Below are 50723 nucleotides of genomic sequence, written 5' to 3'. Positions count from 1 at the left end.
TATCAAAATATACGTAAGTGACGATGCAATTCTATAAAAAGTGGTTGGACTGCCAATTTCGAACAAGTCAGTGAGTAGTTAGATTCATTGTCATTTTTGTCGAACGTACAATCATGCCCATGCATTCGCAACATCTTGATCCCAAAAGACGGAGATATTCGGTCGAAAATTCAGTTTCGTGGCCAGCTCACACAGTAAGTTGTATTCGAAGCCATCGAAGTCATGCGATCCATCTGAATGATTTCTCGTTACGTATATGTACGGTCGGATTGTGTCAACAAGAATCGGTAGTGGGCATTGAAATAAGTTCCCCGTTTTTGAAGGGAAAAGTTCTTTTCTACGAAATGGCCATTTTTAAAGGCATTCAAATGACTGGAGCAATTTGGCTGCAATGAGTTGGAGCGAATGGAAAGTACGTATGCACCAGAAGTGATTCGTTCTTGTGACAATAATCAGGATGTTAACGTCCAAAATCATATGACGCCAAAAGGCACTAAATGTGGGCACGAGGTTGCTGTTCAGGTCGGAATCTTCGTCGAAGTTTGTGATAGCTACAGTGTAGAATCCAAAATGTTCCAATGATGTGTTGGAACGATCTCGAAAATCGACCTAAATATACGAAAATTAAACGTGTGGACTGATAGCGCGGACATTAAAAATATTGTAAAGAAAAATCAAATTACCCCAACGATTCGTGCGAATCAATCAAAATTATATTACTGAAGCGCTCCATGTTTCCGTTCAAATATTCGTTATCGTGCAAAATCCATGTGGATGATGCGTTCTTATCAATCGTGCCAAATATTTTTCGTAGAATTGCATTGTGCGTTGCATCCGTTTTATTACTAGTAACAAAGACATTAGTCGATCGTCGCAAGTAAATGTGTCGATGATTGATGTCAAAGCTTCGGCCATAAATCTTCTCTTGTTCAGTGTTCAGTTGTGGTTCCACATGGAGCTGATGGAAGTGATTGCACTTAACATCGTTATCATGTAAGCGTTCATCGTTCACTTTGGACCCCAGAGTTTGGGGAATTCAAATATGCACAAACAAGTGGTGGACTTTTTGTGAATAGAATCATTCATGTGAAAGCTAGTATAGTAGCAAAATGTACGATGACCTCTCAACGGTTTGCACTTCTTTCTTTAATTGCACCACTTTTAAGATTGATCGTCACTACGATTTGATAGTGGGAGGATTCGTTTCTTCGTATAGCACTGAAGAGGTTATGAGCAGCACGAAATCTTACTCATCCGACAATATTCTCGTTGTTGTACCGCATCCAAGACCGTACAGCTCTTTCGAAACGCTCTTCTTTCCGTTCACATTGACAATGTGGATCTTCTTGTCAGTGACACTGTCGATGACTGTTATCGCAATAAAATTACTCCAGTGCCACGGAAGACAGTATTACGAATTCGTAGTTGGAACAAGGAATCCAACTCCATATTTTAGTCTGTTACGTGTGCTTCTGACTGGTGAAACTTTCTACACACCAAATGGAAGCATTGCTAGATTTATACTGATGGTATGGTTGCTGACGTGTTTAGTTCTACAAACGGTGTACAAGGGACAACTATTCAATTTTATGAGAACGAATGCAACGGTGGCTAGTGTTAAAACCATGGACGAATTAATTGATAGGGGGATTTCAATAAAATTGATCTCCGACCGAGGGGTAATCACTGATTTACTAGCTCAGTAAATCACGGTAAATCACAGTAAATCACAGTAAATCAAGTAAATCAAAAATGAAGTTTCTACTAAATTTGAATCTATTTACTTCAATTTGTATTAGTTCATGAAATTTATCCTATATGTTTACGGCCACGATACTTCGAAATGTAATCCAGTGACAATTAAAAATTTTTCAAAAATTTTTCAAAATTTTTTGTGATTTACCGTGATTTACTTGATTTACTGATTTACTAGTGATTACCCCCTTGTCTCCGACAGCTACTACGTTTTCTTTGAGTACGATTATGACCGATTGGAGGAGCTGTAAGTTTTCGCTATAACAACAACACCTTTGAACAACTTAGGAGCAATTTTTGTGTTGCAAGATTATCAAAGATTATGCTGCGTTTTCGTTGTTTAGCATAATTGTCGATCTCAGCAATGCGAAATGGCTCGAATGTTTTCAGCCTAAAGAGAAACAGTGGAAACGTTTTGATATTACCATCAGGCTGATATCCTTAAATGGAAATACTGAATATGAATTTGTTACCGAAACGGAAGCGTACGTAACAATGGAAACTCAACTTATCGATGAAATCCGTCTGGAGAAACCTGAAATCAGACCCAAAACCATAAAGATCGTTATGGCTCCGATTGTTATCGATTTGCCGAAGCGATTTTATCTGAAGGATGCAATGGATAACCTAATCTCGTACATGAATGAAAATGGAATGACGTCGAAGTGGACGGCTCCGTACACTGAATCAGCGATAAGAGACAATGTCGATAAACGTATTCCACGAAAACTGAACATATTGCAGGTACTTGGCGTGGTAGAAGTCTGTGTTGGTGCGCTAATCCTTTCAATGTTGATTTTCGGTTTCGAGCTATTGTCCCCACGTTTAGGTTACTGGCAAAACGATGAGAAAATAAATTAAATTTTTTGAAACGACCGGTAGCTGATCGTAAGATTGTGAAGTGCAGATCATTGAACAGTGCTAATCATACAGTGTATCTGTAGATGTAGATGGATGATCACTGCTTACCCACAACATTATACTTTTTAGTAGTAGATGGAACGTTGTGTCTTTTGTGAAGAAAATCATCAAATTTTTATAGATACCACCAATTAAAGATCAATCAGGGTGATCGATGGTGATTTTTTTTAATCCTTCAGAGGTGAACTTTGGTGTGATCCTCAGATGCTTAGCAACTTTTAGCATTTCCTCAAAAACATCCACAGAGCTATAGCTCAAGCTCTTCGTACAAGCTATTCACGTGAATGGACTGTGCTTTGCAGTCATGGCCACTATAATCATGAGCTCTGAAGCCGAAACAGTGATTTTGCTACGATAAATAAGTTATCAAAGTTCACTGATTCGGTTCTCATCATGTCGGTTTTCATATTGATGTGCCTTATCACTGAATCATTAGGTCTGTTCAGACTAAATAACATTTTTTGTACCTATGGCTCATTATGCTATGAGAAAGCGCTGAACCGTTCCATTATTCCATTATTATAATTAGAAAAAGGTGGGGGGAAATTACTCGGGTAATTGATTAGACACCCTCGAAGGAATTGCCTTAGCATCGGGTAATTAATAGGAATTACAAGGAATTGACTGGAAATACAAGAAATTGAACGTAAATGAAAGGAAATACGGATAAGTATGATGAACGAAAGAACTAAATGAATGCAAAAAAGAATGATCGGTTTTCGGTCTTGGCCGAGGTCTTGGCTATTCGGTTTGTAAAACACAGTTCATTCGCTGATTGTTTCCTTTCATTGGAATTGAAGTAATTAAAAGGAATAAGAAATTGATTTGCCACCCTTTTGGCCAGTGGTTTCCCCCTCGGAAAAAGGTAATGTGAAACGTCAGCCTCGGATCATTATGATAAAGATCTCAGAGAGTGATTTCATAAAATATTTAGTAAAATGTTTAGCGGGAAAACAAATCAAAATTAGACCGATAAGTGCTCCCGACGGACGAAGTTCGTAAATATAGACAACAACGTATTGTGCAAAGTCTCTGAAATATTCAATAAGTGTAAAGATTCTTTACTAAAGAATTACGTTGTGTCGGATTACAATCGAACATTTTGCTCTGCTTCCACACGGGGGATGATATTTCGAAGGAAGGTCAACACTTTTCTGTGCCCATTTGAATTCCCCAAACTCTGGGGTCCAGAGTAACGATGAACGCCTACATGATACGATGTTAAGTGCAATCACTTCCGTCAGCTCCATGTGGAACCTACAACTGAACACTGAACAAGAAGATTTAATGGCCGCAGCTTTGACATCAATCATCGACACATTTTACTTGCAACGATCGACTAATGTCTTTGTTACTAGTAATAAAACGGATGCAACGCACAGTGCAATTCTACGAAAAGTATTCGGTGCGCTTGGTAGGAGCACATCTTCCACATGGATTTTGCACGATAACGAATATTTGAACGGAAACATGGAGCGCTTCAGTAATATAATTTTGATTGATTCGCTCGATTCGTTGGGGTAATTTGATTTTTTTCAATGTCCGTGCTCATCAGTCCGCACGGTCTCCATAAATTGTATTTTCGTATATTAAAGGTCGATTTTGAAGAGCGTTACCAACACGTCATTGGAACATTTTGGATTCTACACTGTAGCTATCACAAACTTCGACGCAGATTCCGACCTGAACAGCAACCTCGTCGCCACATTTAGTGCCTGTTGGCGTAGTATGATTTTGGACGTTAACATCCTGACTTATTGTCACAAGAACGAATCACTTCTGGTGCATACGTACTTTCCATTCGCTCCAACTCATTGCAGCCAAATTGTGCCAGTCATTTGGAATGTCTTTAAAAATGGCCATTTCGTAGACACGGAACTTTTCCCTTCAAAAACGGCGAACTTATTTCAATGCCCACTACCGATTCTTGTTGCACCAATCCGACCGTACATATACGTAACGAGAAATCATTCAGATGGATCGCATGACTTCGATGGCTTCGAATACAACTTACTGTGTGAGCTGGCCACGAAACTGAATTTTCGACCGAATATCTCCGTCTTTTGGGGTCAAGATGTTATCGATGTATGGGACATGATTGTAAGTTCGACGAAACTGACAATGAATCTAACTACTTACTGACTTGTTTGAAATTGCACCACTTTTAAGATTGATCGTCACTACGATTTGATAGTGGGAGGATTCGTTTCTTCGTATAGCACTGAAGAGGTGATGAGCAGTACGAAATCGTATTCCTCCGACAATATTCTCGTTGTTGTACCGAATCCGAGACCGTACAGCTCTTTCGAAACGCTTTTCTTTCCGTTCACATTGACAATGTGGATCTTCTTGTCAGTGACATTGGCGGTGACTGTTATCGCAATAAAATTACTCCAGTGCCACGGAAAAGAGTATTACGAATTCGTAGTCGGATCAAGGAATCCAACTCCATATTTCAGTTTCTTACGTGTGCTTCTGACTGGTGAAGCTTTTTACACACCAAATGGAAGCATTGCTAGATTTATACTGATGGTATGGTTGCTGACATGTTTAGTTCTACAGACAGTGTACAAGGGACAACTGTTCAATTTTATGAGAACGAATGCAACGGTAGCTAGTGTTAAAACCATGGAAGAATTAATTGAGAAAGAGATTTCAATAAAATTGAACTACGACGCTTACATTGGGTTCTTTGAGTACGATTATGACCGATTGGAAAAGCTGTAAGTTTTCTTTGTAACAACTTTTGAACAACTTAGACCGAAATCACATGAGCAATTTTGTGTTGCTGACACCGAAGATTATGCTGCCGCTTCCGTTCTACAGCATTATTGTCGATCTCAGCAATGCGAAATGGCTAGTATGTTTTCAGCCTAAAGAGAAACAGTGTAAACGTTTTGATATTACCATCAGGCTAATATTCGTAAATGGAAGTACTGAATATGAATTCGTTACCGAAACGGAAGCGTACGTAACAATGGAAACTCAACTTATCGATGAAATCCGTCGGAAAAAACCTGAAATCAGACCCAAAACCATAAAGATCGTTATGGCTCCGATTGTTATCGATTTGCCGAAGCGATTTTATCTAAAGGATGCAATGGATGGCTTGATCTCGTATATGAATGAAAATGGATTGATGACGAAATGGACAGCGCCGTACAAAGAGTCAGCGATAAGAGACAATGTCGATAAACGTATTCCACGAAAACTGAACATATTACAGATACTTGGCGTGGTAGAAGTCTGTCTTGGGGCGCTAATCTTTTCAACGTTTGTATTCGTTTTTGAAGTATTGTCCCCACGTTTGGGGTACTGGAAAAACGACGGGAAAATAAATTAAATTTTTTGGGAAGACATTTTTCAGGCGAGATGTGAGACGAAAATTACACCGATAATTTTGGCAGTGCAGATCATGTTATTGCGTAGCCCTCTCCTTCACTACAATACGAAAATTCCATAATCTCCCAATTTTCGCTCAAATTTACTACTGTCTATTGTATACACATCGAAAAAGGTACTGGCAACGACGCAATGATTTCTGGAAAGGATATTTTTCGTGAATTTTTCATCAAAATTTAGTGCTATACAATATGTATCCCTCACCCTGCCTTTTCTGGAAAAATTAAAATTTTTGGCCCAATACACAGAATATCTCACATCTTATGATGTAGACTTGGAACGATAGTCATCTTAGGGGTAAGGTATTCAAACGACACCAATCACAAGACGATATTCGTCACTTGCAGATATAACCGCCAGACATTTCGACATAAAATATCACATATAATATCAACAGCTTGAATAGGGTCACACCTGTGCTTGCAGCTCTGAATATTCGATATTTTTTACGTCATGCCTCAGCTAGTAATAGAGTATACAATATATATTGGGGTATAAATGATGGAATGTAGTCTCCTAGGGGAATGTAATATGAAATAAAATCGACTGCACTGCATTGATAAAAAAGATTTGAAAATCTTACCTGTTGCAGGTAATTTTGTCTTCAGGTAATCTGTTTGATTTGACTGTGAACCTGAACAATCTATATTTTTACGTAATAAAATTAATTCAATATATGTCCAGTGTACATTTGAGTTCATTTTCATATAGTGTATTAGGACCCTTATTTGACGTTTCAAAACGTAAAGCGCTACTCCCTGGTTTATTTTACTCTGCTGTGCTACTACCAGGGCCTATTTTACGAAAACATGCTTCTCAAGTTTCTGAAAGTTTCCAAAATGTTTCCTAAAGTTTCTTAAGGAAACTTTTCTAGAAACTTGAAGAAACTTTAAGAAACTTTTCAGAAACATTTTGGAAACTTTCAAAAACCTGAGAAACATGTTTCCGTAAAATAGGCCCTGGCTACTACTTACAACTACTTACTTGTAAACGAGCCATATGGTAACTATATGAACCAGCCAATACAGTGTTATGATGATAGAGAAGGAAATATAATTCAGACCAGTTATTTTATCTTGCCTTGCCTTAACTGGTCTTAACTGGCCATTTAGAGAGGGACGTATGGGCGACGTATAGTGTCAAAATTGACAGAATTATTTTGTTCTAATGTCAATGTCGACACAATAATCTGTTTGATCGAAATAGACTGTTATGATCAGAGCGAGAGGACAGAAGACCAGTTTATTTTAACTTGCCTTGGGGTACTAGTCAAAATATCTTCTTCTCTTTCATCATAACACTCTATAAAAGCATGACCGTAGTTGCAAACTAACCAGTTAAAACTTGCTGGAGGTGTAGCTGTCAAACTTACTGTTGTAAAAATTCTAGAGACTGTTATGATCAGAGCGAGAAAACCGAAGACTAGTTATTATAACTTGCCTTGGGCTACTTGTCAAAGTATTTGTTTCTCGTTCAATGTGGTAAGTTGAGAGCGAGAGGACGGAAGACCAGTTTATTTTAACTTGCCTTGGGGTACTTGTCAAAATATCTTCTTCTCTTTCATCATAACACTCTATAAAAACATGACCGTAGTGGCAAACTAACCAGTTAAAGCTTGCTGGAGATGTAGCTGTCAAACTTACTGTTGTTAAAATTCCAGAGACTGTTATGATCAGAGCGAGAAAACCGAAGACTAGTTAATTATAACTTGCCTTGGGCTACTTGTCAAAGTATTTGTTTCTCGTTCAATGTGGTAAGTTGAGAGCGAGAGGACAGAAGACCAGTTTATTTTAACTTGCCTTGGGGTACTTGTCAAAATATCTTCTTCTCTTTCATCATAACACTCTATAAAAGCATGACTGTAGTGGCAAACTAACCAGTTAAAGCTTGCTGGAGATGTAGCTGTCAAACTTACTGTTGTTAAAATTCCAGAGACTTATGATCAGAGCGAGAAAACCGAAGACTAGTTAATTAAAACTTGCCCTGGGGTATTTGTCAAAGTATTTGCTTCTATTTCAACGTGGCACGTTGAGAGCGAGAGGACAGAAGACCAGTTTATTTTAACTTGCCTTGGGGTACTTGTCAAAATATCTTCTTCTCTTTCATCATAACACTCTATAAAAGCATGACCGTAGTGGCAAACTAACCAGTTAAAACTTGCTGGAGGTGTAGCTGTCAAACTTACTGTTGTAAAAATTCCAGAGACTGTTATGATCAGAGCGAGAAAACCGAAGACTGGTTATTATAACTTGCCTTGGGGTACTTGTCAAAGTATTTGTCTCTCTTTCAACGTGGTACGTTGAGAGCGAGAGGACAGAAGACCAGTTTATTTTAACTTGCCTTGGGGTACTTGTCAAAATATCTTCTTCTCTTTCATCATAACACTCTATAAAAGCATGACTGTAGTGGCAAACTAACCAGTTAAAGCTTGCTGGAGATGTAGCTGTCAAACTTACAGTTGTTAAAATTCCAGAGACTGTTATGATCAGAGCGAGAAAACCGAAGACTAGTTAATTATAACTTGCCTTGGGGTATTTGTCAAAGTATTTGCTTATATTTCAACGTGGCACGTTGAGAGCGACAGGATAGAAGACCAGTTTATTTTAACTTGCCTTGGGGTACTTGTCAAAATATCTTCTTCTCTTCCATCATAACACTCTATAAAAGCATGACTGTAGTGGCAAACTAACCAGTTAAAACTTGCTGGAGGTGTAGCTGTCAAACTTACTGTTGTAAAAATTCCAGAGACTGTTATGATCAGAGCGAGAAAACCGAAGACTAGTTATTATAACTTGCCTTGGGCTACTTGTCAAAGTATTTGTTTCTCTTTCAACGTGGTACGTTGAGAGCGACAGGATAGAAGACCAGTTTATTTTAACTTGCCTTGGGGTACTTGTCAAAATATCTTCTTCTCTTTCATCGTAACAGTCTATTCAATTTACTGTTCATATGGCAGATGTCGAACATTTGTCACTGCATGTTGTTGCCAGTGCAAAATAAAGAAAAGCGATGACAACAGTCCGATAAAAGGCGCGAAACTTTTATGTCAAAACGACCAAAACAAAGTTCTGTGTGTTATGTGGTGTGTAAAAACAAACAAACTTTTTTGTCGTAATGGAATTGTCTCGATATAAAGGTCGTGTTCAAAATGCATTGAAACTAAGTGGCTATGTTGTCCGATCGTAAGTCTGGACTCTGTTACGATTCCGGTCGTGTTCTCTATGTAATCGCTCGTTTCAGAGAAATATCACAGTTCTTAGCTCAACAATTGTTGACTCTGAAGGAGTCGGAACGGGAGAAATGGTTGGCTACAATACTAAATCACATTCAGAATCAATCACTGACATCGTCGGTGATTGAGAAGTCGAACGTTGAATTGGCGATACGAGTAATTTCCGTCGATGTTCAATGATAGGAAGCAGACGTGTGACCTACCCTTTAATTGCAGGAATGCTCGAATTCTGGTCTAGACGAATCGGAAACGGTATTCAGTGTCATCAACGCGTTCGATGTGCCTAGTTATAGATATGACACCGATCGGAAGCACTTCATTCTGGACACCAAACACAAAAGCATACTGCCCGACGCAACAATCAAATCGATCTATTTAACGGATCGCTACAACATGTTGTGGCAACGGACCTCCAGGCACGAACTCTTCTCGGCGGTGGTGCAAGGTACCAAATCACAAGCCAAAAAGTTTCAGCTGAGAAGAGTCGAAAATCTCTTGGCTGCGTCCAAAATGAGGGATGTCGTCGTTTTGGGCTTGCTGACACAGATCCGTGAACGAAAGCTATTCATCGAAGATCCTACTGGAATTGTCGAGCTTGATCTGTCCAATGCACAGTATCACAGCGGTTTGTTCTGCGAAGGTTCCTTTGTTCTGGTTGAAGGAACGTACAACGACGAAATTTTGAAGGTGTCCGGTTTGGGTAAGTTTATGCTCTGCGGTTCGATCAAACCAAGACAGACCATCTGCGTTTCCTCATCACTTAGGTTTTCCACCGCCAGAGATGGCTGAGTCGAGTCGTAGCTATTTCGGTACAGCGAATACTTGGGGAGGAAGGTCGAAAAGTTTGTTGAAAAGTTCTCCACGGCTGCTACAGATTGAACGGTCCAACACTGATGCGACTTTAGTATTCGTTTCGGACTGTTGGCTTGACAATGGAGAGGTACAATTTCTGAATCATTTGAACTCAACCGTCAGAGTGCTGTAAGCATTTTCTACCTCCAAACCGCAATAGGTTATGGAGAAACTGAACATGCTGTTTAGCGGATACAATAGCTGCCCACCAAGCGCTATCGTGCTAATGGGATCATTCATCAAATCGTCAGAGAACCCGTTCACCTTGAAAGCCAAATTAGCTGAACTAGCCGATGTAATCGAGCCGTATATGGGCATCAAACAGGACACCGACATCGTGTTCGTACCGTCACTGGACGATCCAGCGACAGCGAATATTTTACCACGACCTCCGTTGCCGAACTGTTTGTGGAAAGACTTTCAGAAAAAGGTTCCGCGAGCAATTTTCGCGACGAATCCATGCCGGTTACAGTATTGCACACAGCAGATTGTCGTGTGTCGAGCCGATTTGGTAACGAAATTCTGTCGGAACACCATACACTTTCCCAAATCCGGACAACTGGAAGATCATGTAATCAGTCGACGCAACAAAAATTGGACGAAAATTCGTTTTTGTAACAAAAAATCAAATTTCTCTTTCAGTTTGCCCGGACGCTCATTTGTCAAGGTAATCTGACGCCACTTTGCCAGATTACGCTTCCCACATACTGGCAATTCGATGCAGCGCTCAGTCTCTATCCACTTCCCGATTTGGTTGTCATCGGAGATCCTAGTCAAGGTTTTCATACCACCCAGCAAGGATGTGCCGTTATTAATACGGTAAATCAACGTTATGATTGACGACTACAATCGATTGCAATATTCGGGGTCTATTTACAGGGATCGTTTCCAAAATCAAAGTTCGCTTTCAAAGTTTACGTGCCGTCGAGCAGAGTTGTGGAAGACTCTCAAATTCCAGACGAGATGGACGAATAGATTTTCGACTTTTTTACTCGTTGAAACGTCTTCGATCGAGATCAATAAACTTGTTTGAGACAGAATTTTGATTTGAATTTTTGATTTTGATAAAAGAATGTAAAAAGGTAAAGGACTGGTATGGGTCCATCCAGAGCATCCGGAGCATCCAGAGCATCCAGAGCATCCAGAGCATCCAGTACATCCAGTGCTTCCAGAGCAACAAACAACCACAAAGAATCGACACAAAAACAAAACTTTCACATCGTTCGGCCAGGGCCCACTCTATTTGACAATTATATGATCGCATATTGTTCATACAGCAGCTCCCGGATTTTGTAGTAATCTTCCGACAGACATCCTTCCATCGTTACTTTGCCAGTGTCAACCTAACGAAACGTTCAATGAGAATTTCCCACTTGAAAATGCAAAACGAAAATCAATATTACCCGCTTCAAAGCCAACGTTCCATTCGAACACCACAGCACACCACCCGAAAATTCCGAATTGATGTTGTGCTTCTGCAAAATTTGCTTGAAATCCGACAGTTTCAATTCGTTGACAAAAACTGAATTGTGTGGCGGAATGTCCTCCTCCTCCAGCGGTGCCAATGTGAGTAGCTTTTGGTCTTCGTCGTCGATCACTGCAAAAGTATTCGTTGCTAGCACGGCATTCACAATAAATTGTTTTCAAATTTTACCTTCCGTTGGCTCCTCTTGATCAACTTCCATATCGAGAGTCGCTCCAACCGCAGCTATTTGCTTTTTGCGCACCACCACCGCCGAGTCCATCCATGCAATTTCGGCATCTTTACCCCTTTGGAAGAACAATTGCGACACCAATGCCTCAGTCAATCGGACCTGGTAGATGTGTGTTTCGGTTGTTGCGTCCACAATGTCGCCCTTTTTCGGCGTGAAGACACGGGCACCAATGCTCTGGACGCAATGCTTTGACACTATGTCTATGTTTTCTGGTGAACCACGAACCACCACAATTCGACGCGGGCGTAGTTGTGACAGAATTTGTAGTAGAGATCCACCATCTGATCGACCCTCGAAGTCGATGAATTGAACTTGGGCGTTTACTTCGATCAGCTTCCGGCTACTGATGCATTTCGTTGGCTTTTCAACCAAGACGCAGTCTGAAATGGAGGGTAATTTGGTGAAAATGCCGGCACAACGCTCATGACTCACCATTTTTGTTCTTATCCGATTCCTTCTTGATATCCTCAATTTTCACTTGTTGCGTGTTCTCTTTGTTATCGTCCATGACTACATCAAAACCAACGTCGAGCATTTTGTAATCCTCCAGCTGAATGATCTCGCCGTACTCGTCACTTTTGATCTTCTCCTCGTAAAATGGAAACATGACATGCTGCTTGCGACTGGTTTTAAAGAAGCCCGAATGTGCCATACTCTCGTTCCGCACGACAATGTCATGCTTGCCGGTAATGATATTCATTTCCAAATCGTCGTCAGAGTCCGAGCTACTGTCATCAATATCCTGTTTGATCAGTTTCGACAGTTTGTGTCGTTCGCCCTCCGTTCTCATATAGTCTTCCAATTCAGCACCTTCGAGTTCGACGCGTCGCCTCACATCCAGTTCGATTTTCCGTCCATTTCCACCATTTTCTAGTAAATCGCGAGCCAGAGTCCCTTGAGACGATCTGAAAGAAAACATTTTGGGTGAACAGACGTTCCAATTCGAATGGTGAATCTGCTCTCATACCGTGATGTGATAATGATGCTGTTGTTCGGATTCGCCGCCCACTGCACAAACAATTCTCGTGTGAATCCACTTTCCATATCCGGCGTCGAGGCCAGTACCACTTTCGGACTGGATATTTTATTCAGATCGTTCAAGCTGTGACACAACTGCAAGTGTTTGAATTGGAACGGATTGTTCCGTGCGCCCTCGAAACTTTTCATCAATTTGTCGCTCATCCATTCGATCTGCGATTTGGCGAACTCGATGACATTGTAGCTGAAATGATTCAGTATGGCCAACGAGTAGGCCAAGAGGCCGGAGTCTTTGTTACGCCAGAATTGGTCCAACATATGAGCTAGTTCCAAAACACGACCAGCAGTGTCCACACACACTAAAACATTCCCATTGTTCCGCAACGTTTGCAGTATATTCGTCATCAGTTTCTCATCCCTTGCTCTGCGTCTGGCTTGTTGATATTTGGCATTGTAGGCATCGGTGATCAGCAGTGATGGACGTTGCAGTTTCTCCAATTCACAACCGTTCAAATGCCTCTCCTTCTTGTGATTGAAATCGGCTGCGTAGACTATGTCCTCTTCGCCGACTTTAATGATTTTCCAAATCGTACCACCAATCATATGACCGGCCGGCAACGGTGTTATCGTTATCGTTCCGTATCCCTTGCCCTTTAACGCAACGCTCTGGTTGTATTTCAATTGAATTATCCGCTCGAACGCCGTGTCGATGTCGTCTAATGAAAACAGCTCAAAGTCGTACATGTTGTAATGCGACATGTACAGGTCGTACATAAACATCTGACCCATTTTGTACACCGGAATGGTCGCATAAATCGGACAATTCAAACCTAATTTACCGACTAGGTAGGGAAGTGCTCCCAAATGGAATGGATCCGGATATGAGAGTAACACTGCATCGATGGTGTGGACATGCCTATAGAGTAATTATATCAAGGGTATTAGGCCACAGTGACGGGAGAGTGTGCATTGCACCGGCAATGTTTACCTTTTTATTTCTTTGATAAAATTTGGATCGAATTTCTCATCCCAACCGCAGTCCAACAAAATTCTTACTTCGTCCACTTGCAACAGATAACACGGTGGCGATTCATCGCTTGATCCAGATATCGCTAGCAATTTAATTATCGAAGTCATGTTTTAATCGCTCGCGCTATACTCTATGGTGTTTTTAGAGTCTCTTGGCTCAACTTCTTCTTCTTCTTGCTCTTTAAATGTCAATGGATGCGGAGGTACCATATTGTTAAGTCTTTGCGTTTCTACAGGCTCACGATTCTTCGGATAACATTTTAGTCTGTTTTATTTCTCGAATAATGGGCCTAGGCACCTGGCATATTATGAAGAATCCCACTGATAATAGAGAAAGCGTCATCACTTTTTGGGGCCTTACCTTAACAGCACATACGTTACGTTGTAAGATTTTTCTTAACTTCCATTTATGATTTCGACAATTTACTTGAAAAAAAACCGAGAGGCAAACAACTCGATTTGCCACTCTTTTTGTAAATTGTGAGGCTGTAAACTTTGGGGAGGTTACGCTGATCGCCATTTTATTATATACGCCACGGCAGAGTAAAATAAACCAGGCAGGAGCGGTTCATTTTCGAAACGTCAAATAAGGGACCTAATACACTGTATGAAAATGAACTCAAATGAACGCTGACATAAATTGAAAAATTTTATTCGCAAAAAATATAGGGCTACTAGATTATTCAGGTCCCTTGTCAAACATCCACTCTTGCCTGGTTAACTTTACTCTGCCGTGTATACGCGGTAACACACCTTTTCCATGCAAACAAATTAACCAAAATCGAATCGAAAATATCGAAAATAATGTATCTATACCTTGGGAAAGACAACCTTCTATTGTGTAGGTCTGTTCCGAGTGCAACAACGAAATTTCAAACGTCATCCTCAGACTAGCAAACAAAATGTTGATAAAATGTATGGAAAAGCATCGAGGTTATGGCTCTGTGGATGACGTTAGATAGTAAACCAAGTCGGAGTGCGTCTGTCCAGCGAAAAAAAAAAATCCTCGGAAAGTCCGTTGAAAATATTTGAAAACAAGAAAATCCAAGAAAATCTTCAAAACACTAAAAATTCTCAAAAAATGTTTGGAAATTCTTGAAAATCCGACAAAAACTGTAGAGACATCCCAATGAAAATCATTAAAAATCCTCACAAAATAATATTTTCAAAAATCATGAAAATCGATCGAAATTGCAGTGGACGTTAGTGAAACTACGAAGTGAATTTGCTTCAGCTGTTTTTCAGCTGATTCACTTACACACAAAAAAGTGCTTGTACGTTTTTATACGGATGAAATAGTTACACGCACGCGCATTTTAACGGTAAAACACTATAAAGACATGTGAGTAGTTTTATTTTTCTTTTTTCTTTCATTTATTTCATCAATGGCAACATGCCCCCTGACTACTTACATTTTACTTGAGGGTTTAAAACAATCTTCCTAGCCAAGATTTCCATTTAGAAGATCAAAAGTGAAAAGAACACACGCATTAACTCTACGTCGAGCTAGTGGTTCAATGTTGATCGATTCACACCTGTCGATATACGGTGGAATTCTGTGGCTCATGTCGCGCCTCACCGTTCGCCGAACTTCTTCTGGATCGATTCAATTATTTGTATAAGTTTTGTTTGAGTGAAAAACAGATGAAGCAAATTCATCCGTAAATGCTCAAAAAACTTTGAGCCAAAGCATGAAATCGTACGAATTTTCGCGATCTCCGTGATTTTAAAGATTCACAAAAATCATGAAAATTAGCGAAAAATCATGAAAATTGGTGAAACGTTCTCACTATTCCAGGCTCTGAAACTTAGAGTGACAAATTTTTGGCCGAAAAGTCTTCAATCATTTTAATGCCGGCAAATGTAAAAAACGTAACAGACAACATGAGCTACATTTTGTACAAAATGAGTCTTGACGGTTTCATGATAAAATTAAATTTAAAAAACGACAGCTCATTGAGTGGATTTCACCAGTCCAAAAAAAAATCACGGAAAATTAAATTTGAAGAATGAGCTCAAAATGTGTCACTATGGTTTATGGGTCAGATCACGTAAGCTGAAAGCTGTATACAGTGTTAAAAGAGCGTAAAAGAGAGAAGAATGACCAGTTGCTTAACTGGTTTCGATGGGTGATACCATATACACTCGAGAGATGGCATGGTGGCGCTGTCATTTTTAAACATGTCTGGGTGCCCATGTAATTTTTGGGTGCAGATTAGCATCAACGCCACCATGCCACCTCTCGAGTGTAACTCTATGGGTGATGCGTCAAAATTTGTACGTAAAAGTTCAGTTAACTAGGAACAAACCAGTTAATTTAACTGAGCTCGAAGGGTGAACACTCTTCTTGACATTCTCTTTTTACATTATATTGAAACTTATCGAAAGTTACTGAAATTCAGCAAAATTTTAAGAAAATATTAGAGAACGTCAGATTTTCTGAAAAGAAATTCAAAATGAAAACACAAACGCAATTGGAAAGGGCAAGTTTGACATATTCACTAAAACAGAATTAAATTCTGACTCCAAGGATTTTAATTAAACAAAATGCCATTGTGTGGCGCATAATCTCAAGAGTCCGGTAAACTAATTGTTTTCTCCATCCGACCAATATATTTTGAACGACAAGACTTTGATATCATCAATACAAACATCACATTTTCAAAGGCTTGTCGCTCGGCTCCGATTGAAAAAACAATTGTTTTACTGGACTCTTGAGATCATGCGCCACACAACGGCATTTTGTTTAATTAAAATTTTTTTCAGTAAATCTGTCAAACTTGCCCTTTCCGTTCAAGGTTCTGAAAGAACAGGTTGAGACAATTCTGAGTGTGTCACGAAGGCGGTAAAACACAAATTTCGACAATTCAGTCAGGTTTTGTTCAACACACTCATTGTAGGTTGTGTGAAATGTCAACTTGATAAAAATAATTTTTTTTCTTCAAGTTTTCTTTTCATATACAATCTATAAAAAGGTGTGTTTAACAAAACACGTCTAAATTGTCAAAATTTGTGTTTCGCCCAAGGACCCTCTCAATAGACTGTTATGATCAGAGCGAGAAAACCGCAGACTAGTTAATTATAACTAGCCTTGGGGTACATGTCAAAGTATTTGCTTCTCTTTCAACGTGGTACGTTGAGAGCGAGAGGACAGAAGACCAGTTTATTTTAACTTGCCTTGGGGTACTTGTCAAAATATCTTCTTCTCTTCCATCATAACACTCTATAGAACAAACTGACAAATTAAAATGAAAAATCATATATTTGAATGTATGAGTGACAGCTTCGTGTACAGACAGTAAAAAGGGACTCTTTAATGTCAAAAGTAAAGGAACCCAAAACGTCAAAATAAAGCAATGCGAAGCAATTCGGGTCATAATTACTCTAGGTCAGGCCTCCCACTAAATTTTGCCCTGTCCGAAATTCGGACATTTCGGACAATTTGTATAAAATTTCGGACATTTCCAGAAAAAATTTCGGACAAATGTTTTCCAGTTTTCACTAAAGAATCGCAATAGGAATAGTCTGTGAGAAATTTAAAATCATTCCCTCACCAAATTTCAACGTTTTTTATCAGCAGAATTTGGTGACAAATTCTAAACTCAAAAATTTGTTTGGAGTATATTTTGGCGTGACATGAATTGATCATTAACTGGTATATAGGACTTGAAAAATGTTTTACTAAAAGTATTGTTAAATTTGAGGATTAACTGAAACCTGGCTCAAAATATTTAAAAAAGAAAGAAAAAGTTTTAGAACGGTTTTATTCATATAAAACTAGTTGAACTTCCAGGCAACATACTTTTTTACCGCAGACGACTCCAATTCCAAAAATTTTGTACTAATGCTTAGAAACGTATTTTACTTTACTACTAGTGAGGGAATGTAGCCTTTCTCTCACTAGTTAAAACCCTTTCCCTCGCTCGTAAAGTAAAACGCCATACTATACACTGGTTTAGTAATGTACTATTGTTCGCACTTCAAATTTATGCTAGATGCCTAATACGCCGACCTTCAAAACATCAGTCGTATTTTTACTTTTCGAAGCTCGATACGCCACAGTCAGGCAAATTTTCTATTTAGTTCCAAGTAACTTAAAAAATTCGACAATATCGATAGTTCCCTTACTGAATAAAAAATCTTTAAAAATTTGTCAATATGGGATGCAGAGTTTTTTGAATTTGACTGCCTTCAGAAGTTAAAGTTATCCTGAAGAAACCAGGAGAGTGTGTCTATCTCATCGATTATTACAATATCTATGTGAAGGCTCGGATTGTGACGAGTGAAATGAAAGTAGTTTAAGTTAAGAGCGGCTCGCCGGTTCGCTGATGGTAAATTTTAAAATCTGTAAAATCGTCTATCAGCGGACGCCTGAGTTTCTATGGTGAACGAAAAAAAAATTGCTGGACACGATAGAGCGTGAAAAACTATGGAACAAATCCGTTGTTGGCGGAAAAAAAATTTTGATAGACGAGATCGCCGTAGAATATGGGTTTGAAAATGCAGACCTCCGCCAATTGCAATAGTTTTGTATGACCAGTTACCTCAGATCAAATTTTTAACACTTTGAGGCAATAAAGGAAGGATCAGTCTAATGCCTGAAACTACGATTTTTTCTTGAAACTAGAGTTTTCAGTCTTAAAAATTGTAACTCAACAGACCGTTATTGGCGGAATCTGCCCTTAACAAATTCAGTAACGATTTAATCAAAATCGTTTTTAGTAAAACACTTATTTAATTAGCGAATGACTGTTGTTGACTGATGGACGAATCTTAATTCAAATAATTCAAAGGGTTGTACATATGTACATATGTACGTAAAATTAATTTACTCCCTCATCTATGTTGATATAAATTTTAAGACAAAGAATTGGTACACGGAAATTATAATTGAAAAATGTATGAAGCGCGCCGCAGGCGATTTTTTTTTGTAGAGTCTTTTATAAGTTTCAATATTTAAATTCGGTCAGATCTTGAAGAAAATTTCGGACATTTCGGACAATTTCGGACAAATGTGTAAAATTTCGGACATTTCGGATATTTCGGAAAAGTGGGACGCCTGCTGTAGGTAGTCTACCTCTATGGTTTCACCCGCCTTCGTGTCTTAACCTGTTCTTTCAGCACCTTGTTTCCGTTTGCATTTCCGTTTCCAAGCCAAAAGATTTTCTGTTCAGAAAATCTGACGTTCCCTATTACTTCTGTTAATTTCGATAAATTGCTAATAATATTCCCTGGATATGAGGCACTGTACCCTTACCAAGTGAGGAAAATTCGGAAAACAATGAGTAGACCAGAAATTTTCGACCATTTCGTCATTCTGAAAGATGATCATCCTCGTGATCATCACGCTGCAAAACAGTTACTTGACTCTCTATCTGCACTGTACGCTAAGGAGAAAATACCAACTACGAGTAAAACACAAATGATTTTTTTTTGTTTGTCGCTCAAAGTATAATAATAATATTGTATTCACTTGAAAGAGTGTTATTGTGAGTTAAAGTAAATTCCTAAAAAATATGTAAGCCCTAAAAAAAACAACAGAGACCTAGGAAATAAATTATTAAGATCACACGTTTTTGTTTATTGTAACTACATTCATTTTGCTATAGTCGGTTTTTTTGTATTTTTGTTTTTCCAATTACACTAGCGATAAGTAGGATTTTAACGATTAAAGTTTGGAAACATTTAACGATCGATGGATTGATTTTGTATTTTTCTGTCCGTAATTTTGTCATCTTTTAGCCAAAAACAAAAAAAGAAAAAAAAACCCAAAAAAAAAAGAAATCACCGAGAGATAATTGTTCAACAGTTGCGGATTCGGATTTAGTATTTGATTGATCGAAATGAAAATAGAAAAAAAAAATTTAAAAATTTTGGACCGAAAATAAGTTCGCCAAAGGAAAATTCCGTTTAAATTACCTAAAAGAAAAACGAGTCGATCAAAGAAGATAGTTTAAAGAACCAGTCCTCAACGGCGACCACCACCCATCTCGCATCTCTTTATTTCTTTTTCGCCTTTTCGGCCTTTTCTATATCTTTAATGATGCGCTTCTTCAAATGGTCCTTGTAATCCAAAATGCCGCCATTCCATTTCGTAACCGTTTCATTCTCACAAATCCAAATCTCTTCCGCCACTTGATTGATCAGCCGGAAATCGTGGCTAACCAACACCATACCGCCATCAAAATCGCTTATAGCTTCGCCCAGTGCATCGATGGTTTCCATATCCAAATGATTGGTGGGTTCGTCGAACAGCAATAAATGTGGAGTTTGCCAGGCCAGCCAAGCGAACACCACTCGGCACCGTTGACCATCGCTCAGCTGTCGAATGGGACAGACCTGTTGTCGACCGGTTAGACCGTAACGACCGATGATTTTGCGCATATCTTCACGTTCCTTCACCTCGGGGAACGCTTTCATCATGTAATCCAGCGGACTGACGTCGAGGTCCAACAGTTCGTGCAAATGCTGATGGTAGCGAGCAATGCGCAAATGGGAATTTTTCCGAATCATTCCGGACGTTGGTTGCAAATCTCCGTACAACAGCTTCAGCAGTGTGGATTTTCCGGCACCATTCGGTCCGACCAGAGCCAGACGAGTATCCAAATCGATGCCGAATTCCAAGTTTTTGTAGATGTACGGTGTCGTGTCATTGTATCGGAAGCTAACATTCTGTCAGGAAAATCAGGAAAATTAGCGTCATGGTTGCCGCGGACTAACCATTGTTATACGAACCTGAACCATAATAACTGGAGGTGGAATCGTTCCACATGATGGAAAGCTGAAATTCAACGTCTTATCATCGACGACCTTATCCGTTAGGCCTTGTGCCACCATTTTCGCCAAAGTTTTCTCCTTCGACTGTGCCTGTCTAGCCAGCTTAGCCGAACCGTGGCCGAATCTCGCGATATAGTTCTTCATGTGGGCGATTTGATCTTGTTCCCAGTTGTACTGCTTCATTTGATTTTCCAGCAGTTCCATGCGAGTCTTCATGAACGCTTCGTAATTACCCGTATAATATTTGAGTCGCTTGTTGTTCATGTGAATGATGTTGGTGCAGACACCATTCAGGAAATCCTGGGAATGCGAAATTAATACCAAAATTCGTTTGTATTGGCTCAATTCGTCTTCAAGCCACACACAAGCATCCAAATCCAAATGATTGGTCGGTTCATCCAACAGCAACAGGTGCGGCTTAACGAATAACGCTCTGGCCCTGGATGGGTGAACAAAGAAAAGAGAATGAGTACAAAATCGAACACAATGCCCATTTGGTACGTACAGAGCGATTCTCATTCGCCAACCTCCCGAAAAGTCTTTGGCCTGTTTCTGTTGCATCTCTTTGGTGAATCCCAAACCGTGCAAAATTCTGGCCGCCTTCATTTCCGCTTGATCGGCATTCTGTAAGATGGATATGATTAAAGTAAAAAGAATGGTTACGCGACGTGTATGGCGCCCGTACCATGTCATCCAAGCGATCGTAGATATCCATTAGCTGATCCTGTGACTCATCGTCCTCACGCGTAGCCAATTCGTCAGCCATTTTCTCCAGCTTCAATCGCTCTTCATCCACTTCCATGACGCATTGTAAAGCCGATTTGGTACTAGCTGGAATCTCACGCGTCAAATGGAAAATGTCAATGTGTTCGGGTATCGGCACTTCGCGATTGCCCAGAACAGACAACAATGACGATTTACCGCAGCCATTCAATCCAATTAAGCCATAACGACGACCACAATTCAATTCGAGTGTGGTGTCTTGCAGCAATTCGGAACCGAAAAAGGTTATAGCAAAATTGGACATTTTGATATCACGCGATCGGGGATGTACGGCCGAAGTACCCGTACATGACCGGGCTTCAGCCGATATTCGTGCTTCTTCTTCAAGCTTAGCACAGAGGAGCTCTGCAAAGAAAAAAATAATAAAAATTTGAAATTTAAAACCGGCACACGCAAAGCACCTAGCAGGGTAATAGATGTTGTTACACGTCAAATAGAGCAGTATTTTTATACCAATAATACCATTAGTAGCTTTAATGGTTGCTGCTAATGGTATTATTGGTATCAACATACTACTCTATTTGACGTGTAAAAACATCTATTACCCTGCTAGGTGCTTTGGCACACGGCATGTCATTCCACCAACCTTCTTCGGTCAATTCAACCGGTTGACCGTTTGTGGTTCCATTGGTTTTGGACGCATCAGTCGAACCGCCGTTCACAGATATAATCTTTTGATTACGCTTCTTCTGAGCCTCCTTCTTGCGAGCTTGATCACGTTTCTTTGCGTCGGAAGGCATTTCTATAGGAATTTACTGAAATCATGCGAGAAGAGAAAGGAAATTTAAATTGTGGAATTTCAAGCGAAACGTAATTCAGTCGAACAAAAAACAATGAACGAAAGTGACACATCACAATAAAAAATACCGCGTCGTTTTCTGCACTAACAAGAGTCATTCGGGTAATACCTCGATCGATAAAATAAACAAAGTTTTCTATATAAATTGCAAAACGTATTTAGACTGGTATGGTATGCATAATTTACACGAATCACACGAATGCAATTCGTTCCAATTTATAATGTCATAGATGGTGCATGACAACAATGAACTGAATTTGTGTTCGTATTGCTTTGAATGCTTTCAGATTCGAAACGTTTTTGATGAACGAAGCAATCAAAATTTTTTTTATATTTCACAAAAAGTTCGCACTTGCCACTATTACAAAACTGATCGAAATAGCGTTCAAGTGAATCAAGAAATGTGTAATGTGAGGTTATGTGCTCAGACAATATCGACACACTTTGTACACTTCCTTTTAGGGACACCATTTAGCTGAGTGCGTCAGCCATAAAGAAAATTGCATTCACTTTTGTCATTTTCAACGTGACGACATCCCATCGAAACAATCAATGAAAACATCAGATTCATCAGAATTCTGAGAAAGTTTCACATATAGGAAGGAGTACAAAAAAAAAATCAATTAAATTTCCATGACACAAAAACATGTTTTACGGACGATCACGCGTTTATTTACCTGACAATAAACGAACAGCTTAAACACTTAATTCATAAATAAATATATTGAAAATTTATAGGGATAAATTCCTCTAGAAAAAGGTTTTTTTTATTCGACGACGCGAGACTGGTAAGTTACGCGTGCGAGCAACGAATTGAAAAGAAAGAACGACTTCCATCAATGGAAAATTTATCTGTCAAACTTCTATGTGTGTGTGTGTATTTCGTTAATAAATGTCTAATTTCGTTTTGATCTTTCGTTCACATCAACTTCTATATCGACCGAGACGACAATGATTTTGAACCTGTGGCGCACTTCACAAAAAAATTTGGTATGCTCCCTGATCCAGGGCCTATTTTTCGATTTTTTTTGGAATATTTTTCCAAAATTTCCCAAAAAATTGCCAAAAAATTCAAAAAACTGCGAACATTCAAAAACCGAATTTTTCGATTATTTCGAACGGCTTTGGCAACTCTGAGCTCAGCCTTGTGTTTTAGCAAACTCGGTCTCGGTCTGCAAACTTTGATCCGTCGAAGGGTGAATGCATGTGTTTCGTTTATTCATTCGCTGCTTACCGGGAAAATCAACTCGCCGAGTCTTCGTTCTCAAATAACGTTCACAACGAGAGCACTCAAAAACAACGGAATTATTTACATCAAAGGCTGTCGGAATGGTCGCGTCACTAATTCACCATTCAACAACGCCTGTAAAATGTTCAACGCCACATCATCTTCGATCGATCCGACTCTGCCACACGCTCAGTTTCGTACCGCTCTGCTTCGTCTACCTGACTCAACTTTTGGTTCATTCGTTCAACTATGATCGTGCCAGCCTAACATCAACTATTTCTACCTCTTTTGACAAGCTTTCTGCGATAATCTGTCTCTTGTTTGTTTCTTATTTTTTCTAATTTTGACTCAACATTTTTATTTTGTTAACGTAAACTTAACTTTTCTATTGTACAATTAATACTAATAGTCCACTTGTATAAAGCCGACTTTAAATGAATAAAGAATAGCTGGCTCTCAATGATTTTGTTTAATTATTGACTCTCTCAACTTTCAAATTAATCGACTTTATTTGAAAGCTGATAGCGGATAGTGTCAAGAATCAAACAAAATAATTGAGAGTCAGCTAAAACGCAAGGCTGAGTTCACGAGTTGCCAAACCGTTAGAAATTTTGGAAAAATTCGGTTTTTGAATGTTCGCGGTTTTTGGAAATTTTGGAAAAAATTTCCAAAAAAATTCCAAAGATAGGCCCTGCGTTGCACGACGACATAATTGACATAACTTAACGCCTAATTCCAAGGTTCTGAAAGAACAGGTTAAGACACCCACGAGGGCGGCTGACACACAAATTTTGACAAATAGGTGCTATTTATTGAACATACTCATTACAGATTGTTTGAAATGTCAACTTGATAAAAACCTTTTTTCTTTCTTCAAGTTGACACTTCAAACAATCTGTTATGAGTATGTTCAATAAATAGCACCTATTTGTCAAAATTTGTGTGTCACTGCCTTCGTGATTAACTCAGATGTGTCTTAACCTGTTCTTTCAGAACCTTGCCTAATTTAACCATACTACAGACGGACCTCGTACACTCCACCAACATAACCATAACATCGCATGAAAATTTTTGTACATTTTTTTGTGGAAATAAAATGTTTGGACAAATGGTCGTTTGGGGGTATGCAGTGCAGGAAAACTGATGGCATAATTGAATAGTGGACTTAACGCCCAATTTAACCATGCAGATGTCGTGTATAACCTCATCATTTTCGTTGACATTTCATTTTGTTTTATTCGCTACAGCAAAAACCGTTATCCAGCTGTAAGTTTTCGAATTGCCTCTTCAGACATTGAACTTCAGGGTTCGTATTTTGTCCAGCAAATGCAAATTCACATTAATACTAGTTAGGCTTAAGTAATGGGCAAGCTTTCTTAGGCCAACTCAACGCGCTTCAAGCTTGAGTGGTACTCTAAATAGAGTACTGGAACTGACAGTGTTATATACAGATTTTGACACTGTAAAAAATGTTGAAAATTTTTTCATAAAAAATAGTATTCTATTTGACAGCTGTCACCACGATCACTCATTCTTGCAGTGCGTTAGCCAACTACTTCATGGAATGGTTTCTTTTCTCAATTTTATTTTTCCATATTTTTCATTTCAAATTCTTTTTGTTCAATCTGTGCATATTCCGCTTCGAACAGTCTATCGGTCAGCTTAGCTTTCTCTTTGTATTCTTTGCTGCGCATAAATGGCGTCAAAAGCCGCTCGTCCAATATCGAATCGTCGGCTGTAAGTAGACTCACCGGATATCCGACGACGATCACCGTAATGAACCCAATGAGAGAGAAATACATAAAACTGATTCGGAACAACCAAAATCCTTCGTCATGCGTTGTCATTGCAGTTGTGGTGATATTTCTAAAATCATCGAACACGATAATAATCGGCTAGCCTACCCCGTAAACGAATATTGGTCTTACAACCCATTGATTAGATCCTCATCACAACCGTCGGTTCGTAAAGGTAAAGTTGAGTTATTACTTGGTACACTAAAAGATCCAACTACTATGACGCTAAGGAGAAGGACCGAAGCTGCTGTTCCCCATAAGACCCCCTGAAACAATAGATTGTTCAGAAGGTGTGACTGCACGTCCGTTTGGTCAATGTTACCTTCGTGTTTGCCTTCCTGAATATAATGCCCATCGTAAACATTCCAAGCAATGCTCCAGTTGTAGTCCCATTTAAAGCGAGTGTAACAAGAAACACAGGACCTAACTTTTCCACTATGAAAACGAGACACATCTCAACCAATCCCAATACGACTACAATAATCTAGAGATAAGGGGATGAGTTAACAACATTATTAACAAACACAATGTGCATTGGATCATGTACCTTCATAATATTGCTAGCCGTTTTCTCCGAAGCATTCGGATTTCTGGGAAAAAACGATTAAATTGCGGTAAAAGCTACAGAGATTTGAATACGAGTAAAACATACCTGTGCTTTAAGAAGTCTTCGTAAATAGTTCCAGCGACTGTATTTAAGCTTGCCGACATTGTTGAAAGTGCGGCCGAAAATATTCCTGCGATAAATAATCCTGAAATTCCCGGCACCGAACCAGCCACTTCAACCACATAATAAGGAAGAATCTGGAATGACCGGTAAACTAAACTTTCACCATTGCAATCGGTGATGGATGTTCATGGGTTTCAAACACGTTTACGTATCGTATCGTAATATATCTCATGTTAAATGAATTAAATTGCAATCGCCAGCAATGATTGAAGTTAAAGTTAGTGGGTTTTAATAGTACATTAGATGGTGTGCTGCGAAAGTAATTCATTACATGGAGGTAACAGTCTTGTTGTAAAAGCAAACACTCGAGTGAGCTATCCAACCATGAGTGGTACTCTAAATAGTGTACTGAAACGGGTGTATCAAACCAATTTTGGCACTGTAAAAAAAATCCGGAAAATTTTGTCTCTTTGGCAGGTGTCACTCGAAGCACCTTTGCTTGAAGTGCGTTGGTGTATCACAAGATTGTCTCCGAACTAATTATTTTAATGGCAGCAGCCAAATTCTGGTTAATTGCCACTTTCACGCAAAAGTTGATTATCACATAGAAATTGATTCGTAAAATTCACCTTAATTATTCTTGCAAGTAATGTGTTATTTTCACAGGGTGCAAACTACCATGTAATGGTCTACTTTCGCATGGGACAGGCAATAAAATCCTTTACAAAAATTCTTAAGACGCTCATTTCTAGCTGTTTACCTGATCATTTTTTTCGACCGCTTTCGTCGTAATTGGATCACATGTTTCATAATGCGCGTACATGACCAGACCAGTAAAACAACAAAAGCTTTTAACAACTATCAGTCCAACGGTAAAAATGAAAACTGATCTGAAATGATTGTTTGTTTTAGTTTAGCGATCGGTTTTGCGGGTGGTGGAAGTATTAGACAGATCGCCGTCATTTTTTGCAAAAAATTTTTTTTTTTTAATTGTCCTCGAATATCGCAGGTCCAAAAATGAAATAGTGATATTTCGGACAAATTTCAATATTCGTGGTACAAAAAAAAAAACTGTGTTGGTCACACTGGTTTTGGGCTAGTTATATGTCAAAATGGTATAAACGGCGCTGCATCGTTGCATTCCATCGTCTCATACAATTTGACATCTAAATAGCTCAACATCAGTGTGACCAACACATAAAATTCCATCCACGTTTTTCTTCCACTCGTCGTTAAGAGTGTATTGGTGAGGTAATGGCGATTTATAACAGTAAATGATCATAACCCGAAATTTGCACCAACAGTACAGCTGCATTTTTTTATAAAAATAATTTTGACAGACAGGCTTGTGTGGAAATCCAACGTAACAACGAAAATAAAAATGAATTTTCATGCAAAATTCAAATTTTTAACGGTCAAAAATTATTTTATATAAAGCTATATGAAATATAGAACGAGAGATGTACTACCACTGAGGTGCAAGCACTCGTGTGCGTACATGTCTCGTTATATAGCTGTAATTTACTAGGAAAGCTAGCTATTGACTATTGAATTTCCTCCGTAGAATAGAGAATGTTCGTACCTTCTGGCTTTCTGTAAATTGGGAACGGCCAAAAACTTTTGAATGCAACTTTGACTGACCCCTAGATTTGACACCCTAGAAAACATTTTCTACGATAACAAATCGGTCTCTGCAACATTACAGAATTAATACAGACCAAGTGGTCGACAGTCCAAAAAGAACTATCCAAAAGGAAGTCCTTGTAAACGGGCTCGGATCCATGCTACATTTGGAGAATGGTAAAGAACTGGAAACTATTCATTGAACCGAAACTTACTTGAAAAACTGTAATCTATTACCCCGTTCAGCTGCCTCCCAAATGTTTGTCCAACCTCCAGCCTCAGCCATTCCCAAACAAATTATAACTAGAATGGCGATTATCATTAAAACGAATTGTAGCGCGTCGGTCATAACCACTGCCCTGTTTAAAAACAAAAATTGATCGAATGAGAAATCAAATTGAAAATAAAATGTTTTCCATGAACCAACTTTAAACCACCAATCGTTGTATAAAAAATGCAAATTGCAGATATCATCGGTACAATGATATATAGACTGGTGCCAGACACTGAAAGATAAGAATTTAATTCTAAAATTAGACGACACTTTGTTTACTTGCTTGGATCAATATGTGGAAAATGAACAATGAGCGCAATAAATCAGCTTTAACGCTAACAAAATGCTTTAGAAAAATCTAATGTAAAATTTAGGTAAAATCATCCCATCCCATATTTTCATTACGCGGATCCACACTGACATTTATAGAGAAATGTGAGGAAGTGGAACCTATTTGTTTCACAATGTGGAATCCTCATTCATCCACATGAAATAACTTACCTTGGCTCAAGGCCAATGCAGGCACGTACATGACTATAGGGATGAATAAAATGTTTTGGACGGCATATACCGTGCTGGCCATCATCTTGACATTCTTGTCGAATCTCTTTTCCAAATAAGCGTAACAAGATGTTAATTGGAGATCATGGAATACCGGCAAGTAAACATAAATCATCGAAACTGCAACCTGAAATTGAATTTGTTGTTAATCGGTTGCAGACGGAAAACATGTCACCACAGTGCACTTCAATCAAAAGTTGTACTCTAAATAGGGTACTGAAACTTGACAGGGATACATACAAAATTTTACACTGTAAAAAGAGTGGGTATAAAATTTCAAACAAAATAGTACTTTATTTGACAGCTGTCATTAATAGCACTTTTGTTTGAAGTGCGTTGGTCACCAACAAAATTATCGAATCTATTACAACTTTTGATCCAAGTATTTTCAACAGCTCAAGATATATTCTTCTACTTCAATTGTTTTAGGAAATGTTTTTCTATATAACATCGCAATAGCCAGAGTTTATGTATTGATTTTGTCATCGTTATCGAAAACAGATGACACGGAAGTTTTTGCACAGATGATAACAGGTTCGAGTCAGGTAAGGTTGTTTTTCTAAAATTACCTGACTTCAACTTTCAGGTAAATCTAGCTTTTGAAAGCGGTGCAACTATTTTTAGCCTTAATTTGAACGTTAATTTTTTCAATTTTAATTTTTCATTGTATGAAGGGTTGAGACCAAGTGTCCTCTCAATAGAACAAACTGACAAATTAAAATGAAAAATCATATATTGAAATGTGTGTGTGACAGCTTCGTGTACAGACAGTAAAAAGGGACTCTTAATGTCAAAAGTAAAGGGACCCATAACGTCAAAATAAAGCAAAGTTGACGTTTTCGTGTTAGTGGTGTGGGTGATATAATTTTTCAATGATTTTCGGGTCATAATTCCTCTCTAGGTAGTCTACCTCTATGGTTGAGACATAGAGGTACTGAAGCAACGAAACAACTTTTCTTAATTCGAGTTGCGTTAAGGAAAATGTTTTCTAATCCCAGAGATGTTGTCTAATTCTGAATTTTGTTGTGAACTTCAGTGTTTGTGGAAATCAAAACTGTACTCACCACCAGCGCCGGCATTATAAACATCCAATACTGTGTTCCGTGAGTGTAGATCTCAACAGGAACACCGAGCAAAGTAGATCCTGAAATATGACTATCACCCTTCACCTTAACCACGATCACCATGATTCAATTAATCATTATTGAGCACTTACGATGCAATTAACGACATAGCTATCGGTACGATATGCATTGTCTTTCCACCTAATAGATACTCGTTCACCGTGTTCTGCTTCGTTTTCGCCAAAAAACCATAATAAATTCCGATGAGACTCGACAACAGTAGCATTCCGACAAATAACACATAATCGATCGTTGAAAATTGCATTGCCAGACGCTGAGAATTTAACGAATTCGAAACTGTTGCATTTTCACCGTTAACGACCGCGGACAAGATATCGGATGCGGAGTCATTGCTTTGTGCCATTTTATCATTAAATTTTCTCACTTTTCAACTGAATGCAACTATCATTAAACGCGTTTTACAATGACCGGAACGCCTTGATTCAGTTTCGATGCTCGCTCCCGAATGAATGGAAAGTAACAACTAAGACTGGAGACTGTGACTTGATCCTAACGAATTTAATTATCTTTGAAATTATCTCATTCCATCTACTCTTAAGTACTGAGTACCAGTATCACTTGTAGATTACGTTTATATGTTAAATACATATGACAAGGTTACAGAGTGATTTATTAAAAAGAATTTACTACGACGAGTACATACATTTCAGCAATGATTTACGACCATCAGAAAGGAATCACAAAAGAAAAACGTCTGTCTCGACTTGGTGGATATTTACTTTCCTAAACTGTAATAAGAAAACGGTTAAGTCATTCCTTCCAACACAAAGCTATTAGATAAGAGATTTGTGCGGTCTGGTTGGATGCGGTTATTACCTAATTGCTCTTTTATTGTTATTTAATCTTTCACAAAAGATACGCATATTATAATCACAGTAGTTATTTGAGTCTGAAACATCTGTCGATATAATAGATTGAGATTTCGATGCAAAATCTTTTACTTAATTTGTTGTAACACAAAAATGTGAAAACCCAAGCCATATGACAGTGTGATATAAGCGACCCAAGCTATCGCTTATTTTTGTCCTGATCGTCGATAACAAATGAGCAGCCACCTTTAAACCATCTGTAAAGCATTCTGAGACCCGTACGAATCACATGGTCTTATAGATTTCGACTTCGACTTTGTAACAATGAGAATTGACATATGTTTCTATGCCTACAATTAACTCGATAATTCGAGTAAAGTGCGATTTCAATTTTTAAAAAATCCTGAAAAATATTTATAAAGTAGGAGCTAAATTTGAGGATGGACATATTAGGGCAATTTTAAAGAATTTTAATCGAGAACTACTGACATCATGGACGGAGCGGTAGCGGACCAAATTGACTTTTTCCAAACAATCAAAATTCTTCAACTTACTATTTGTGTTTCTATCTATCTATCTATCGACGGGCAATATTGGAAAGTAGTCAACGGTTGTTGTATTATATTTCTGGATGTATGGATACTCTGACGTTGTATTATAGCTTAAATGAGGAATAGAAACTACACAAACCGACCAAGTGGGTGGGTAGATAGAGATCCTGTAATAAGTGAAACTCGGGCTCCTCGCACTGAGAATGGCTGGTGTGAGTTTTTGGTGTAATTGCATGTGTGGTTTTTATAAAAATTTTGTCCAATTTTTGAATTTCGTCAAATTTTCGACTTTCGTTAAATTTTGCGATTTTCGTTAAATTTTCGAACTTCGTCAAATTTTCGAATTTTGTCAAATTTTTGAGTTTTGCAAATCTTGAATTTTGTCAAATTTTCAATTTTCGTTAAATCTTCGATTTTCGTTAAATTTTTAATTTTTGTAAAATTTTCGAATTTAGTCAAATTTTTGATTTTTGTCAAATCGAAGATCGTCAAAATTATCTGCCAATTAAGTGTCGCTAATTTTGTAACTTGATTTTCTACATGAAGTCAACTATTTGCGCGTAGAGGTAAAAGCGACACATCCAGCGATATCATTCATTTTAGAAGTTAGACAAGGCTATCGCCACACTTTTCTTTTTAGAGGTTCTTGTTGGGATTTAGTCTTACAAACAGTATGTGCTCAATTCTGATTCAGAATTTCTGAACTGCCCTCCTTTCTTGGAGGTGGTTTCAAAATGATTATTTTGAAAATTTGGATTACATACCACTCCTTCGGATCAGAACGTAACACAGAGGTGCACAATCATATATTAAAGCATTACAAGGGATACACAGTTGAAAAGTCGAGTTTTCGTTTGAAGTTGGTTAAGCCAAGGCGAAGCCGAGGTTAATAAACACCAGAAAACGTAACTTTTCAACTTTAAAAATTACGGCTTTCGATTCATGTAGCATGTAAAGTTGTGTACATAAGGGATATAAATGAGAAGTCATGCTTACACGTGAATTTTGTTGATCCGAGCCGACTTTTTACCTTTCATCGCTAGTTATGTAAGGCTATTTTTCCAGTTACAAGAAATGATTCGAGAAAACATGAAGGATGTGCGAGGTGAGTATAATAAAAATGTGCCACCCAGTTTTACAAATGTAACAATAAAACTTGTTTCGAAAATCGATATACACCAGGTACCTACCTTAATAGACCGTGTGCGATTTTTAGAAAAAAGTTTCATATTTTAATAAAATAAAGATTTACCATAAAAACCATTGAAAAAAATATTTAATTTTTTTAATAGAAATTATTGAAAAATATTCTTGCCATCCCGATGCCATCCCACTTATTAGAATCTTAGTAAGAATCCAATTAGAACGAATTAGAATGGTTCGGAAATCCTTTTAGTCTCATTCAAATTACAGCTTTCAAAGTGAGATATAAAATCAAGTAGACATTTTAAAGATATTCTGTACGCACTTTTGTTCTACAGAATAATAATCTAAATCAATTAAAAATAAATTATTTATACTTCACACGGTCTATTAGTGCAATTTTAATAAATTACTATTGTCGAAGCACCGTTTATACAATATATAATACACCTGCAGTTAACACCAGTAGCACTCACGTATTACACATTCACAAAAGTTAAACAAAGTGAATAAACTTTTGCTGAAGTCCATTCATTTAACTATTCTCATAATCACGCCACATAAATCAGAAAATGAATTAAGCTACGACATACATTCAATATTCCAGTTGAAATAGTTTCGCTATATCCTTCGCACGGACATGAGCATTGATATTTTACGCTCCACTAAAAAACGCGATAATTTCACCCATCAGGAAAGTTGGTTGAATGAGACTTATTTTTGTACATTTCGAACGATAATACGATTGTCCAGCAACATCAACATAATTTGGTGAATGGAACTGTAGATATGGGTTGTGGTGTGTCTCGAAGTGAGAAAAATCCAGTCGACGAGGTGCCAGAACATTTATTAGCTACACAAATGGCCATGAACGGCATGAAGGTTATCCGTGTTGTTCTATGAACATTTTTTATTATTGATTTGTATGCCAAAGTAATACATTTTTATACGCTTGATTATCACTTCAGGTGACACATACATATTACACCTGAAGCGTCGTGACCTGATTCAATTTCAATATTTTGTTGCGCTTTGCTTTTTTTTTTTTAAACGAATATTGTTGAACATTTACTTGGTCACAATTTGTGCAGTGCGGCGAATGCTTTTTTATTGAAAAGATATCGTAGCCAAGCTCATTAAAGTCCTTCAAACATCGCAAACTTTGCTCCAGGATAGTAATCCGGTCTATCACTTCCTTCCTTTGAATCTTTATAACTGATCATTCTGAACAGATTGTTACGAAATCTTTTACTTCATTTGTTTAACAAGAATTTTGCTATATAAGAGAATACGACCTATGCTTGATTCACATTGGAACCTAATGGAGTGGCGCCTTTTTTGAATCTCCAAAGAGAGAGACAGAGAGATTGTTTCTCATATAAGTTCGTAGGACCCATTGGTCCTGGACCCAATGTAATTTTCTTACGATTGTGAATTGTCCTAGGAAAAGTCTCTGTGTTTGACCATTTATTTCACTAATAGCGGCTCATAACCGTTAGATTTGATTCCTATATGTCACAAAATAGTTTCTCGATTTCCCATTGACTGTGTGGTATGTATTTCGAAGCGTGTCTACAGTAAATCATTGAGAGACTAACAAGGTTGCATGCTCCTTGCCTAAAACTATTCAATCTCAATTTGAATATTATTGTGTTACCAATCAACGTATCAATTTCGAAAATCCGAGTTTTTTTCGTTTGATCGCACTCACAGCGTATACATTTGGTTGTAATGGGTAAATAGAGGTATAATGATGTGTAACGATGGTAATCAAATAACTCTGAACATGAGCATACACAGTCCAAAGCATTGCACAGCCAGTAAAAGCTACGGTGTTTCCGATTTTATTAATTCATCAATCACAGTTTTTTGTATGTTAATAGCTTTTAGTGGCACACACGTCATTAAATCACATTCAATCAATTTTATTATCTTGTCGAATGTAATATGCCCTTTGAAAGCTTTAACAAAGCTTTTCCGCAATGGCTAAAATCTCACCATCAGAATTACGTTGTTGTGCATGCCTGCAGTTTGTAGATGTGTAAATGTGTGGGCCACAAATTCCCAAAAACTCTCTCAAACCACACAAGCAACTTCTACATTGTATACCATACAATAATGTGATGATAAAAATCTTGATTATTATCAGCGGTGGTATACACATAATCATTAATCAAGTTCCGGTCGACGTGCTCGTTGTTTGCTTTACGATGATGTGAACAGCTAGATTATTATGTCGTGTCGTCGTAACTTTATTTGAATTACGATTCGTAAATTCGAAAGTTATTCAGTTTTTAGGCAATAAGTAATCTAAATTGCGAAATTGTGCGGTATATCCATCGATGTATCGTATTTAGATAGCTTTTGATCGAGGGGACGAGGGTAAGTCACTCAAAATCGTATTACACCATTTCCATTTCTACCAATGTGTCTTCATAATGGCTCGTGATTGCTGGAACAATGACTGAATTGGCCGGATTACAAAATTAGCAGAATTTCCCAATATCATGCCCGCACGTTAGTAAGCGGGCGTGACGCAAGTCCACTACCAAAAATGTTTTAACAAAAAAATTTTGCGGACGGCGGAGCATATTTACAGCAACTTTTTGACTTCTCTCCCTTAACTCCAACTACCCTGAAACTAGGATATCTGGAATTTAGGAATCCGTACGAGTTCAACGAGCTACTGCAGCTGAGTTACTGCAGCTTTAAAATTGGCCGAAATATTGAACTTCGAAATATTGATGTTTGTATGAATAAGCAAAATTTCGAATTTTCAGATAACTCAAATTGGCTACGTTAGTTAGTTAGTTAATTAGTTCATATGGAAAAATGGATCCAGCAACTAATAAACGTTTCTATAGATTTTCCTGAAATTTTGGTTATAGGCTAATATTGGCTCAAAAATAAGAATGGAATGTTCAAAAGTTGGAAAAACTCATATCTTGGGAGCTGAAGCTCTCCAAAGTCTCCATACAAATGCCATATAAAAACCAATTTGTATGTGTGTGTTTTGTATATTTTGTTGCATGATATGGATGGTAATGTGGTGAAAGGTGTGTGTTGTTTTGGGATGTATTTCTTGGGAATTGTTGGGATCATTAAGTATTAACTTCCACTAGGTCGGTTCCTACATTTTGGGATGACAGATGATTCCTCTGGCACTTCCTAACTTCCATCGGATTTTTCGATGGAGTTGGGTTATTTTCGACATGAGTGAGATGTTCCAAGGTTGGTTCCTAAATTTTGGGATGACAGATGATTCCTCTGGCACTACCTAACTTCCATCGTATTGTTTTATGGATTTGAGTTATTTTCGACATGATTGAGGTGTTCCAAGGTTGGTTCCTAAATTTTGGGATGGCAGATCATTCCTCTGGCACTTCCTAACTTCCATCGGATTTTTCGATGGATTTGAGTTATTTCCGACATGATTGAGGTGTTCCAAGGTTGGTTCCTAAATTTTGGGATGACTGATGATTCACCTGGCACTTCCTAACTTCCATCGGATTTTTTGAAGGATTTGGGTTATTTTCGACATGAATGAGGTGTTCCAAGGTTGGTTCCTAATTTTTGGGATGACTGATGATTCCTCTGGCACTTCCTAACTTCCATCGGATTTTTTGATGGATTTGGATTATTTTCGACATGAGTGAGCTCTTCCAAGATTGTTTCCTAAATTTTGGGATGACAAATGATTCCTCTAGCACTTCCTAACTTCCATCAGATTTTTCGATGGATTTGGGTTATTTTCGATATAAGTGAGGTGTACCAAGATTGGTTTCTAGATTTTGGGATTCAGACTGATTTCTCTAGAATTTTTTAATTTCCATAAGGTTTTTTGAAGTTGTCGAAATGACATACTTACAAAAGTGGTGATATCAGTCAAAAAACCCTTAAAGGGTAAATGTGACGCAAGTCCTTTATCTTACTTACAAAATAACTGATGTTTGCGTACGACGGACGCACAATGCGTCTTCCCATTGTGCGTCGTACTCAAAAGTTTTATCAACAAAAAATTGACTTTAAAATTTTTGTTAAAGAAAATTTTACAAAAAGGCGTCACAAGTGATGTTGAGGAACGTATTGTTAGGAAAATGGTTAAAAAATGTACTGAAAGAATTTAAACGGAAGGAAACTGAATCATCTGCCAATTGTGACGCAAATTTCTTGTTGTAAAATTTTCTTTCACAAATTTTTTGAGTCAATTTTTTGTTTATAAAACGTTTGCGTACGACGCACAATGCGTCACCCTCAGCGATATCAGTTAATTTGTGAGGACTTGCGTCACATTTACCCTTTAAGTGTTTTTTGACTGATTCTCTTAATACTGTAATTGCAATTTATTACTAACAAGACTAGAGACGAAGAGTTCAAAAATCCAGTTTCAGTGTAAAGTTTGTTAATACCTGAATCCCTGGGATAATTCATAATATGTAATTACGATAAATACTTCACATTTAGAGGGGTGTATGTGGGGTAAAACATATCAACTTAGTTCATATTTTTAGAGTGATTAAACCTTCAATTGTGACAGCACTGAAAAAGCTTTACGTAATTTATGAGTGATTTTACAGTTGACTATTACCCAAAAATCCCTGTAGTCTACGATGTTGCTTGAGTCTTCGATATCTCTCTAGCCTTTCCTATGCCGCTGAACCACATCTATATCTGCCACATCTGCACATGCCACAAGTACTGACTGAAGTTAAATTTCAAAGAAATTCAATTATTCTATCGTGATGATCAATTCAACTTCTACTGCTTTCGGTGAATGAAGCGATAAGTAAACAATAAGCGAAAATTATATTCCAGCATCTACCCACATTAGATGCCTCTAATTTATCCGATTCTCATACGGCAGAGATCTATTGCAGCCAGATACCTAATCTACGATTTGTCACATCGCCCCAATAATTTTGATTTTTTGTTTCTCTGTTGTAGACGTCCGAAACAGTATACCAAGCATTTAAACGATTAGATCAACAAATATGTAAATTAGAAGCGATGTGTCCAGGTCCACGCTTGACAACAGTGGACGCATGGATCGAATTTTTAGAGTCCGATCAGCACAAGCAATTGATTAGAAGTCAGCCATTTTTACAAAATCCAAATGATCCGTTGGATTTTCGAGAAAATTTAGTCAAAATGGAAAAGTCTAACATTCATAAGGTGAGTCTGGTCAGATCAACAACATCAAAAAAAAATTTATAATTTTGTCGCTTGCAATTAAAGCTAGCCATTCAGTGTGATATAGCGTTTAATATTGAAAAAGCTGCGAAAAATGAAGAGTTCCTAGCGAGTGTTAGCAAAACCTATCTTGAAAATATCGAAGCAGAGCTATTGAATGATATTATTGAACATGGAAGATCTAGATCTAAAGCATTGACAGAAAGTTACAACACTTTACGCTTATTGTACGCAGAGCAGGATGGTCTATTAGGTATGACTAGAATACATGACTTTTCAGTTGACAAACTAACTCATTTATCATCGTCTAAAGCAACAGTATCTGGAGGAACGTATACTTCTAAAACTGAACAGCGACTGGATGATCAAGTGGAAGTAGCACGTCAAATCAGAGACAAACTATCTGCTGTTGCAGAGCAGTGGAACACATCAGCTAATTTGTTGAAAACAAGTGCCAAAAGTGCTATTTTAGCGGCAGAGTGTTGGAATTTAGTGCAACCATCTCGGTAATTTAACTAAATATCTTGGTTTGCCAAATGGTTGAAAAATGTCCATCCTTAATTTAAGCAATCCAAACGAGAGGATATCCCAAGCGCTTGACTGTCGTAATCAAGTTGTTCAATCGACCGTAGCTCTAGAATATTCGCAGAAAGCCCTACCTCATGTGGAATTCAAGCATGTCACACCAAGACAAATATCGGCAATTAAGCATGCGAATTTGTACTTGCTCACAGATCTAGCAAATCCGGTTCGTTACAGTCACACCAAACGGGTGCTGGACGCGTTTCAAAATAATGTTAATTTGGCCGTAACTTGGTTGTTTGATACGTTCAATAAATCGCTGAGACAAGACTTACATCATTCCGAAGACAATGTCATTTCGTTGGCAAAGCAACTGCGTAACGAGAGATTGGAGTATATTGCTCGGACAATTGGAACTAATTTGTATGTACCAGCTGTGGCCACGTCGAAGTAAATTGGACAAATTGGTCTTGTGCGTAATACTGTTTTTATGTGTAAATATAGAGATTGGGAAATCAAATATTTTTGCCTTTTATGTCGTTGATATTTTTGTTTTATTTGTGATTAAGTGCTCTTTAAAGTTCGTTATCCCATTAGCTTTCCATTGATGCCTCATATGCTGCGTTTGTTATAGTGTTCGTGACAGCAAATTTTCTTCAATTTTATCATTTTTTCTTACATGTATTAGTAGGTGTTTATCAAACCATATATGCCCTCAAAGTACTTGACCTCAGCAGTCTAACGATCCCACTCACATCCAGATCGCATATATTTAACGGCCTTAAAATGAGTCTGAAAAACTCCCATTTATCGAGCTTTGAAAGACTGCTACCAGCAACCAATGGGACTAGTGACTATCTGAGGCCTGTTTTGAATTCCTCAGGCAAATACTCTTCAAACGCTATTTATGTATATCCATGCCAGACGAAATGGTTCCGTTTTCGGTAGAACCAACCAACAAAAATAACACTTTATGTGTTAAATAAACGACACGTACGGTACGGCAACCGCTTGAATCAGAACATCACTGAACTTCAATTAAGACAGTTTCAATTCACAATAAAATATTCTTCATTGATTTAATACAGGAAAGGCCAATCAAATTTCAACCGAAAGTCTCAGCTGATTCATTCAGGCTATGTATGCTTATACGGTTCTACCGCTACCGCACGTATGTGAGTGCTATTAAATCCGTATAAACACTAATAATCAGTTTTGTTTGTATGAGTGAACCAGCTTAAATTCAGCTGAAACAAACTTAGGCTCAAATTTGATTGCACTTAACTGCAGTGAGTACATTAAGAAAAAACAATAAGTCAGAGTTGAATCTAGAACTACATGTCTACTTTCATTAAGTATTATGTAATTCTACTACTTCCTTTACCTTCGTTAACTTGTTAAAGACGTCAAGCATATGACCAGTATTATATGAGGTCTGTTACTTCCATCGATCAAAGTATTTTTAATAGGTTTCAAATCTTGTACTTCAATTTTTTTTGACATGCATTTTACTATATAAAGGACCTTATTATCAAGAACTTGTCATTATTTTTGTCGTCGTTATCGATAACAGATGAATAGCCGTATATGACAGGTAAAAATGACGCTCGGAACAGATCACCTTTAACATTTTCCCTACTGTAGGGATGTAGGATCGATATGTTTGCCAAGCCAACGATTGAGATAATTTTGTATGAACTGAATTGGTTAGTAAATAACGAACTTTAATGTACAAGACTTATATTTCCACATGTAAATAGAGACAACGCAACGTTATGTAAATATGGTTGCGAAGAGGTCACCGTCAAAAGAATTTAATTTTTGCATTTATTAACATTTTCACGTTTGCATTTATCGGCAAACCCCTTCAATGCGATTAAATTAACTTAAGGCAAGGTCTAGTTCTTGATGGAAAATCTATTACTTCATTCGTTTTATGACACAATTTTGCTATATAGAACAACACTATGCTCATCGAGATGAGAGCTCATTTTTGTCGTCACTGTCGAGAAGCTGTTTCATAGCTTAGATAACGTACAAAACGTTGACTTAATCCTAATTTAAATTTAAGTCAATGTAAAACATATAAATAAGATTCACTGTATATTAAAGAAGGCACAGATAGAGCTACACTTTTGGAATCATTTCTGTTATTAAAATTAGTCTTTGGTTCCATTCTATTGATCTTAATGTAATTCCTTACGTCATCATTATTTTGCGTCGTATCACTTGAATTCAATTTGCGTCACGAAAATAAAAGAATTTATGAAAATTAGCAATTATTAACGACATGAACGAAATTTGGATACATTTTGGGAAACTGGTGTCATAATATACTCGTGAATTCAAATTTTGTGTTATTTTTGGTACTGTTTCCATACCGTTGATTTCATTAGCACACTAAGTGTTTTACCACATCCAACTTTAGATAAAAATTAAAAAGAAAAACATTTCCACTTCCACTCCATTATATTTTTGTAGCTCACGTAACTTTTACTAAACCTAATTTTCTGTTGCAGTTGATGTGTCTATCAGCATTTCAGTTGTGTATTCTGTCGAATATTCGGTTGATTCTTGTCCTAAGTTTGTAGTACTTTGTGGAATGTCATTTGCTTCCGTGTAAGTGCTTCCACTATTTTCGTTAAAATAATGAACCGAATCCGGTTGGTAGCCAATATGTGCTGCATAAGTCAACAAAGACGGATGATAGGTTACATAATTCATGACTTCATTGAATGGTTCCTCTGTTGACGATACTGATGACTCACTAGGTTCAATCACTGGTCCAACCGCTTGTTCCGATACTTGAGTGGAATGAGAAACATCACCGGACGCTTGTACTGGCTTCTGACTCACCACTTCTCTATTGTCATGGATGTAAACGTGTTGTGGACGATGATAAGAATTGAATCCTCTGGCTACGTTCCATATGGCCAGACCAGTTAAAATATTACCGAAACTGAATGGACTCGAACCGTGACCGAAACCAGAACCGTATGTTCCTACACCACTATATCCACCCATTCCCATACCATTGTTCGCATATAGTCCAGATGTGTGTGACGGTCCACCATAAGCGTTATGACCGTAGCCAATGCCATGAAATGATGTGGCATCTGGAAAAGCCCCTTGCGGTCCACCTCTGGGCGGTATTCTTCCAATATTTGAATACGAATTTCCAGTTGCTGCTGAGTAGCTGGGAGGCATTGCCTGATACGGTGAATACGCAGGTGGTGCGCCGTTAGCTGGTGCGGAATTATGTCCTAAGCCTGGATAAGCTGGTGGTGGGCCGACTGGAGATTGAACTGGTTTATTGTCAGCGTTCGTAGCGACTGGCTTCTGGCTTTTCGGAACATGATCGGGTGCCGATTGTTGATGGTTGTTTCGACGAACATTTGGATTGGCTACCTTTTTACGGCTTCTACCAATACTAAAGCCTCTTTTCGATTCGATGAGAGAAGCACTGGCAATCAACAAAATGACCACGAAATACCAATTGATTTTCGCTTGCGCTACCATTGTAATGCGTTCAAAAAAAAAGTCCCAAGACACGAGTACTATCAAAATCTTAACTCAATTAGGTTCAAACTAAAACTGATTCAATTTCACTACTGGCGCGGAGATAACAATTTCGTTATAGTTATATTTCCAACGTAACGCATTTAGTTTGAAATTGAAATAATCTGTGCCTTTGCTACACATATGGTTCGTTATGAATGTGTATATCCAACAGTATGCACAATACTCTTATGTTTATTATTGTTTTGATTACAAACGGAGTCAATTTTATCATTAAACTTCTTCTACAGAAACATATGTACATTTAAGGCAAAACATGAAAATTGCTTTTCAGGGTTTGGTGAACGGTTCACATTTCGATGTGAACGACAAAATTATTCCATTAACTTTTGCGAATACATTTTTTTAAGCCTGTGGTGCATACCTGGATCATGTTAAATTAAATTAGGCAGCCCATCAATTAGCCATATTAAGATTATTCGGCCATAAAGACATCACAAGCCAACAATCTGAAACTTTTGAAATGTACACAACTGTGGCATAGTGGTTAAATTTGTGCCCTGAGTACGAAACGCGTATCCGTTAGTCACGATGGTGTATGTGGTTCCGCTGCAGCCACTTCACAAAAAAATAATTAAAGAGCAATGGGACGGGAGCAGTTATCTAAGATATTTATGAGTAAATTTTGTCTTCATTCGATATTGGAATATGGAGTGGTTCTTTGAACTCGCAGATGCACTCTAGATACTTTTACATTTTTTGTGAAGCGCGAATGAAGTGGAACCACAGACGTCATCTTTCTCAGGGCACCGAGACCTAACCAATGCAATAATTACCATTTGTGCACAAAACCTGTGTTGCCTAGTGAATCGTACCGATATTCGTATGATATTCTGGTACAGCTATAATCATGTCACAGTGTTCTGCAACTCTGTTCGTTTCTTCCTCTTCAAAATGATAAATGATCGCTTGTCGCTTTCTATTAAATTTTCTGAATAAATTGCTTTGTTTAATCCGACTGAACGACATAATTCAGATATGGTACTGTTTGTAGTGCTTATTACGTTACATGCAAAACTACACATAAATGACGACCACAATATGAAATTGTTTAAGAAATGGAGCGCCCATTCATCGCCATACTTTTGCTTTGATTTTATTAAGTGGATGGCTAATTTGCCAAAACACATTAAATTAGATGTGTAAGACATGCGATTAGTGGTGATTACACCAGCGCAATACACAGTAGAGGTGGGCGATGGTTCAGGGATCAAAATGGGGGTAAACAAAAAATTCTTGCCTTTGATTTTTTACATCTAGGGAAGACAAACATTTTTTGTGGATCTCTTCAGTTTCGATCCCTGAACCATTGCACACCCCTAATATACAAATAACACACAGTTATAGTGCCAGTGTAAGGCGTTTGTCAAAATTTGAAAACCTCAGAAATCCTTATAAATCCACTGATTCTTGAACTGGGAAGATGGTGGAGCATGTGTGAGTGTAATATATAGAAATTTCTGCATTGTCAATATCTTTCAAATAAAAAAATTCACCAAACTCGGATGTACTTGAGATATAGGGAAAATACACAAATTCAAGATGGCGTCTGTCTGCCATTTTACTAGGGCACTATAACGACAGTACCACCACTTTACGATCGTCATTACATTTCAAACAGAAAAAGTTCATGAAAATCTGATGAAATTTACTTGAGATATAGGGAAAATCTACTATACATTCACTGTGCGACCGAGCAGCCTGACCCACGCCCACTCCGTGGACTCCAGCTTCCGATACCGTGATCCGATTATGACAATTTTTTTTCCTGCAGCTTTCATTATCTGTTCCGAAAATATATGCAAAAAACCTTGTCCAGCCCTCCAAAATAGCATATATCTGACCCTATCTCCGAAACCGATCGACTGAATTTGCTCATTTTTGAACTTACCCTGTCACTTTCGGCTATTTATCTGTTATCGATAACGGCGACAAAAAAATGACAAGGTCTGGTTATTATGGTCCTTTATAGAGTAAAAAATTGATGTTAAAAAAATTGAAGTACAAGATTTCAAATCAACAGACTAAAAATACTTCGATCGATGGAAGTAATAGACCCGATAGTAATGTTGGTCATATGCTTGCCGTCTGTAACAGGTTAAACCAGTATTTGTGATTACAAGACGGGGAAAAAAGTTTAATATTTTTCCACATTACAAATCTTTCTTTCTTTCATAAATTAGTGTTTGTACTTCAAATTTATACAGCACTACAGCAGTTTATTATTTGTAACACTAAATTTAGTTTTTGCATTTTAATTATTGATGAGAGCTGATATCAGTCAAAAACACGCGAAAAGAAATGCGTCACAAATGGCAGGTGATGAGAAAAGTGTAAACAACTGCTTGAAAATTTGATTTTATGAACGGGAAGTATATTTATTTTGATATTTCTAAAAGCCAATTGATATCTTCAATTTACATTTTGATATCTTGCACGTTTTTTAATTTACCACCTTACGAAAATTTGATTGGTTTTTAAAACAAACAAGTTGGATTTATTAAAAAAAACTAGCTCTAAGTTCTACAAAAGCTTAATCCTACAAAAGATTGTGATCCTAAGCCGAAGGCGCCACAACCAAATCAACATTTTTCTTCATTTGGCCAAAAATTAGCCATCATGGCTTTATGGTGAAAAACCGATTTAAAGAACGTCTTGGCCAGAAACATGTCAGTATTATTATTATTATTAGTATGTTTTATGATTCTTTCCCACCATGTAATGGATCATTTTCTAGGGTGGCAAAATGATATGTAATGATCAACTTTCGTATGGGGCAGGCAATAAAAATAATTTTACGCGAAAATTTAAATTACTTAACAATAAGCCCTTGAAGAGATACTAATCCATTACATTCTGTGATGTTTTCGGTTCATTTTTTTAAAGTGAACTTTCAAAATATTTTTGATTGGTTTATGACTTTTGAATCGGATGATGTCGCCCGAAAAACGCGTATTACTACGTCAGATGAAACAAACCTCTTCTTTATCTCAGATTAGATAAGATTGGACAACATCGTTTCTTTTTTATGGATGTCATGGTCTGATAACTTTGTCTATTTTATGTCAGTCATGATTTATATAGCGAATTGCGTTAGTTAAATTCGAATTTGTTTCAGATTTTTAGCACCAAACAAATAACTGGGGATATGTTTTACTCAATACAACCCTGGAAAAAGAGTCATTACTTTATTGACACGAGCCTTAAAAGTCATAACTATTATGAGTCGTTCTTAACACTCGGAATTCCGAGCGAGCAGTAAAGACATGTATGTCAAAGGCGAGCGTCCGTTACATTTTCAACTGGTTTTCTGAATACTGTAGCCTTATACAACACAATCCATTCATTTCGTTACTACTTCGGAAAGCTTATCTAGTTCGTTCATTCGTATTAAGAAAATGTTTTAGATAACAGAAACTGTAAGCGATTTGATAAACGTTCATTGATTGTCTGTTCAAGCTCAGGGAGAACACTTGTCGCTTGTTAAATCGAAAAAATATAATGGAACATATTGTTGAGGTAAAGTGTGAATTTTCAATGCCAATTTTTGTAAAAACTTTTCTTTTTCCCATTTTTGAAAGGTCGAAGAAATTTCTATAAAAGTTCCATGGGGTCATGTAGCAGCGAAATGGTGGGGTTCACGTCAAATTCGACCAATCGTAATGCTTCATGGATGGCAGGTAAAAAGTCTTGTTGAAAGCTATTTGAAGCGGCTAATCATCTGTTATCGAAAACGCGACGATAGAAATTATTTATGAGCGGTTGCACTAAGATTATGGAAATGTTTATTTGTTTAAACAAATGAAGTAAAAGATTTTAGATCAAAACAATTCAGTACTAACAGACTGAATGATTACACTTCGATTCGCTTGTCATTCACGATTGAACGAATAACAATTAAGAGACTTATTCATTGATAATTCTAGGACAACGCTGGAACGTTTGATCCTTTAATTCCACAACTACCGAGACATTTGAGTTATCTTGCAATTGATTTACCTGGCCATGGACAGTCGAGTCATCTACCACACGGAATGATCTACAGTAACATCAATTACATCTACGTACTACGTTTGATATACAAGCAATTCAATTGGGACAAAATATCGCTTGCTGGTCACTCAATGGGGGCTATAATAAGTTTTCTTTATGCCTATTCCTTCGGCAACGAATGTGACATGGTTGTAGCAATAGACGCATTAGTGCCGATTCCAACGATGAATCATTTAGTCGTAGACGGCTACCGGAACGGACTAAACGAAATTTTAATTTCAGACGAGCGAAATATCGCCGGTACAGAACCACCCAGTTACAGATACGAGACAACTGTAGAAAAACTATTAGGTGGAACGTTCAGCAGCTATACGAGAGAATCATTGCCATATCTACTGCAACGGGGAATAAAAGCATCAAAATTCAATCCTGACAAATACTTCTACATCCGAGACAATCGCATAAAAACGAGACTCAATTTTTTCCAAATGACTAAGGAATCGTGGGTTGAAATCGCTTCGAGTATTACCGTTCCGTATTGTTACATAAAGGCACTGCAGTGTGGCTTCAATACTCAATGGGACTATATGGACGAAATTTTGCAAACGATGAAAGATTCAAATCCTTCATTCGAAGTGCATGGTGTGGATGGAGACCATCACGTTCATTTAACCGATCCGGAAAAAGTAAGTGAAATCATTGGCCGATTTATAGAGTTACATCGACCGGTTAATATATTTTCGAAATTATAGTTTTTTGCTCGAAATTACATTTGCGGTTTTTGTCGACTATGAAAGTTGTTTTTCCATGTTAGTGGCTTTGTTGTCAAACGTGAGCCTTACTGAATAGTGACATTCAAAAACGGGACACGTCACATTAGTGAATTATAAGGAACATGAATTTTCACTCGTTAAGCTACGTTAGGCTGGCGATGTTTTTAATTTATCCAAAAACGTCTATTGACATCGTCAACCTCTTTGAAATTTCATTTCTCATATAATTCTCTAATGTAACACGTGCCATTTCTGCATTTAACTGTTCATTATGTACTGGATTTAAGAAAGTTTACAAATAGTTCTTCATGAAAGTTTCAGTATGGTTGGTACTATCAAGGTGGTACATATGCAATGCACGCTGCTCACCAATTTCTCTTAAGCCCAAAACATACGATCAATTTTGCGTTGATGAGATCAAATGTCAGAGAACACAATCTGGTTTATCTGATAATTTAACGATTCTTCTCTTTTGTGGAAATTGCGACATTTCTAGCGGTTAGTCGAAAAGATTTGAATTGATAAAATCCAAATAATTTCTTTTAACTTTGTCGCAATATGTCGTTGAATCATTCACCTTTTATGCGATGTACAATTTGTCTGCTCAGTATAAAAGAAACGCAACACATACATGGAATATAAGTAGAGTGGTATCCTTACTTTACACATTTTTGTATCAAAAAGCACAACCACATTTTATTTAACGAAATCGACTCCCTAATAATTTTTAAATTGAAATTCTCCATGCCATATGGTGAATCCGTTACATCTTATTATAATGAAAAGTTAGTTTTTTGTTGGCCAGTTCAAACCAAATTATTTACGATGTTGAAACTTATATTGCAGCAGTAGGAAAAACTGATTAATATTTTTCGAAAATATTTGCCTAATCTGTGACGAACGCTTGCAATTAATGAAGAATAATTCAAGACAAAAGTTCAAACCAATTTACATTTTCGTGCCGCCAGTTAAAAGAACTGTTCGCCCATGGATGGTTTAAAGTTGTGCTGTCAGTTTTTTAAAAGGTAGAGAGGTAATTGTTATGTCAGCTATTGTAAAAAGGGGGTTATAAGTTGATCTATCTTCTTTGAGTGTTGTGGGAGGAAGTACTCAGTTGAACAGTCATCCATATTAGAAAAGGGTCACATACATTCGCTGTCTGTTTTCGCTACGTGGCGATCTGTGGGTACCTCTCTATGGTGACGGATAAGGTTCTGCTTCATCATTTCTTTAATTTACTTTTTTCCTGAATCGTTGTCGTCCGACTACTAAATATTACGACTCCACTGCATTTTTGTAGCAAAAAAACAACGTCGACAAGTTCTTTGCTGTGGGTCAGTTCTTGTGACCGAGAAATTTTCTTGTAATTTAAGCTTTTGGAGTGAAACGTTGTATACGCATCTGTTATGAACGGTATACTTTAGGCAATTTCGCGAGCTGTAGTCCGAACGAAGTGATAGTTATTTTCATAACGCATGCTAAAAAAGCCTCTTGTCTGACCCGAAACTTCTTATAGGTTCCTTAGTAGGGTCCCATTGGGGTTTGGAAGTATCTACGACGAATTATGAGAAGTTGAAATGTTTAAGTGCTTATATTGAATCGTAGATGCAACCAAACTTCCGTAAGCTCTATTTGCCCTGAAAGTAAATGCAATTACCTTTCTAATGACATCCCACACGATCATGTACGTTTCGTGTATCTCGAGAAATTTCTGTAAGAAAAGTGTAAGTTTTCGGTTTTTGATCACCTCACACTAGCCAGGCAAGCTGCGAATTTTTTTTTTGGCTTGTCAAATACCTTACTGGGAACATATAAGAAATTCCTCTAAATGACGTGGGAAATAGGCGACGAAGACGCGATATTTCAACACTAGTTAGGAAAATAGCTATTTCATAACCGATTCAAGAAAAGTCTTTTTCTCCCCTTCGCTGAAACTTTGGAAGCATTTGTTGCGAAAAGCGTTGTTTACCTTGCGAAAAAAAGTTGAAAGTTGTGGCTACAAACAACACCCTCGAAGTGAATATTCCAACATTTTCAGCGGAAAATTAAAAACGAACAATTTTCTAGTATGAGTACGTTGGACCATTCACATCATTTATGGTCATTTGTTGGCCATTTCTTTACTTTTTTATATTCTGTAAAGGGAAATTTTACTAAATTTTAAGAAACAACGACTTTCTGAAGTAATTCCAATAGCTCAAAATTATGGTCGAAAATCAGTGGATATTTTGTTGGCTCAGTTCAAAATGCTGAAATAAATGAAAAATTTGAAAATATTGGTTACTTTAGTCGAACCATCATATTACACAAGCTAGTCAAAATACACTCTCACAACGACTCAACGACATATTTCGTGTAAAGTACCTGTCAACAATTCGGAAAATATGATTGTATATCATGGTGACAGGGCCATCATCAGAGTTTGTACCAAAAATAGGTATCTTTCAAAAGTTCAACATCTGTTCTCGAAAACGAGGTCAACTGTTAGCGGCGACTTTGAACTTGTCTTCTATTATATAACAAAGTTTAGTGTTAAAACATATGAATTAAAAGATTTTGCATCAATAAATGTACCAGTTTACCATAGACAACTTCATCCTAATCAAATCATTCACCTGGGTGTAAGTATTATGTCCTTTGGTAAGCACTTTTGACGATCTACACAATAGAACTAGAATTTTAATTCCGTTGCATGGTTCCATGTGTGTAATGTGTTTTTACACATGTCTTCTCAATGCATTTATCAATTTTGTTGTTATTAAATCACGAAAAGACGCACTTTACAACATACCGCCTGCCTCTATTTTATAATCTTCTTTCCGATTAAACTTCTTTTTTTTATAAATTTTTTTAAATCTCAAGACATTTATACACCAAATTATAATGTGAATATCAAAATATCTCTACAACAGTCTAAAAATAACCCAAATAATTTCCAGATTATTATATTTAAATTCATGAGCCATTGAGAGTGCATATGTTGTCTGAAGAATATGTGTATATAACCGTGGCCGGAGAAGAGAAAGGATACTTGAAATTGAGGTGCACGTGCCAAAGTGAGAAGGCACGCGCACGCTGTAAGTCAGTTGGAAGACAGGTGTATTCCTCCGGTTAACAAAAAAAATGTTTTTTTTTTCTTCTTGTATATCGTTAAATATTATCGAATTGTTAAGGTGAAGTGGTTTTTTTTTTCATTCATTCTTCATTGAAATTCGGCCTTAAAGTGAACGATTATAATGTTTTGTTGGAAGCAGAAGTTTCTTTCGCTGTATTTTATGAATTTTTTAAGAGAAATTATCGTATTGGTATTCGTCTTCCTTTGTAAATCGATTGTACAATTGAAGCATAAATCGAGCCGGGAGGTGCGGGAAAACAGGAAAAGTAGAAAAATATGCAGTTTTAGCAAACATACTCAATTTTCCTGAAAATTAAATATTTTCTTTCGTCTTGTCAATACCTGTCATTTGACATATCACACACCATTTTTGAGCGAAAACATTCGGAGGTATGTTTGAAAAACCAGTAAAAAAACTGGCATAACAAGCAAAACATGCTGTTTTGATTGCTTTCTCGTCAATAGCTACTGATCAACAAACATGACTTTCCTAAAATTCTTTGATATTCGGATTCGTCTCGTCAATACCTACTGAAACAAGTGAAACTAGTGAAACAAGGCAAAAGGAAACAAAAACACTGTTCCGGGAACATGACTCCAAAGTTCTGTTCTGTTTTGAGTCGCGACAACGTTTTTACGCTAGAAAGTTAGGTGGGCACGCAAAACAGAGGGAAACAACTTAAAGCTCATAAGTTTTTTATGTTGAGTCTCAAAACAGTTGGCGTATTTGCCTGTTTCCAGTGGTTTTTCGACGGAACAGTGCTTTTGTTTTGATTTATTTTGCCTGTTTTTCACAAGTTTTTCAAGTACATCTCTGGATGTTTTGAATCAAAAATTGTGTCAGATATGTCAAATCAGAGGTATTGATGAGACGAAGAAAATCGTTTTTTTGCTATTGGCTGGAAGGCAAGAAAAACTGCATATTTTCCCACTTTTTCCTTTTTCCCGCACCTCCCCGTACAACATTAAAAGGTATATGTAATTACGAATTGACCAACAAATGTTGGCAATGTACACGCTAATTTGACTCAATTTATACAACGGCAACGTTCTGTGGATACGTTACAATCGTACAAGAATTTCCATTCGTATTTCGTATCATGCATATACCTACGATAACATTAAAAATGGGATTTAGTCCATTTCAAACCGTAAAACAAATGCACATATGGGCAAATTTGCGTTGGTAAAATATAAATCCATCACAACAAATTCATTCGGGGTCGATTGCGCACATTTTTCTTTTGTCTCTCCATCGTTCGAATTAAACCAAAAAGGCGGCAGCACTTTTTCCATATTACTATTCATTGTAACGTCAACAAATAACCCAGTCCATTTTATAAATACTTAAATTTTAAAGAATTTAAAGGTCCGTTTAACTTTTGGGGTGACTTTTTCGTATAATTATGTTGATGTGTGCTCATCGTTCATCCGTTACTTTTTCAAATTATGCCACAAAACGTTGATGCCAACACACATTTGATACTTTGTTCGTTACATTCGTATAT

The 50723-nt window shown here is 37.5% G+C and overlaps 6 protein-coding genes across 7 annotated transcripts; 3 read left to right on the top strand and 3 right to left on the bottom strand.

Moving 5' to 3' along the window:
* Positions 1–9097: 9097 nt before the first annotated feature.
* Positions 9098–11198, top strand: LOC119072870 (DNA polymerase epsilon subunit 2). Its single transcript, XM_037178175.1, has 7 exons — positions 9098–9260; positions 9319–9466; positions 9527–10010; positions 10075–10250; positions 10323–10733; positions 10805–10981; positions 11042–11198. The coding sequence occupies exons 1-7, from the start codon at positions 9193–9195 to the stop codon at positions 11135–11137; spliced, it is 1560 nt and encodes a 519-aa protein (XP_037034070.1). The 5' UTR covers positions 9098–9192; the 3' UTR covers positions 11138–11198.
* Positions 11199–11374: 176 nt separating this feature from the next.
* On the bottom strand, positions 11375–14056 carry LOC119072869 (probable cleavage and polyadenylation specificity factor subunit 2). Its single transcript, XM_037178174.1, has 6 exons — positions 13844–14056; positions 12845–13771; positions 12310–12782; positions 11817–12257; positions 11566–11759; positions 11375–11505 (listed from the first exon to the last, which is right to left on the bottom strand). Exons 1-6 carry the CDS (start codon positions 13990–13992, stop codon positions 11413–11415), a joined length of 2277 nt encoding a protein of 758 aa, XP_037034069.1. The 5' UTR covers positions 13993–14056; the 3' UTR covers positions 11375–11412.
* Positions 14057–19310: 5254 nt separating this feature from the next.
* LOC119072858 (ATP-binding cassette sub-family F member 2) lies at positions 19311–23100 on the bottom strand. The gene is made up of 6 exons (XM_037178165.1): positions 22921–23100; positions 22031–22199; positions 21347–21789; positions 21167–21285; positions 20620–21100; positions 19311–20556 (listed from the first exon to the last, which is right to left on the bottom strand). Exons 2-6 carry the CDS (start codon positions 22182–22184, stop codon positions 19885–19887), a joined length of 1869 nt encoding a protein of 622 aa, XP_037034060.1. The 5' UTR covers positions 22185–22199; positions 22921–23100; the 3' UTR covers positions 19311–19884.
* A 1917-nt stretch (positions 23101–25017) lies between these two features.
* On the bottom strand, positions 25018–30031 carry LOC119072859 (sodium-coupled monocarboxylate transporter 2-like). Its single transcript, XM_037178166.1, has 13 exons — positions 29612–30031; positions 29460–29550; positions 28336–28522; positions 27988–28066; positions 27776–27919; positions 27656–27721; positions 27520–27594; positions 26698–26827; positions 25920–26071; positions 25815–25857; positions 25590–25751; positions 25400–25533; positions 25018–25337 (listed from the first exon to the last, which is right to left on the bottom strand). Exons 1-13 carry the CDS (start codon positions 29881–29883, stop codon positions 25055–25057), a joined length of 1818 nt encoding a protein of 605 aa, XP_037034061.1. The 5' UTR covers positions 29884–30031; the 3' UTR covers positions 25018–25054.
* A 2587-nt stretch (positions 30032–32618) lies between these two features.
* Positions 32619–38275, top strand: LOC119072860. 2 transcript variants are annotated; one of them, XM_037178168.1, is made up of 5 exons: positions 32619–32925; positions 36988–37215; positions 37279–37486; positions 37553–37739; positions 37801–38275. In XM_037178168.1, exons 1-5 carry the CDS (start codon positions 32833–32835, stop codon positions 38207–38209), a joined length of 1125 nt encoding a protein of 374 aa, XP_037034063.1. In that variant the 5' UTR covers positions 32619–32832; the 3' UTR covers positions 38210–38275. The 2 variants fall into 2 exon arrangements, with proteins under 2 accessions (XP_037034063.1, XP_037034062.1); XM_037178167.1 differs by having other exon boundaries at positions 37547–37739.
* A 6436-nt stretch (positions 38276–44711) lies between these two features.
* On the top strand, positions 44712–46094 carry LOC119072861 (probable serine hydrolase). Its single transcript, XM_037178169.1, has 3 exons — positions 44712–44853; positions 44916–45014; positions 45261–46094. The coding sequence occupies exons 1-3, from the start codon at positions 44836–44838 to the stop codon at positions 46077–46079; spliced, it is 936 nt and encodes a 311-aa protein (XP_037034064.1). The 5' UTR covers positions 44712–44835; the 3' UTR covers positions 46080–46094.
* The last annotated feature ends 4629 nt before the right edge of the window (positions 46095–50723 follow it).

This window comes from Bradysia coprophila (assembly GCF_014529535.1).
Source record: "Bradysia coprophila strain Holo2 chromosome IV unlocalized genomic scaffold, BU_Bcop_v1 contig_84, whole genome shotgun sequence".
In the NCBI taxonomy this organism is placed as follows: domain Eukaryota; kingdom Metazoa; phylum Arthropoda; class Insecta; order Diptera; family Sciaridae; genus Bradysia; species Bradysia coprophila.
The sequence above is the reverse complement of the archived record's forward strand: the minus strand, read 5'-3'. Positions and strand labels throughout refer to the sequence as shown.

Excerpts from the sequence above, each read along its gene's own strand:
- LOC119072870 (XM_037178175.1), top strand. The coding sequence starts at position 9,193 with ATGGAATTGTCTCGATATAAAGGTCGTGTTCAAAATGCATTGAAACTA. Across the intron at positions 9,261-9,318 it reads AGTGGCTATGTTGTCCGATC|AGAAATATCACAGTTCTTAG; the intron begins GTAAGTCTGGAC and ends CGCTCGTTTCAG. Across the intron at positions 10,011-10,074 it reads TTTGAAGGTGTCCGGTTTGG|GTTTTCCACCGCCAGAGATG; the intron begins GTAAGTTTATGC and ends CTCATCACTTAG.
- LOC119072869 (XM_037178174.1), bottom strand. The coding sequence starts at position 13,992 with ATGACTTCGATAATTAAATTGCTAGCGATATCTGGATCAAGCGATGAA. Across the intron at positions 13,772-13,843 it reads TTTATCAAAGAAATAAAAAG|GCATGTCCACACCATCGATG; the intron begins GTAAACATTGCC and ends ATTACTCTATAG. Across the intron at positions 12,258-12,309 it reads ATCGGATAAGAACAAAAATG|ACTGCGTCTTGGTTGAAAAG; the intron begins GTGAGTCATGAG and ends CCTCCATTTCAG.
- LOC119072858 (XM_037178165.1), bottom strand. The coding sequence starts at position 22,184 with ATGCCTTCCGACGCAAAGAAACGTGATCAAGCTCGCAAGAAGGAGGCT. Across the intron at positions 21,101-21,166 it reads TGGCGAATGAGAATCGCTCT|GGCCAGAGCGTTATTCGTTA; the intron begins GTACGTACCAAA and ends TCACCCATCCAG. Across the intron at positions 20,557-20,619 it reads CTCCAGTTATTATGGTTCAG|AATGTTAGCTTCCGATACAA; the intron begins GTTCGTATAACA and ends TTTTCCTGACAG.
- LOC119072859 (XM_037178166.1), bottom strand. The coding sequence starts at position 29,883 with ATGGCACAAAGCAATGACTCCGCATCCGATATCTTGTCCGCGGTCGTT. Across the intron at positions 27,722-27,775 it reads AATAGATTACAGTTTTTCAA|CATGGATCCGAGCCCGTTTA; the intron begins GTAAGTTTCGGT and ends CTCCAAATGTAG. Across the intron at positions 25,534-25,589 it reads TCAGGAAGGCAAACACGAAG|GGGGTCTTATGGGGAACAGC; the intron begins GTAACATTGACC and ends CTATTGTTTCAG.
- LOC119072860 (XM_037178167.1), top strand. The coding sequence starts at position 32,833 with ATGGGTTGTGGTGTGTCTCGAAGTGAGAAAAATCCAGTCGACGAGGTG. Across the intron at positions 32,926-36,987 it reads TGGCCATGAACGGCATGAAG|ACGTCCGAAACAGTATACCA; the intron begins GTTATCCGTGTT and ends TCTCTGTTGTAG. Across the intron at positions 37,740-37,800 it reads AATTTAGTGCAACCATCTCG|CAATCCAAACGAGAGGATAT; the intron begins GTAATTTAACTA and ends CCTTAATTTAAG.
- LOC119072861 (XM_037178169.1), top strand. Across the intron at positions 45,015-45,260 it reads TAATGCTTCATGGATGGCAG|GACAACGCTGGAACGTTTGA; the intron begins GTAAAAAGTCTT and ends TGATAATTCTAG.